Source organism: Thalia democratica, chromosome 4 (genome assembly GCF_965202585.1).
Source record: "Thalia democratica chromosome 4, ktThaDemo2.hap1.1, whole genome shotgun sequence".
NCBI classification, from domain to species: Eukaryota; Metazoa; Chordata; class Thaliacea; order Salpida; family Salpidae; genus Thalia; species Thalia democratica.
Window position 1 is genome coordinate 41,677,134 of NC_139168.1, and position 61,068 is coordinate 41,738,201.

The following is a 61,068-nucleotide window of genomic DNA, read 5'->3' on the forward strand; positions in this document are numbered from 1 at the left end:
TTAAAGTTATTTTTTAGGTCTAAAATGTTTTCTACAACTATTGTTATTTTTTTCAAAATTTAAGGCTTAGACTCTATCATCATTTGTATATTATTAGACAGTTTTTTGAGTAGATTACGAATATAACTGTCAAGTAAATTTACTTCTTACTTAATTAAATAATAGATTTAATTTTCTTCTCTTTCTTTTTATCAAAAAAATATTGTTTGAGGATTAAAACTTTTACTTCTCATATTTCATTTTTATTAGCTCGCAATAGACTTTAAAGCATGAAGCGTGGTGTACGACTCGATAACCGAAATGTTCCTTCGTTCACCAGGTCCTTAGACCAAACTTTTTGAGCGCTTTTTTTATCGTTCAATAAACAATAAATATAATTTCTAAAAACTTTTTTTTCCAAATATTTTGTTATATATTGCTTCTACGATCTAAAAATAAATTCGTGGTTTTTAAAAAGTATACAAATTATGTTATATTTAAAAATCGTATATAAAAACTTTAACACGAAAATGTTAAACTAACTGCAAAACACTATATGCTGAGCAACGGTTTTTAAAGTTTCTTAAATCTTAGTGTTCCACTTCAACAAATCAAATAACTTGTAAAAGCAATTTATAAGATATTTAAGACTGTAATGTTTGACCAAAATGTTAGTTTTTAATATTAGATTAAACCATAAATGATTTTTTGTAGTGCTTGTTTCGCCTTTAGTAAGCAAATTATAAAATAGGTAAGCGTGGCGTGACTACCCTGACTTATAAATTTTTTTGTTGTAAACAGTTTATGTAATCAGAAATAGCTGCACGTTTTGCATATACTAGATAATACGTGTTTTGAATGTCTGAATTTAAGACGTTTATTTTCCTTAAAGCGTAAAGTTTAATCATGTAGTAAATATAAGAAATACAAATTTTTAATTTAACACTAATTGCTACTTTTACTCTAAGTTGTGAAATGGAAAAGTTATTTAGACTTTTTGTATAAATCTTTTTTTTAGAAATTACTTTTTGTTTATAATTTATATTGAAACATAAAAGTATTGAAATATAAAGTTTTACAGACTACTATGACTTTTTTCTAAAATACTTTTATTTAATTATCAACTTTGTTGCTCTCTTATACGTAGTCAATTTGTTATTTTAACAATATTATCTTTAATTTAAAATTTGATTTTAAGGATAATATTACTATGTTATACTTCAAAATCTAAATATCATCTTAAATTATTTAAAATGTTTTAAGTTGGAGTATTGTTTTTTCTAATCTTGACATAATGTGAGTAGAGTCCTTTACAGTGAAAAAAATTAAGAAACAGCATCACTGTTATTTTAATTGATTTGTCTTCCTAAGTGTTTTTGACGCAAAAGTATACTTTTAAATCTACCTGGAAAAGACGTTAAACTGTATTAAAATGATGTACGACTCGATAACCAAAAGTTTTTTTCGTTCACCAGGTTCTGTGACTAATTGTTTTGAACGCTTTTTTGTCGTTCAATAAACAAACTTTTTATATAAGTTTTCTAAATATTGTGTCGCGTCATAATCTATAACACAGTTCGGCAACCAATTTATAAATTGCGAGCCACGTTCTACAGGCAAAAGTATTTTTACGGGCCTCAGTTATTAAAAAAACTATATAGCTAAAAAAAAACTTATTTGAACCAAACTTGAGAAAAAGTATACAACAGTAATGCTCACGTAATTACTGATTAATAAATTAAAAGCTAAAAATATAAGTTTTTGGACCGCATGTTTTTAATTTTAGTATCCGTAAAGTTTTAATAAAATATGTTTCCATCACAGCTTGCGAAATTAATAAAAAGGTATAGGAAACAAACTAGGAAACAAGTTTTCTATACTGGTTTCAGTACTAAGTATTTATTGCTTTGGTAAAGCAAGCGTACAAACATCATAGCAGAATTGTTATATTTTACTAAATTAAGTTCATTTTAACTTTTTTAACATTAAAATAAGTACACAATTAAAAATGCATGTGTACTGTTATTTTTATTAGCAACTAAACACAAGAATACTGAAATGAAAAATTATTCTATAAGCTTTGCGATAGATTTATCCTTACGAAAGTTTTAAGTTTAACAATTAATCTTTGAAGACAAATTGTTTTTTTTTATGAGCGTTATAGCTCAGTATTTATCGAAACAGTAGGAATCGTACAACACTGAAATTTTAAAGTAGCCATACGTTTTTGTCAGAATGTCTTAATAATAAACAGTTGATTTTAACAAAAACTACTTTATGTGATTATCATTTTATAGATACTGCTTAGTCGTGAAACTAACGTTGTTATTTGTAACACTTATAACTTTATATATTTAATTATGCCTAATCTACTAGGGCCTATGATAGCGAAAAATGATAATAAAAAACTCTAATATAAGTACAATATTTTGAAAAAAAAACATGCTTTGACTGAACAGGTCGTTTTATTTTGTAAAAAAAATTAAAACAAAGAACAAAAAAACAAAATCAAAAACAAATGCAACGGTGTCTTTGGCAAATGTCAGTAAAACTTGGGACATTTCATTGGCTGTGGCTGGCGTATGAAACTGGTGGTTTTTACTAGGACGGAACTTTATTAATTATTGATTAAAATTAACATTATTATTGACCAAAACCGAAGAATATAGTTTAACGTTTTAGTTATCCTAATTGCTGTTTTTACCTGCTCTTTTGTTGTCAATGTCAGTAGCTTAAAATAGTTCTTCTCTAGTGCTGGTAGAAAAAGAACTTATCATTGATAAAACTAAAGACTCAAATAGTGTTAATGGAAAATTATGTTGACTGGGCAAAAGGCACTTCAGTGAAAATATGACGTCTAAATTCCTCTTGACGTGCCGGTTGGCCAATCTATAATGACAAATTGATTGGTTTGTTGATTTGCTAAACTGTTTTCTCTTCGGTCAAGTTTATCTATAAACCCTAATTAACTGTAAAATTTCGAGAAGAAAAGTTCGTAGAGCTAAGACAAATTGGTACAGTGCAGTTATTTAAGTCGCAAAACATCTTTCAAAAATACTACACAACCAGATGCTTTTTTTGTTGTGCTAATCTAAAAGAGGTACGAAGTGAAAATAAAACAAAATAAAACAAAATAAAATAAAAACAAAACATAGGCGCAGTCTTGAAGAATTTCCGTTCAACGAGGGTGTGCGTGGAGAGAAATTGCAATAAAAACAGTAACAAGTCTTAAAACTAAATAAGTGCAACAAAAAGCGTCAAACATAATGGCAAATACATTACAACAAAATAGTATTACAGTTCAAAAGTCGTCGTCATCGCAAATAAAGAAAAACAAGTAAAAACAATATATTTTTATTATATATAAACATAAATAAATGCTACGTGAACCAATAAACAGTTCTAATAACACTGCTAAAGTATACATGTGCGTAGTGGTGTGATCATAAACGAAGTCTAAAATACAATTCCTTAATTTCCATCAACTTTAAAAAATCATGTTTTTCCCGTCCCTTAAAATGATGTTTTTATCCTAAGAGACAGAAAGTATTCGAGCGAATTTCTTTCCGTGTAGGTTTACTTGAAACATACAGGCATAAATTTAGCTCCGTACTGTGCATCCTTAACAGTACTGTGGTACATAGACACATCAGTAAGTGGTAGGCGAGCTACTCTTGAGGTGTATACCTCGACGACAGCACGTCCCCATCTGTCTCCATCATCCTAAATAGTAAATATAATAAAAATAATACCTAAAACATTTGTAATGTAATTTTTTTCAATATTTTTAATTACAAACGTTTTCTTAAAAAATTGTTGTTTGTTTAAGAAGGTCGATATTTATAAAAAGTAAAGATAAAACTCTTGATACCGAACTAAAAAAATGCTTGTTCAACTTACAGAACAGTTGTCCTCGATAACGTTGTAAGAGTTAGATGTGTAGACAGCATCACCAGTACCTCTCAACTTAACTGGATGTCCTTCAGTTACCAATTGGTTGAAGCATGATACTTCAACTCGCTTTAAAAGTAAAATTAGTTTCAAGATGTTGTGTTAACAAATAGTTTGTAAGTAACATTTCTTTCAATCTGCTCTTAATAAAGTACTTTTTCTTAAAAATTTTTAGTTTAAAGATATCTAAAACAAATTTAGTAAAAAAAATTTTGTGTAAAGCTAACTTGTTTTGCGTATGTGCTCAGAAGTCTTAGGAAGGTAAGCTGTGATAGGTAGTCAGCATGAGCCTTTCTACTTTCTGTTGGTGGGAGATATGATACAGGTTCTCCTTTCACTATTTCAGCATGGTAACGATGTCCACGATGTCTGGAACCATGAGTTCCATTAGCAATAACGCTCTGACTGGGGATGACACATGTTTCTTGGGTATCGAACTTGCAGAGAACTTCGATGGCATCTTCGCGTGATCCACCGTTAGGATCGACCCATCTGATATCTAAATTGTTTTGTTTATTTTAAATTAAGTCTTTTAAAAATTAAATAAAAAAATTCTTTAAAATATCTATCTGATTTAAGAAAGCTGCATGAAATTAATTAAGTTACAGTTGTTAAAAATTTAAAAGTTAAAACTTAGTTAAACTTTTTTTTAAGTATTATAAACCTTGTCCTTGCTTGGGGCTTTCGCCATTAGCGATAGCAGCCAAGTAAATGTCTCTGCAGGAACGTCCTGGATTTTTAGCGTCACGTCCGAGTGGTGATTGCATTTGTCCAATCGTCTTTTGAATGTTCTTCATCGTAAGCATGATCTGTATTACGTTGTTAAATATAAATAGAATTAATAAAGATATTAAAAAACTAGTTTACTGAATTAGTTAGCACAAATTTCAATTACCTCCATGTTTTGCATGACCATTCCTTCGTCGTTCATGGTTGCTTCATCATTTTGAGGTCCCTTGTATCCTGAAGGTTGGAAGCTAGGGTAATTGATGGATGCACCAGGAGGTCCTGGAGGTCCTGGGGGTCCTGGTGGACCGGAAGGTCCCTTTAAAGAAGATAATTTTAAGTAAAATCAAAACTTAATTAATTCTAGCTTCCTAAAGTAATTTATCTTCTACCTGAACACCATCAAGACCAGATGAACCTCTTGGACCAGATGGACCAGCAGGTCCCATAGGTCCTTGAACACCATCAGTACCGGAAAGACCACGGGGTCCTGTTTCTCCTCTGAGGCCTGCAGGTCCAGATTGTCCAGGCAGACCTGCGTCTCCTTGTTTACCTGGTGGACCAGGTAATCCAGGAACACCAGTAAAACCTTGATGACCTTTTTCTCCCTATTGTAATTTTATTATGAGTAGTAATTTAAAAAGTTTATAAATCTGCTTCAAAAATTTGTTTAAACTAACTCTATCTCCACGTTCTCCAGATGCTCCTTTGTCTCCGCGAACTCCAGCTGGTCCCTTTAAGTTAAATAAGTTAAGTTCGTTCTTAATTTCTTCTAAAAGTTAAACTTACAGGTGCTCCACGGCCACCTTCTGGTCCTGGGGGTCCTTGAACACCAGGTGCTCCCTTAAAAATAAATTAATTTAAAACTATCATAACTTTAGGTAATAAAATTTATGTTTTTAAGTATATACTACAAAACTAACAGCATCTCCACGAGGTCCGCTCTTTCCTTCGATACCTGGAAGACCTGGAGGTCCGGGAATTCCGGGTCCTCCAGGAGATCCAGTTGGTCCAGATGCTCCAGACTCTCCCTTTTAATAATTTTAATACACTTAGTTTCTTTTAAATATTGCTAAAAGCTATATTGAAGTCTACATACCTTAATTCCTGGAGCACCATCACGTCCTGGTGAGCCGACTTCTCCGGAAGGTCCTTCTGGACCACTCTCTCCGACAGGACCAGGTGGTCCAATAGGTCCAAGATCTCCTGGAGGACCACGGTCTCCTGTGGCACCTGTTCTTCCTTGTTTGCCAGGTTCTCCCTAAAAAATTTAGTATAATTTGATAGTTGTATGAATTTCATCTAAATTAATGCTAAACTCACAGCCAAACCAGCGGGACCACGATCACCTTGAACTCCAGGAGCTCCAGGAAGACCTGGATTACCTCTGTTTCCAGGCTTACCAACAAAACCTGCTGCTCCAGGTGCACCCTATAAACATAACTTTAATAAAAAGTTTTTTTAATAATAATGTATAACTTACAGGAGGTCCTTGTGCTCCAGATTTACCAGGTTCTCCGGGCAGTCCGGACATACCTTGCACACCTGTTAAAGTAATGTAGAAAGTAGAAACACTACTTAACTCTTGAGTTTCTTTAAAATTTAACGCACTAACCAGCTTCACCCTGAGGTCCTGGACGTCCAGCATCTCCGCTAGCTCCCTTACTTCCTGTTTTACCTGGTTCTCCAGGGTTACCTTGTTGTCCAGGAGTTCCTTGGTCTCCGGGTGCACCAGGTCTTCCTGCTGATCCAGGGAAACCAACTGGACCCTGTAAAATATTTGATTTTTCAATAAAGAAAAAGAAGAAGTAAAAACTATTTTATTAGTAAAAGTACTTACTGCAGGTCCCTTTTCACCTCTTGGTCCAGTTGCTCCTTTCACTCCAGCAGGTCCAGGTGCACCAGATTGTCCGGCAGGACCTTGAGATCCAGGTTGACCAACATTACCCTTTGCTCCACGAGCACCACTGTCTCCTTTCTTTCCAGGTTGACCTTCAGCTCCAGGAGCTCCAGGGTAACCAGGTGCTCCTTCAGGTCCAGACTCTCCACGCTCACCCTAAGCAATTTTTTTGTTTACTCTAAAATACGCACATTGTGCTTGAAAATATGAACTGTAATCTTACAGGAGATCCACGAGCACCAGTTGGTCCTTCAGGACCTTGTGGGCCATTGTCTCCCTTATCTCCACTCAGGCCGGCTGGTCCAGGAGGCCCAATAGGTCCAGTCAATCCGCGAAGACCTTCTTTACCAGGTTCTCCTTCTGCTCCTGGAAGACCTGGATCTCCTCTATCTCCCTTAGCACCAGCAAAACCAGGTGAACCCCTGGGTCCGACAACTCCTTGGACACCTTGAGGACCGGGTTCGCCAGAAGGTCCAACTTGACCAACAGCTCCCTTCTGTCCATCAGCGCCGGGAACTCCAGGTAGACCGCGTTCGCCTTGGAGACCTTGTGGTCCAGCAGAACCTATGTCTCCAGGGAAACCACGTTCACCACGAGCACCAGCCTGTCCAGCTGCGCCAACTTCACCAGGAAGTCCCTTAAAAAGTTCGACTTCATAGAAATTTTTCGTACATACTTTTGTGCACAAAAGATAAATTTTAAAATTGGAAAATTCTAAAGAAGCTTAAATTAAGAACATATTAAAGGAACTAAATCTATTTTTTTACTTACAGCTTCACCCGGTTTTCCGGGCTGTCCAGTTGCTCCTTGGAGACCAGGCTGACCGATAAAACCTGGAGATCCGGGCTGACCAGGCTCTCCACGTTCACCAGCGTCTCCTTGGGGTCCTCGGAGACCTGGAGATCCAGTTTCTCCGTCTTTTCCTGGAACACCACGGCTTCCTGGAGGTCCAGCAATACCTTTGGCTCCTTCTTTACCAGTGGCACCCTGTTTAAACAGTTATATTAATAATGAAAATGTGCTAAAGTTTAACAATTGAAGTAATCTAAAACTTTATTATAAAGATAACTTTTTAAATGTACTAATATTAGGTATAATTTTTAGAAACAAATAAAATGTGTTTTTAAAAGTAAAATTTTTAGTTTGCTTAAAATAAATTTAAATTACTGTTAAAACTTAAAAGTTACACGTCATAAATGATCGGAAAAAAGTTGTAATAAATCATTTGCTCAAATTTTTATTGATAACTTTTTAACTAATTAGAATGAATTACAGTTTTGAACGCGAATTTAAAACTGACTTGATATACTATTTATTTATCCTACAAAACAGTTTTCTTAAATCAGTACAAGTTAAAAAGTTTATCGCTTGTTTTAATTAATAATTGATTATTTAAAATAAAACAAAAAACTTTGATATATACAAAAAAAAAAGAATTTAAAAATAAACCTAATTGAACATTTCTTACCACATAAGTTTTTTTTTTCTATTTTTCTCTTATGTTTTTCACAGTTGTTAGAGTATACGAAAAACAGGAAAAATTCTCATATCCTTTCAATGAGTTTTCTTAAAAACTAAGCACTAATAGAGTTTTAATCTTTAATTCTACTTTAAGAACTAAAAGTTTTATTTAAAACTACAAACTTACGTTTGCTCCCTTAACTCCAGGGTATCCGATTTGTCCTGGAGGACCTCTTTGTCCCTGACTACCAGTAGGTCCAGGTCGACCATCTTCTCCTGGTGGACCCTAAAATTTGATTAGGTTGTTTTCTATACATATAAGTTTAGCTATACAAATTATAACATACAGCTGGACCGATGAATCCTTGACGACCTTCTGGACCAGGCTTGCCGGTAAGACCCTAAATAGAAAAAGTTTTTGAAACATTTTTATTCTTAGATATGTAATCATATTTGTTAAAACAAACCCTAGCTCCAGGTAGTCCGGGTTCTCCAGTTCGTCCTGGATCACCAACACTACCTTTAGGTCCCTCAAGACCAGCACGTCCGCGACGGCCAGTCTCTCCTTTAGGTCCTTGCTGTCCATCAGCACCAGGGAAACCACGGTTTCCTGCAGGTCCTCTTTCACCTGGCGCACCAGGTGGACCAAGAGGTCCTGTTTCTCCTCTTGCTCCCTAAAATTGTGTATTGAGTTATTTGACTTTTTTGATTTTTTTTTTATGTTCAACTTACTCGTTTTCCTTCTTCTCCTTGAACTCCTTGAACACCTTGTGCTCCTGGAGATCCCAAACTTCCTTTAGGTCCTTCGTCGCCTTTGTATCCTTGAAGACCAGGATTACCCTATTTAAAAAGTTTTGTTTGAAGTTCTTCTGTATTTTCTTATTTGAAAAAAAACTTAAACAAGTCAAATTACTTGGTTTCCTTTAGGTCCTGGACTTCCAACATTTCCTTGTGGTCCTGGTGCACCACGAGGTCCTGGATTTCCTGGAGCGCCGGCAACACCAGCAGCACCAGTTGATCCCTTTGCTCCTGAAGCTCCATCGACACCTGCGGCTCCCTTTTTTTGAAAATAAAGCAATTAGACTATAAAGTCAAAAAGAATGAAATATATACTATTTATGTAATAATTTATACTTACAGTCAAACCAGGAGGTCCTGGTGGTCCAGGTGTACCAGACTCACCACGTTCTCCTTGAGGTCCCTCAGGTCCTCGAGATCCAGTAGGTCCAGATTCTCCTTTTGATCCTGGAGCTCCAGGGAACCCTGGTGGTCCAGTGTTACCGGTTGGACCAGGTGGTCCAGATTGTCCTGGGGTTCCATCTGAACCTCGTGCACCCTTGAAAGTTAGAATTATAATAATTTGTTCAACGACTTGTTTAAGAAATTAAAAATATAACTAACTGGTGGTCCAGCAGATCCAGGTCGACCACGGTCACCAGGAGATCCTCTTGGTCCCTATAATGTATTAAGCTTTTTTATACACAGTTAACAAATAAGAAGCTTGACGCCAAAAAAAAAACAATAGAAGAGTTTCGTAAAACTTTTTTTATACTTAATTTTTATTTAAACCAGTTTAAATAGGCTATAAAATCAACATCTAAATATTGTTGAAAAATTTTAATGCTTCAAAAAGTTAATTTTTTAAGTTGTTTGATCAAATCATATATTACGATACTTTATTTAAGCCAACTTAGATAAACTATAAATTTACCCATTATCTTTAAGTTAAAACTTTATGTATAACTATTCTAACTACGAGGTCATAACTTTTAGTAAATTTTGTTTCTGATATATGTTTAGTAACTAAAATTAAAATCTCAAAGTCTTTATTTTAATTAACTCACTTGAAGACCTGGAGCACCGGGTTCACCAGAATCGCCAGGTTCTCCCTGTTTAAAAATTTTGTATTTTTATTTTATGCTAAGGGCTAAACAATATTTTACTATCTTACATCTGATCCTGGAACACCACCTTCTCCCTTTTCACCAGGAATACCAGACAAACCCTGTAAATTTGTATAAATTAGTATTAAAAAAAATTTAAACTCAAACTACTTTATAAACTGCAACATACTCTATGTCCCTTTGCTCCAAAAGCTCCTGGGTTTCCAGGAAAACCTCTGACACCCTGGGGTCCAGCTGCACCCATAGCACCAGGCTGTCCGGGTTTACCGTCCTTACCGTCTTTTCCTTCACGTCCAGGGGGTCCAGCAGGACCCATAATTCCCGAAGGTCCAACAGGACCAGGCTCACCTGGCTCGCCAGGAGGTCCTTGGAATCCTTGAGGTCCTGGTGCTCCACTCACTCCTGGAGATCCTCTTGGTCCCATTGGGCCCTGAGTTTAATTCTACATATTTAGCAAATTTTCTACAGACACAAGTTTTTAACTCTGATTTTTAGTAATATTTATTTTATTTCAACATAAAGTAGTTTTCAAGTTTATCAGTAGATTTAAATAACTTTTTAACCACTGTTTTTTTTCAGCATAATTTTAAAACAAAAGTTTAGTAACTATGCAAGTATTTTATTAGCATATCAAAACAAAAAATAGACTTACAGGTGTACCAATCATTGGGGCACCGGGTCCTTTTTGACCAGAAGAAAACACGTTTCCAACCTAAGTTTTTTTTTGTTAAATAACCTCATAACTAGTTCAATTTTTATTTCAAATTAGAACTTACACCGTCGCCACTTGGTCCGGGAGGTCCTGGAGGTCCTGGTGGACCAGGGATACCGGGGTTTCCTTCTCTTCCTGCTGCTCCAGTGGCACCTTTTTGTCCTCGTGGACCAGATTCTCCGTCATCACCTCTGGATCCGGCTGGTCCGGCCGGTCCAGCTGGTCCTGGGTTTCCTACCTTCAGGAATATTTTTTTAATTTCTTATTTGTTTTCTTTTTGAAAATTTTAGTAGGTTTGCCGACTCAGTTATATAATGCTGTACGGTTTTTTACGGCTGTATTTCAATAAGAACGATTGTAGATGAGTTTCTTTTTTATTAACGAAAGATTAATAATGTTTCTTAATGTTTATAGAATACTTGAATTTTACAAAAGTCGACTAAAAGCTACGTTATAAAAGATAAAAAGTTCCTAAAGTACGTTGAAAAAAATGAAAGTTACGGGCTTATCAATAAAAACTATAATTCGTAAACCATATTTAACTTGAGGTTGTGATTTTATTTTTAGTTTATAATTTTTGTTTAATAATAAGTAAACTAGTAACTAACCAGACCTGCAGGAGCATTACCTGGTTCTCCTTTTTGTCCTTTCTATAAGCAAATTTTACTATTTATTTTATAAATAAACTGGTCCTATACATAAAAGTTTTATTCAACCAGTTAAGTAATATTAGAAATGATAAAATTAACATCAAAATAGTTTTTTTTTCAAATACCTTAAATCTTGTCTTAAATGTTTAAGAAGTAATTTTAAACAATGAAAAGCTCTTAAACTACTTTTTGTAGCACATTATTTTTAAAATAATTTAAACAAATAAATCATTATTTTCTAGCTTTGTAAAATTATAAATATAACTTAAAGTTTAAGTTCATCTAAAAAAACTCTTACCAATTAAATATATCTTAAAGTGATTAAGCTTCTTAAAGTTTTTTAAACTATGTCTAGGCTGAAAAAGACTGTTTTAATTTTAAATTTTATGTATGAATTATTCTACTTTAGTTTCTTAAGTATACGTTTTTTTTACATGTTGGAACTAGTTTTAAATATTTTAGTCTATTACTTTGGTCCCTTTAATTAATACCGAAGGTATTTTTGATTATTAGCATCTCGTAAATTATAAGAATCATAATTTTTTTTAATAATTTCTATTTGCTTAAAAAAATAGTTTACTGAACTTTATATAACATATAAAGATTATTTTCTAAACTTTTATAAGTTGTATTTTGGTAAGTTGAAAGTTTATGCTAAAGGCTATAAATATATACAGGTATATTCTCTTTTTGTAAAGTTTTCGTAAAATTTAACAAAGGCTCTCCACTTTTTTAAGGTTATAATTACAAAATTAAAACAACAAACAAACATTTAACTTTTTCAGTGCATAAAATGCCTTCCTCAAGATTTTTATTTACTTCAAAAAAAAACTAAAAACTTATATAAATTATTAGCTTTAACATGATAAATATTTATTTATCAAAATTCTAAACACTGTTTTTAAAATGAAATGTTTACGATAATATAGACCGGTTTATGGTTTGTTATTTTTATTTATAGACCGATTATTTTATATTTAAAATCGATTAAGAAAAAGTAATTAAATTCTAGCTTCATTCTCTTAACGTATTTGTACTTACATTCAACTAAATTTAGTTCAATGCAAGAGTTATCTGATTGCGGGTTGGTAGTAAAACCTCCGATAACAAGTACTTCATCCATAAACACGCTCAAGTCAAATCAACCACGATTGCTGCGAATAACAGTTAGCTCTTTCTTAACTCAGCATGAATTGCTAGCGTATTAATTTTATGGTAAAAAGTTGTGCATTTTTAATGAAATTTTTATGTCAAATTGTGCAAACGTCTATTTTTGTAAAACTACTACTCGCAAACCTCCAGATTGCTTCGAAATAAACGTTAATAAATTTAACGTTAAGATTAGTTCAGAACTATTAGCAAAAACATAAAAAAATACAGCTTGAAAAATAATTGTAAATTAGTAAACGCTAAAAGGCTATAAATTCTGAACTTAGAAAATTTGGAATCTTTAAACAAAAAAACAATCTATAAACCGATATACTTTATTTAAAAAAAGTTATTTTAAAAACTGTATTTAGAATTTTGTTAAGTATGTATTTATTATTTTGTTATGTAACAGCTTATCAACTTTATTTTTTGATTATTTTAAGTTGTTCAATTGTAACTAAAACCCTTGCTCATGAACGCGTTTTATACACTGAAACAGCTGTACAAGGTAAAAAGTTTGTTTCGATACATAAAATTTATATACATATTTATTTATTTATTTATTTAGAAAACTAGCCTTTTTGATTTTTTTATTTAAGTTTATTTCTTTACTGGTGTTAGTTAAGTTTTAAGTTAAATTAATTTTTTTAGTTAATAAAATGTTTTTTATAAAAGCAATAAATGATATAGTACTAGTTTTTATAAGTTGGTTGTATTTTTTTAAATGATTATGTTTATTTAGTTGCTTAAAATTTTTAGATAATACTAATATTGTATTAGTAACAAAATATTTTTTTAAACAACAAGTAAACTTATCGCAACAATGTCGTCATGAACTCACCTCTGCAAAAAAATATTATTGTTAGGTTTGTTTATTTTATATCGTAGGCTACTTTAAATTTTAAATAATTTAAGGCTAATAATAAACTTAACTATTAAATTATAAATCAAATGTTGAAAGGTATAAACTAAATAACAAACCAAGACCGTAATTGATTAAAAATTAAAAATGTTAATGCATTAATCTCGTTCGTTATGCTTCTAAGTTTAACTTCTTTATAAAAACTTAGAAGCAAAACAAATAAGTTGTGATAATTTGAGAAATCATCAAAAATCTTATGTGAAACCTTATAAACTTAGTGCAAAAATATCAAGGCCCTATGTTTTATACTAACACAAAAAATTGTTAAGTACTTTGTCTAAATACTTTACAATGATGTCCTTCTTAAAGCATAAAATTAAGTTTTACTTAATTTTTTTTAGATTTTTTAGTTATTTAACCTTGAGCCAAAGCTGTAGAGAGGACGAGGAGCGTAATAAGTGCTAATTTCATCATTTTGCTCTAACTATCAACCGCTGTACGGCGGCGAAGAGTGATAGCAAACAGCTCTCGGCTATGACTTTCAGCCAATGTGCCGTCAGTCACTACTGCTACTGAAAGAAAGGTCGCGGCAAAGTTTGAGAACTTGGCGCGCCGCAATCAGGGTTCCAGCTGCTACCAACCTCTCTGCTGCGACTACTGTGATATTTTTCCCTGCCTGCAGCCATATTACCCCAAAACTTTCTAGCCTTCTTCTCCGGCTCTTTTTTTTCTGATCTGTTTTACACGTATTGCTACATTTTCCATGCTTGACTGAGCTCGCACCCTCCCTGCAGGTCGAAATTTACCCAAGACTGTTGAAACATGTAACGCACACGTATTATCGAGTAATTGATTTTTTGAATTACTTAAGCTAATTAAATCTAAAAATATATTTTCTTGAAGTATAAAATGTTTGGTTTACCGAATCACTTTGAGTTCTTAAGTTAACTAAATTTTGTATGATTCCACACAGTTTTAATAACTTTAGTATATGTTTACTGTTAAACATTTTTATGATTTAATGTTTGAGTGATTTGTTAATAAACTTTTTTACTCAAAAATACAATAAAGTTGTGTGTAAAATTAGACTAACTGTATGCTATAAATATGAAGAAAAAGATATAAATCATTTTTATATCGAATTAAAAAGTTCAAGAGCACAGCAGTAAAGTTTAACTACATGAAAAGTTTTCATTTCAATCATAAAAACGTATGACATAATTATGAAAATAAGAAAATTTAAGATTCTCAGTGTAAGAAAAAAAATCTTTCATTTGACTTCTTTAATAATACACGCGATGTTGCTATTATATGTTTAATTTTCTGCTACAAACAAATTCATTATTTGCTAAATAATATTTAAAAAAATATTTTAGTATTAAAACTAACTTTTTAAAGTATTGTGAAACCAATTTTACCACAAAATAAAAGAAGTATAACAAAAATTTTGAAAAAGTAATACCAACGAAAAATGACCACGAGTTGTTTAGTTTTATCATTATATGAAATAATATCTAACAAAAACATTTCTTATAATTTTTTTTATTTATTTATTTAGAATATCTTTTTAAATAATAAGGTTTTAGCGTTATTACATTATTGCTTAAACTTAGTTCGATTTAATCTATTGCTTGCCTTTAATATATAGTAACTTATATTGACAACTAAACAAAGCTCTTCTATACTGTAAAAGCAAAATATAGTAGTTAACTATATTTTTATTTAATTGAAACTACTAAAATGTTTATTACAAACTTATTTCTTTCATTAGAATAATAAAAATGAAATTTTTATTCAAGTTGTACATATTTTTTTTTAGCAACGTCTTATAGTTTTTATATAAAATGTTTGTGTTTAATAAATTCCTAGTGTTCATTTGTCTTTGACTTAAAGTAACTAAGTTAGAATTTTTTTTTTCTGTGTCAATATTTTTATAATATTGATACCGACAGTATGTAACATCACTCCAATAAACAAGTTAATACAGTAAAAACTATTTGAAAAACTATTTTTATTTTGTCATCACTTTTAGCTTATAGTAATCGTTAATGGACACACACTACGATAACCGAATAAAAAGTATACCACTACAAATCGCGTTAAATTGGTAATATAAAGTAAATTTCCAAACAAGATAAATATTTGTAATTATTATTTTAATCATAATTGTCGTAGCCCAAAATTATATCTATTGTGTTTTTAAACTAAGTAAATAAAGTCATATAAGAACAAAGTATATCACACTAATAGTAGTAGCTTCCTAAAAGTTGTTATTCCTATTATTGTTTTATTAAATTATATATTTTTATACTTTGAAAAGAGTTAAATTAAAATTTAATATTTTTTGTGTTGTAAAAGATTTTAAAAGTTTAATAGACATTAAGTATTAAAACTTTGATAACGAAAATAGAGCTTGTTTTACTAAAATTATTAAAAGAGTCTATAAAAAAAAATTTCTTTAGGGGCCTTCGAATAACACACCAGCTAAAACTGTATAAAAAAATTTCTAAATATTTTTTTTTAGATTTGCTTCAAATTATCTTTTAACTTTATTTAAATCATGATTTTAAAATATATATATATTCCTTGTTTGTCCGCAAAGTACCATTAATTTTTAGAGCTTACTGAGCTAACAAATGTTTTTCTATTTTCTTAATACAAAACACTTAGCTGATTTTGCTTAGCTAAAAGCGGACCTATTATTACCATTATTATTAGGTTAAAAACAAAACTTGCAGAAAATACTTTTTTTTTGCAATAAAGACACAAAAAAAAGGAAGCTGACAATTAAACTATAATACAAATTTTAAGTTATATTTTGAAACTATTTAATACTTAAAAAATATTTTTTAATAAAATTAATTTCTAGAGATTTGCTTTTTAGAAGGTTAATTTTCTATTTCAAATTTCGATCTATGCAATAACCTTTCGGATCGTCTTGCGCAACATATGCTGTAAACAGAATTTTATAATTAAGTTAAAAGCAATAAATTTGTTAGAACCTTAGCTTTCTAACCATCAAATTTTAAGGAACTTTTTTTTACAAGTTTTGTGTTTATTATAATACTTTATAGAAAAACTAATGCAATGAAAAACAAAATATTTTAGTAGTATTTTTCTTTATTGTGTGAACAAATATTTTATAGGACTAACATTAAGTGAGATTTTTTACGAGTAAAAATGTACACTAAAAGTAAAAAATCACTAGTAAGTATTTGTAGAAATTGGAGATATTTAGATACCTACTTCAAGTAGTATTTAACAAAGCTTAGTATAGAAAACGATTTTTTCACTAAGCAAACTCATTATTTTTGTTAAGTCTATATTTAAAACCATCTCAAGTTAACAAAAAGGATCATATCAATTTTTTTGTAAACTTCAGCTTGTCTCACGGCATAAGAAAGTCTAGGCTTAGGCTCTGTAGACTTTCGGCAATGTTTTCTTTGATTAAAAACCATCTGAGGTAAAATCATAAAAACTAACAAAAGTATTCTGTTTCTTTAGAAATATTTAAGTATAAAAATTTTAGTCAAGTACTACTAGCTAAATTGATAGCCTAAGCTATTGTTTAAGAAGAATTTGAACAAAAAACACCTTTTTTTCATGATACGCTATTTTGAGAAAAATTTAATATTGTGATTAATTTCACTAATATGTTTAATGTTCTTTTTTCTTTGTTAGGTTACAAACTCTGATGGTTAAAAAGTGTTATTTTTGTTTGTTTTATAACACAAAAATATACATCTCAAATAGTTTGTGTGTAGCTCGATGACCAAGAGGTCTTTCTCTATACAAGGTCTTAGACTAAAATACTTAAGCGTTGATTTTTTATCGAGTTCAATAAACTATAATATAATATTAGTGCAGTTGTAAATTGTTGTTGTTCTATCATTTACTGCAGTGTATAAATTCTTGCAAAACTGTAATTTAAATAATTACCTTCGTTTTATCAAGTTTTATTGTATTTTTAAGATTTAAATTTATTTAAATTAATATTTTTTAAGTGCCTTAATAGTTTAGGTTATCATAAAAATAGACAAAACTAAATAAAAAATTAACTAAATGACTTCTCATAAAAAATAAATGGGTGATTTTTAAAATACAGATTTTAGCAAAATTCAAATAATTTAAAAATTAACTTTAAAAATATTTATTATAAGATCCTTAAAATTATTGTAGGAAGTATAAGTTAATTAAAAAAACATGTTTTTGCATACAGTTTGTATGTATTTTAATTTAACTGTTGTTTTAACAAAATTAAAACAATGATAACTTTACGGATCAACTTTTATGTTTTACAACTTATATTTACTTAACGTTATACTATTAAATAAAGTTACTTAGCGTCGTTTTGAACAAAATAATTTAAAAACTTTTAAGGTAGTTCTTGTCGCCTTTCTAATACACGTGGTAACTAAGATAAGTTTATTTATAAACTGTTTTTTTACAATTTTTTAACAACAATAAAACTAATTATTAATTGTTAAACATTAAGATTCTAATCGATAGTTAAAGACAGTGGTTTCTTTTATTGGTTAAAAAATATTAAATAAGTAATATGAATATTTTTGAACAACTTTTACTTTAATCATAATACTAAACATAACATTTTAACTGAAATATCCAGATATTCTTACGAAAAAAAAATTAAGTAGAACCAAAACAATTACTATGTAAAGACTTATTTTATTAATATAAATTCTTTAGTTTATGGTAACAATAAAAAAACTGTTAAATATTTCACTTTTTTTTGATTTTTTTCTATAAGTCACATGTATAACCAAAAAAATCTAAGGTATATGTTTCACTATTTTTTTAATAAGATGTGTATATCCAGTAATAAAAGTAAATTATTTAATTAATTTAAATTCGCTACTAATAAAGTGAGGTAAACTCAAGTATTCGACGTATTTGGATTTCTTAGTCTATATAAAATTTTAATGTCTAGACAAGCTTTAATAAGAAACGTAAAGATCATCTTCAGTTTAATATTTCCTAATCCAGAAACTTTCTCTAGCTGAAAACAAAATAAATAACAAAGTATGATTTTTTTCCCTTGACCTTTATTACATGGATATACCTGAAAAAACTATCAATTCTGCTGACTTGTTTAGCTCATCTCTGTAGCTGGGAACCTTATTTATTTTGTTAGATATTTTATAATCAAATGATGAAACAAAAAGGCTATTAATAAGTTTTATGTTATATTAAATATGTCGCTTAACTTATTCAATTACGTACATTATTTGTAAACTTGTTTCACACCTGTTTATACTTAGTTTTTTTTCTGTCAATAGTGCTTGACAAGTTAAGTTTAGGCTAAATGTGAAGCAGCTGCATAAAACTGTTGTTTATTATATAATTAATATCTGTTTATATATATAAACAAATTATATAGTAATCTTCCTTTATTGTACCAACATATGTTTTTAGTTATATTCCAGTGAACTTGTTTCACTAGGATTTTTTGTTAACAAACACTTAAATCTATATTTTGATTAGTTATATATGTACTTACTTTTTATTAAGAAATTCATTTTACTAACCGATATTTGACAAAAAAGGTATCAAAATACCTAGTTTTTGCAAAGGTGTGAATTAACTAAGCAGCGTTAACACTTATAAATATACTATTTAATTACAGGGCTTTCTAAAAGCAGCTGAAATAAATATAAACTTTAACTTTTTAGAAGATTATTGGGTATTAAATTATTTGTGTTAAAACTCAATTCTTAACTATAAAATCGTATAAGATGTAAAACTATTTATTACTAACTAAAAATAACAACTCTTTTTAACTCAAAAATCTACTTAATGTCAATTTCATCAATAAACTAAACTTTAATACCCCAAAACACTTGCATTGTACTAAATAGCACGCTTCTTTAACATCTCAATTCTAAGAAGGTTAAATTTAAGAACTAATGGCTGATGAAAAAGTAAGTAAACTTTAAAGTATTTTATTATATGTTTTGGTTTTAAGAAAACAAAATTTTAAAGTATTAAAGTCCACAAACTTTTTAAGAGTGAAGTTCATTTGCATGTTTATTTGAACATGATTTAACAATCTGCCATTGTTGTTGTTATTTTATTAGTTTATAAGCTTCAATATTTGAAGTTATACTGTTCATTAAACGTTTTTTGAAATAATAAATTTATTACCTTAAGACAATAAATAAAGTCACTTCTTAAGAAAGACATAGATTTTCAGAGGATAAGGCGGATAAAGAAAACTAACCATAGCAGCTTTATTCACTTCAATACTAATTTTTAGATATCTAAAATTAAACTTTGGTTGGGTAAATATGAATAACTATCTGGTACTTACATCTATATAGTAAGACCAAACTTAAAGCTTATTTTTTCTTAATTAAAAAAACCATATAAGTTGTATTTAAAAACTATATTATACATAAAAAAAATTAAACAGTTAAAAAATTGACAACACATATTAAATTTTTTTAAACGAAACAAAAACAACAATAAGGTTAATTTTACATAAATTTGTGTAAGTATTTATAAAACAAACTAAAGAACAAAAGTGTTTTGTAATGACAAAGAGAGGTAGTTATTTAAAAAAAAATACTTTATAATTTTAAAATAAAATTGAAAAGGCAGCATGTAAAAATGAGCATTTAGATATAGTACATATAAGTGTAACTTAGTGGTAAAAACATTTAAAAATAAATGGATACAAAATTTGATAATTTTCAAACTTATTTAACTGGGTATACTTTTCCGAACTGTGTAGCTCGCAGCTTTACTGTTTTTTATAGTAATTGGCCTCACCATCGGGGTATTTTGCACCAACTCTGCATGACAAACCGACCTTTCAAATGATTTGGTCTGAAATAATAATTAAACTGTAGGAACAGTTTCCTGGTTTAACTTAATTTTACCAAATCATTTAACATTGTTTGTATGTACTTTGTTGTAGATGTTTAAACAATAGAAAAAAATTAAAAATGAGTAAAAACTATAAATGTTTATAAAAGTAAAACTACTACTTAATGTTGTACATTATAACTTTAAATTACGTATTTGATGCCTAAATCAATTAAAATTTATATTTAAATTCGTAAGTAAAGTTTTTTTTTTAAGTAAAAAACGATCATAGTTTATTATTACAACTTAAATAAAACGTCTATATAAAATATTTTTTGATGTACAGACTACATAAGTATAAAAAGCTTTTTCAAAACCCTTAGCACATCATCTAACTAAAGAGCGACATAATTACAAGCAATAAAGTATTGTTTACGAAATTTCGAACAAGTTAACGCTTCAATTCATTGCAAAACATCAACATAAATTGCAGCTAATTCAGTAATAAAATGCTTCGATAATCCAGCAAACAGAAAAACACATGCGATGAATGGATAATACCATTGTTCTGCCGTTTGCGCTCTGCTGAGCCTCGAACTTTTATTTTGCACGCACCAACGAAATAAAACAAAGAGGCTGCGCCGATACGTTTTTGATAACCTTGCACAACAGCTAAACACAAGGCGAAATTACACGGAAATATAAGTTTTCGGCACATCGATTATTAGGCAAAGGTGCGCAGGCATAAGAGCTGATGAAAGTTCGAGATTTTAAGCGGCTTTTAGAATTTCAATTGACTTCAAAAGAAATTTGACTTTGGTTAAAAGCATGACTGTTTACGGCCGTTGCCAAAAAATCTACTGCGGTCGACTTGTTTCTCGGAACTGCACAGAGCGTTTCAGAAAAAAATATTGTAAGCTGTTTATAAGAATGTTTGTTTTCGGATTTTATTCTATTAGCAAGCTAAAACTGTGTAAAAAATTTCAATTTCTACTAGTTCGATTAGGAAATTTAATAAAACATTTAACAGTTTATGAAATGTATTAATTATAGAAGTTAAAAAACAAACCTCAATTTGTGATGAGTCCTAAGTATTTATACACATATTTTTTATAATACGTTGTTTACAATTTTGTACTTGGGTTCAAAAATATTCACAACTTATTGAAAACAAAACTGATAACTTTAAGCTAAGAAACTGTTGATCCACCATAAGTCTTAGAACTAGTGTAAGAGATTAGACAGAACAAATCATGTAAAAATTCATAAATTAATCGACCTTATTATTATATTGCGTACTTAAAAAAGGTGGGGCAAAATCAACAGTTAGGAAACCAACTGTATGGATGTAGCATACCAGCTGTTATAAGCACTAGGTAATTAGTTAGACTTAAACTATTTTGTATTATCTCTCAAAAGGATTTTGCTTCGACATTTGCTAAACTACTGAATTAGTCTTACTTCACCCGATTTAATTGCTTATATAAAAAATTTTATAGTTTAAAATCCAATAATAAAAATTTTGTAGTTAGTTTAACTTTTAAAATCATTAAAAAATATTCTGACAAAAAAAAATCTTCAAATTTATTAAAGTAAATAATACTGGCATCATTAATAGTTTTTATAAGTAAATTGTAAAAACAACCATATAATTAAAACATTTAGTTTTGTAAAAACTTATCAAGTTAAACTTAAATGTAGTGTTTATATAAGAAAAAACTTGTTTTTAGAATCTTTAATTTAGATCTTGAAATAAGTTCATAAAAATATTAATTGTCTTACTTAAATGTTATAAGTCATTTATACTTCAACTTTTGTTAGTTTTAACAAAATTATTTGTTTAAGTTTTTGGGTCAGTTGTTAAAAAAAGAAACTCAAGAAACTTTTATGTATTTTAAATTTAAGTTTAGTATAAGTATTCTTATGTATTTTAAATTTAAGTTTAGTATAAGTATTCCAGTATCTAAATCAACATAGTGTATATATTTGTATAAAACCTAATTGTTCTAGATAATTAGAAGTTATAAAAAGTAAAAACTCAAAATAATAACTACATAAGTTTTACTAAAAATAGACACAAACAATAAAATAGATATAAAAACCAACTTTATCTATAGCTACATGTCTTTCAACTAATATTCTGTTTTTGCTGTGCTTCTTTTTAGACTTATTAATTTTTTGAGGCATCAATTTTGGTGGCTGCATAAACTTAGGGGTGGTACTTTTGCATAACGATCCTGTTATAACATCTTCGCAAGGATGTGTATTCTGAGGTTTGCAGAAAGAATACTTATTTTATAATATTAAAAAAACTAAAGTATAGACCAAAAAAATGCTTAAACTTCACATTTTGTTTTTTATACATATAAACAAAATTAAAACTTTGTAATGCTTTTAGTGAGTATTTTTATAACTTAAAAATTAAAAATTTTTATTTCCGTTGTATTTATTGCACTTATTACGATTTTTAGCACAACAAATTAATATGCATGTTTATAGAAGTTGAAACATCTATAATTATGCTTAAACAGCAATTATCTGAAGTAAAGTTGTACGCCTTAAAATTTCGTATAATTCAAAATCTCACATTACGCACACCTAAAAAATTATGCAGTTTGTAAATAAATATTCAAATAAAATATATATAGTATTTAAACTATAAGTAAAAAGAAAACAACCCAAGTTTAATCAACTCTGATTTAATGGTTTTTTTTTTCTGCTAACATTTTAAATAGCTTCAAATAATACTATATCAACAAACTTTGAAAACTGTTAAAGTCAAAAATGTTAGGATTTACAATTTTTAACTTTTCCTAAACATGATCTTAGTTTGTAATATACCAAGTTTGACCTTTAACTACAAAAACTAACATAATAATGATCAAATGTAAAAAATCATGCTCTTCATAACAACTGGTAAATGTTCTAAATTTATTTTTAGAATGAACAGAATAAATACCTTATTAGGACAGTGATTACAAGCATTTGAAATAGACTTTGAAGGAGTACCCTTAACAAGGCGCGGCTTTTGCTTCACACTAGTCTTTTGCTTGTTGGAAGGTGCAAAAAGTTTCTTTTGATTGGTTTTATTTGTTTTTAGCGGCTCTCTTACCACACTATTTGAATTGTTTATTACTTCGTGATGGTAAGCATATGGTAACTCTGTAAGTATTTACTAAAACCAGTACTACTTCGTTAAATAAAATTTGCTTTAAAACTAATACTAAAACTTTTAATTTTGTATAGTTCACTTTAGATATCATAACTCCTTGATACTTTAGGTTTGATTATTGGAAAAAATTAGAAGTTTCTACTCTGAGCGAAACTCAGTTTGTCAAACAAATTTTTGACAAAAAAATATGTATGTTTATTTAATGTGTAACTTAGTAAAATAAATACACTTTTTATGTACTGTTCACTTCAAAATTAAACTTAAATAATAACACTAATAAAACTTAAATTATTCGAAGTATTTTAAATGTTTGAAAAGAAGTGGAACGATAATATGGTTTACAAGAATTATAATTGCAAAACATTATTAATCTTCATCAACATATTTTACATTCGAACCAATAAACATTTTGCCCCGCCCCTAATACTGCTTAGATTAAAACAACTTTAAAATTTTAAAAAGTTTCTAATATTTGTAGGTTTATTTTTACATATGTAAATCTTAACATGAGTATGCTACTAAGTAAAGTTTTTTTTTTAATGATTAATGAAGTTATTATAATAAAAAGAAGACAACTAACGTATTATTTAAACAAGCTTATACTTAATACAAAAAGATTCATTGTTCAAATAGTAAGAACATAAAAATAAATCATGTGTAGTCAAATTTAAGGCTACTAACAGTCCATTAAAAGTTGAATGTAAAGTTGATAATTATAACTCAAATAATAAGCTTTGTATCTACTTAAACTAATAAGATAAAATTTGGTTTTAATTTATAAGTTATTCATATAAAAAAGCTAAATATTGACGAAAGATATCAAATATCTATGATCGAAAGGTCTTTTCGTACACCCAGGTCCTTAATAAAATTACTTACTTATTGTCGAACACGGAATGAAACAAAGTTGTAAAATAGAAAATTTAGTGCAAAAAATTACGGTCTGCATGGTAGGTTTACATTAAAAAGTGATACCAACACTCATAATTTTTACATCACTCCATTTGTACTTAACATATGTCCAAAACAAAGGTTTAAACACAGAAAATAACAATTAGATGCATTGACAAGTTAATACATTTTATTTTACCTACGATATTTGTAAACAACGCCCTAATAAATTACTGGGGGAATAGAGGGGGTTTTAACTAGTGAGCCGTTACATCCACGCAACAAAAAGCTAGAAATACTGATAGATTTATAAGATGTTATATATATATATGTATATATGATTAAAGTTACATGACTAATAGAACATTAAGCATTTCCGTGTATAAATGTATTTTATTATATACTTTTTGTACATTGAAAGTTTTAATATTATTATGTTTTAAATACAACTTTACTCTAATAAATATAATATCATTTATTTTTTAAATGTGAATTCTAAGTATTTGTCATAAAATCTACTGTAGAAAGATACAAGAACCCCTTGTTTACTGTGTGTAAAAACTCTTTTATTTTATAAAATCATTATAAACTAGAAATTAAAGAAATTCAATATATTAATAAAAATTAAATAAATCAGTGAATAAGAACTAATTATTGAAGTTAAGTAAATAAACTTTTATACAAACTGAATACAATTAAACTTATCAGTATTTATATGGAACATTTTTAATATTTAAACAGTATAAACCGTATGAACAAACCAAAATTTACTTGCATTTACGGATTAGATTAGGGGTCGGCAGCCTTTTAATAAGACCGCGCCAGATCAACTGAAAAATTTCTTTGCGGCTTACAATAAATGAAAAAAGTCTTTCGCAGGCCATAGTATTTTTTTAAACTTTTAATTAAAAGTAAAAAAAGTATATAAGAACAAATACGTATTTAAATAAATATAAATCGGCAGCATTGTTTAACCGTAAGAAAAATTAAACATGTTTGTTAATTTTCAATATAAAAACAACCAAAAAAATTTTTCTACAATAGTTATTTTTTAGCTTAAAAGCTTGTGGCATGTTAGAATTTTTTGCTTGGTGAGCCGCAGTTTTTAAAACCCTGGGTTAGATAGTACAACTAGTTTGGACCTTGATTTGTAGAAAGCAGTAACTTCTTAAATTCTTTAAAACAGTTGCCAAAACGATTTTAACTGATACTATGAGTTCAGTTTTATTAAATATTTGATTTATGTTTTTTGTACATAAAAACTTAAGTACTTGTGTATACGAGTGAGTTAATTTCATAAACTAATAATAAACCTTTGAGATATAATAATATCAAGGCACACTTTGATTTGAATATTTTCAATAGTTTTAAAACAGTTTTAAAGATTCTAACTATAATTTTTAATTGTTTTTTATAAAAATTAAAATAAAAAACTATGCTTTAAAAAATATTGTCTAAGAGGTTTAAACTTTATAAACTTTAAGTAATTTGTTGTCTACCTTAACTTTAAAATTTAAAATTTAGAACTATTATAAGTAAAACTAGCGTGATATAGACACCAAGCGGATAAAAAATATCAACAAAATAGTACTAGTATTGAAAACTATTTTTAACTTTGAAAAACCACGACAATAAATGTTGTTTTAAACAATTATAATTTCTAGCAATTAAATCAAAATATATTTCAATCATTTAAAAAGACGATTATGATTAACAAATAACGAATATTTAAAAGAGACTTTTTTTACCAAAATAAAATATACAACTTATTGACCAATACATTACTTAAAATAAATATTTTTAACCAGTTTTTAATTATGTGCTTAAATACTGTTAAATTTACTTTTTTTACCTTATGCGTTTAATTATTAATTACAGAAATTACTTTAAGTTTCCTAAAGATGTCAACTGTAAAAAAGGTTTGTGATGAAATAATAAAACATCAAAATTTAATTTCTTGTAAAAATATATTTTTATAGACAAACTTTTATATTTCAAAAGCAGTTTAATAACTTTAGATAGAAAATCAAATGGAATCATACATCCAGATGTCAAAATACAATAAACAAAAGAAATAAATAAATACAATTAAAAAACAAATCTTTTATAATTATAATTAAAATATGATCTCTAAGTTTGTGATACTTAACTAGTAAATTAGTTGTAGGCAAAACTATGTTGATTATTTAACTAATACTTATATTATTCAATTATTTTAAAGCTAATACTTTTAACGTTAAATAATTTCATTAAGCACAAACAATTTATAGGAGCTGAGAATCTGTTAACTATGCTGATTAGCATTTTAAATTACAATTGGTATTTAACTAGCGAATCATTTTCTTTCTAGAGTAGTAAGTAAAACGGGCATATCAACTAAAGAACTAACTAAAAACAAACTAATGTCGTTTACTCAAGTATAGTTTTTAAAACACAAATAAAACTTTTTTTTACTTTTAAATTTAATAACTATAGCATAAATTGAAATATCAAAAAATCTGGCGACTAGATTCATAGAACTTCTTTAAACGAAGTTAACTTGAAACTTTAAAAATACTCGACCAAAATACAAAGAAACTCACATCAACTGAGTATCATATAGCTATATAACTATCATATAAGTTCTTTTCAATACGACAAACTTTAGATCTTTATGATCGACTATAACTTTAAATTTTTTAATATAAGTACTTTAGTAGAAAATTTTCAAACGTTTACTTTTATTTCTAGCTTAATCTTATTAAATAATAAAAGACACAAACTAGAATAAAAGTCTAAACAATACAAAACTGTACTTGCATAATGTTTCAAAATTTTAAGTCTACTCTTACAAATAAAACAAACGACGAAAACACGACTTAAAAATTAAACGTTTTATTTTAAAATCCAAACAAAATTATATACTAATAATATAAACAATATAAATAAACAAACCACTTTCAGTTTGAGGTACAAACGGAGCGTAGCACCTTGGTGTGGTGTTGCCAGAAAACATGTTATTTTTCGTGCTCGCAACATTGCAGCACTTGGCATCTTCACTGCAGTCCCTCGTAATCTGCACCACCTCCTCAGATCCCCTCAACACCTGCTCTCCCTCGTTGAACACAGTCCTGGCCTCGTAGTTGAGCGCACAAACTCCCCTCATGAACGCTTTCTGCATCTGCTGCGTCATCCTGTCCAGTTTTATTCTCAGCTTCTCAATCTCGGTCTTGTAAGCAGCGTACCTCGCATCGCTCTGTGAGGTATAAGGAATTCTATGTTCAGAAATGAGGATATAAAGTTTTACAATAGAAACAATTTTACCTTATTAAAATCTAATAGCATACTTCGTAATTATATTATTATTGAAAACCTTGAACTTGCATTGGTTGTTTTTAGCTATAAAGCACGTAGCGGGACTTGTGTTTTGCTTTGCGGGCAGCAGTTTGCTAGTGCCTGCTTTAAATCGCAACTATTTTCTTGACAACTTACTATAAAGATATTATTGTTTTATTAAGTTTAATAGATAAAAGTTTATTTGAGGTCTTAAAATGGTTTTTTACAATTTTATGCAAAACTTACCTAAAAGGTTTATTAGCACAACTTTATCTATTTCCACATATAAGTTCTGAAGTTTTTTTAACGGTGATCATTGTAAACTTCATGACATTATAGTTGAATAAAACTTTAAAATATAAGTTCTCTTTTATTAGGTAGAGCACAATAGTTCATATGGTTGCTCTACAAACATAGATACATTTTTCATACAAAAATAACTAGCACTACGGTTAAATTTATTTTTTAAGTGTGCAATGTATTAGAATTTGTTATTAAAAACAGCTTTCACAAACTAGATAGCATATTTATAATACACTTTCACGTGAAACATAACTACGCAGTTTTCAGAAAAAAGACTATTTTGTTCTTTAAGACTATTCTTTGACTAATTTAAGGCTATAGAGGGTTAAATCAAATTATTAAAAAACTGGTATTATTTTTATGTTAAGAACTAAACTGCCAGTTGTTTTATTAACTTATTTAATTAAAAGTAATTTTAAAGATATAAGCGAATAACGTTAAAATTCAATAGATTTATTAAATAATTCACAAACTAAAGAGGTGAAAATAAAATATTTCCCTAAAGATCTATCTCCTAACTCAGTTTTTCAGCAATATTTTCTTTTTAATTTCTCGGTCTAATCTTTAAACTTAAACAACTTCCAGCAAACGGATTTTTCAATATCTACAAAAAAATTTATTTTATTTTGGAAAAAAAAATCATTTTATTGGAAACTAATTAATAGAGTTTAAATTGTAAAGATAATGGAATACATGCTGCAACATGCAATATATGCAAACAAATATGTATAGGCCAAACAATAAACAGTTTTACTAAACGATGAATACACACAGAAACATTGAGAAAATGTATAGTCAAAACAAATCATGAACATACAGACCAATTTGCTTTAGTAACTCATTATGAAAAACTCATAAAGAAAACATACCAAAAAAATAGAAGAAGCATATATTGTAAAGTTTTTAGAGAGATCAGTAAGAAATAATTTAGATTTCGTGGAACAATGGTCGATTCAGAAAACTAAATTAAAAATTTATATAAACAATGTGTTCGAACAAAAATTCAGGCAATATACAAAGTTTTTCATTTAAGTTCTATTTTGGGGATTTTTTAAGTTCTATTTTAGGGAACTTTTGAAGTTCTATTTTGGGGGATTTTTTAAGTTCTATTTGTAATTGTTTATATTTACCTTAGTTACAGTAAAGTGATAGTTTGTCTACTTAGATTAAAAGAAAGCTTTTTTTTTAACATATTTTAATAAGCTATAAGGTACAGTGAATTGTTCAACAAGTTTACATATTTAAGTACTATTTATATATTTAATCAATGATGTTAATAAATTTGAATTTTAGTATATCCAAACTAAAAATGTGTTTATTAATTATCTTTAAAAGCAATTAATTCTAAACAGAATTGAGAATGTTTATATAATAAACGAAAGATCTCTGTACCTGTTGTTTATTGTTTTTGTAAAAGAATTGTGACAATTTTTTAATGCTTTTTTTAAACCAAGTTTATTACATGTAGTTAACATAATGACTGATATTTTAATTAAGTCTAAGTTGAAGGAAGTGTATTTTTGTTAGAAATCAATTCTTTTTAGTTTTCTAAAATCTAAAAGCTCCTCAGCCTCTTCAACATTGCTGCTCATATTCTTAACGTTCTTAATTATCATAATTTTCAAAATCTTAACATTGAGGTTATTAAAACTTGATATCTTGAATAACAACATCATTGATTAATGAGTGTTATTTTAAAGGTTATTTTCGAAAATACTTTTTGACACGATTTTTTATTGTTAGTTGTAAAATAGCATTCCATATGCTTCTTTAATAAATTTAAATGAAGATATGTATACTTTTTGTAACTTTCGATAACAATTCTATTTATTACTAGTTAGTAAAAAGATAATAATTTTTTTTTATCTTTCGTATTAGAAATTTTATTTATACGAGCTAAATTTATTCATAAATTAATTTACAAATAGCCCCGCTGAACAACAAATCTAAAGTAAGTATAAAGCTGTTTGTCGTACAACAACTCACTTTTGATTCTGATTTAACATGCGTAGTCAGGTGACAGGCTACTGCAATTTTAAATATATTTTTTACTACATATGAAATAAATCTGTGCACTTTAAAAAAAAACTCTATGCACAGGTCTGCACTACGGGAAACCTTGGTCTCTAAATTATATAAAATAATATACAATAACAATTTGAACAACTGCAAAAATTCCTGGTTAACAAAGTGTTTACAACTAAAAAAAATCATAAATTCATCTTAAAGTCTAGCATTTTTACAACTTTAGCGAAATATATAAACTTAATTTTTAATTTGACTACTACGTAATAATACTGTAAATCCCATAAAAACTTTTGTGATGCAAAAAAAATTTATTGGTTTTAGAGATTTGGTTCAAAATGTTTGAAAAATACTAAATTCGAAACGATCGTAAAACAGTGTCAGTTTTTAATTTTAGCTATAAATATTCTAACTTTTGCTTAAAAATTGAACGTTCTATAAATTCCAAACTTTAAATAATAGTATGAAAATTGTAGTCTTGATTTAAACTTCATATAAAAAACATGATCTTTTATAAATCAAAATAATTCTTAATGCACATTTGCACTATGCTAAACTTAGTAAATATCAAGCTAAATATAAAAGATTTTTTAGTTGCCTAAAATTTCAAAACTGCTTCCCTCTAAATCGCTACTTTACTAGTTATTACCCAAGAATTACTAAAACCGCTGAAGGAGGGTTTTATCGCCTCCTGTTTGGCAATTTCTGGTTAAAAGGGTAATGTAATAAAAACAACTGTAAGGCAAACTAAACATAATTATTAATGAATAAATGAACACTCAAATTTTTCTTTCCAATATATTTCGTCAAATTCTCTTCAGGGAAATTAAAATTGAAACAATACAATAAAACACAACAAGTATATATACAAAAATTTTACAAATTAATTAACTAATCGATTAAGTAAACGTAAATGTAATCAATAAAATTGTAATCAACAAAAACTTTTAAAATCAACGCAAAATGGTCTTAACTAAATAAGGCTAAAGTGTAGTCAAATTCTTTCTTTTTACATAAATTTGGTTTATTTAAATGTATTAAAATGGTTTCAAGTCTAATTAATTCCAATGTATTTGTCATTACACTGAAATTAGCAAACTTTTTTCCACTACTTGGATTATTCACAAGGTGTTCTGCTATCGCGGATTTTTTTATTACAATTTTGACTGCAACACTCTTTTCGTCTTTTTCGTCTTTAATATACGAAGTGATACACTTGGAAACATGTTCCTTTATTCTAGTTGTAAGGTGTCAAGAAGTTTGACCAATGTAGCTACTGTCACAGCAGCATTTAAACTTGTAAACTACAAGACTTTTTTCTTCTGGTTTCATTAGGTCTTTTCCCGAACGTTGAAGTATTTGTTCGGACATGAAGAGAACCCTAGGATTCACCGCATGATATGTTTTACTTGTTATATCCACTATATTCTTCTCAATTAATTTCGATTCAGCACCAATATATGGAAGTTTCAATAATATTGGGCATTTATCTAGTCCATAAGGTTTAGCTATATTTGAATTGGTAGATTGTGACTTTATTACTCGGTTTACTAGCATTTCGGGATATCCATTGAGTTTAAGAATTGACTTTATATTGTTAACTTCATCAGCTTAGTATTCTGGTGAGCAGATTTTTTGTGCTCTACTGTATAGAGTCTTAATCAAACCAATTTTTCTACGTTTACTACAAAATTATTGGAAGTTTAAGTAGTTGTTGGTGAAGGTAGGCTTTCCGTATACTATTGTTGTGAAATTTCCATCTTTTTTAACAATCAGAACATCGAGAAAAGCTAATTGGTTACATGTTTCAGATTCTTTGGTAAACTTAATGGATTGATGTGCTTTGTTTAGTTCTAGGAATAAGAGATTGTTTTCTTCTTCACTAGCTGTTTTTATGAAACAGTCATCAACGTACCTCATATATTTGGTGTTTGGGTGCTTGGTTATGAATTTATGCCATTTTAATACATTTTAATAAACCAAATTTATGTAAAAAGAAAGAATTTGACTACACTTTAGCCTTATTTAGTTAAGACCATTTTGTGTTGATTTTTAAAGTTTTTGTTGATTACATTAACGTTTACTTAATCGATTAGTTAATTAATTTGTAAATTTTTTGTATATATACTTGTTGTGTTTTATTGTATTGTTTCAATTGTAATTTCCCTGAAAAGAATTTGACAAAACATATTGGAAAGAAAAAATTTGAGTGTTCGTTTATTCATTAAAAATTATAAAATAAAGTCTGATGTTTAAATTACTAAACATAATTAACTTATTTCGATAAAATATATCCGCCTTGCCATTGTTTTTTTTTATAGCAACTAACTTCATCAAGTTTAGCTTCATATTCAGTAACAACATCTTTCACGGTTGTGTCTGCTTGAACCCGACAGGCCTTCATCATTCTGTTTTTCCATTTTTTCTTAATCGTTTCATGCCAACCGTCAAACGCTTTTTTAAGCAGTACCTTATTGTGAAATTTCTCAGCTACCTTGTTGCATAGATCCTGCAAAAAATATATTGAAAGTTTCATCAAATAAAAAAAGAAATTAGGAATAAAAGTAATGTTCAAATTTAATAACTTGTTATTAATTAAAAAAATTAACCAAACGTTATAATGTCTAATAAGAAAGGACTATTCTTTAAACTTTAAAAATAATAGATCAATATTTTTACTAATAAGTAGGTTAAGTCAAAAAATGTAAATCAACACAATTTAAACGAATTAAATTTCAACATTTATAGTCAAAGTAACTTGTATACAAAGTATTACTTTTTTATAAATACTTATCTATACACCTGTATCAAACCATTAAAACAATTAAAAATAAAAACAAACCAATCTTTTTTTATCAAAATGATCTATTTTCCACTGTGCCATTGATTTTTCCAAGTTATTTCTATCACGAAGCTTGTTGACAGCATCCAGCAGTTTAGATATTATTTTATCTTTTTTCTGTAGTGACTTTTCCATAGTTTCAACCAAATCTCGGTTTATATCAAGAGATTCCTAAAAGAAAAAAGTCATTTCAACACTTTTAGTTAAATCTGTAGTTTAATAATTTTTAAGTATATTTTTTAAGAACATAGATGGTAAGGCACTTGATTTACATGTTGATCATGTTTTAGAGATCTTTAACTTAGCAGTTGCTTTTCGACATTTCTTATGATAACAATTAGTTTTTGAGATATTAAGGACAAAGTAGAAGAGTTCAATATGGACCATATGAACGGGAAAAAAGATAATTTCATAAAAATCTGACTTCTCCTACAGTTTTTAAGCAATTTTTTTTAAACTTTATAAGTAAAATGCTAACTTAATAATAGACAATACTTTTGAAGAAATACCGAGTATTTTTTCAAAAAAAAAGAAACAAAAATATTTTTTTTTTCTTTGGAGGTAAATCTTTTAATAATCATTGTATTAGTTTTTATTTTAATGCAAGGAACATTTCCTGAAAATTTGAGGTCAACAGTTTAAAAAATTAAAGGGAAGATAAATTTAAGAAGAGCAATATCTTTGTGTATTTTCAAATTACTGAATAAATAGGTAGTGAAAAAACTGTAGTAAATTCCCTTGTATTGAAAACCTTTTACAAAAATTACTCAAATTTTCTCAAAATTTATTTGAAAATTATCTTGTTCTATAGAAACCGACTAATAGCTTATACTTCAAACTTTCATATTAGAACCAATGTTGATTTTAATAAAAATGTACCGTTAACAATTAGAAAATTTGTTTCTTATTTTTGAACTTACGACAGGGTTTGGTGGACTCAATGCTTACCTATCAATAAAATATTAATCCAATTGTTTTAATGAACTTGAAAGGTTAGCATCCTGCTTAGAAATACCTATATTTCAACAAAAATATTGCGATTTTATTTATTTGAAAGTTTGCTGTTTCATGGTAAATGAAAATAATACTACATTCAATCATAGAAAATCCCACTTAATTATTCAGTAAATTAAACCTGATGTTAAATATGCTGTTATAACTTTACTAAGTTCGAACACAAAATTTATAAAAAAAAATAACGAGGTACGTAGAAAAAATAATTGGAAATAAAAAGATTTTTGTAATGAAATTTCAGTAACTAACTTAACAATTTTTGAAAATTATAATTGGTATAGAATATATGGGAACGGGTCTAAATTTCACGTAAGCAAAATTGCACGAGTGCACAAAATTGCACGAAGCCAAATTTGCACAAGGAACAAAATTGCACGAAGACGATTTTGCACCAAGGGTCAATTTTGCACGAGTTACATTTTTGCACGAGTAAAAAAATACAAAAAAAAAACTATTAAAAAAAAAAGAAAAGTTACTGATCGAGGGTAAGGGTTAGGGGTAACAGTTATAGTAAAAACAAAAAATAACTAATAAAAATTATTATTAAAAAAAAAAAGAAAAAAAGAAAAATAAAAAAAAAGCTATCAACCGAGGGTCAGGTTTAGGAGTAACAGTGATAGAAAAAAATTAAAAATTTAAAAAAAAAATCTTTTTTTTTTAATTAAACAAAAAACTAAAAAAAAATAATAACTTATCGACCGAGGGTGAGGGTTAAGGGAAACAGTGATAGTAAAATATTAAAAAAAAATGAATTAAAAAAAAAAATTATTATAGAAATTAAAAAATTAACCCGTGCAAAAATGTCTCCGTGCGAAATTGTCTGCTCGTGCAAAAGTGTCTTCGTGCAAAAGTGACCCTTCGTGCAAATTAGACAGCTACCCAGAATATAAATATATAGTTAGAAAGTGTTTTTCATCTACTCAATAAAACCAAATGATTAACTTGACTCAATAGTACTTTCAAAATACTGAATATAACTTTCAAAAAATCTTAGCAGGCTAAATTTTGTTATAGTGTTTTTAATTACTAATGTAAGTTTTTTTAACAATAACAAACCTGAACTTTGGAAAGTTCTTGGTTGTGCTTATCATTATTTTCTTTAACTATCTCAATGAATTCCGTTACTAGCGTGGACTTAATTCCATCTAATTTTTGCTAAAAATAGTATTATTACTAGTAGTAGTACATAGCTTTTAACAGTTTTATACAAAATGACTAATAAGCTTTTTCTTATAAATATCGTAATGTAAAGACGGTAAAACAAAACCAATATACAATGTTTAGTCTTAAAACTTTATTTTACTTAAAGTTATAAAACTATCATTTATAAATGCTTTTAATATCATTTTTATCATCAACATAAGTCTCTAAAAATAGTCTAAGTATGTAGCATCAAACCTGGCATAATTTTTATCCATGTAAAATGCTTAAATGAGTTTTATCATGAAAAATTTTTAAATATTACAAGATAGAGTCTTTTAGATCTGAGGCTTTTCCTACTTAAAAAAGTCAACGTAGTCATCTTACATGAGTTTAATAATAAATTAGCAAATAAATCACTTTTTTTTTTGAATGTAGTTGATTGAACATAAAGTATAGTGATTAATATTTGCATTTATCATATTTACTGTTTTATTTTTAATAGTCTAGAAAATTTCAACTAATAAAAATCTTGTATCTATCTTTGTAGGAAATGATTACTCTGCTAAATCTGTTTTTAGTCAAGTATATTACAAAAATTTTACATTTAGTTAGAATTTTAAATTTTCAAATATAAAAGTGTTAAAAAGTTATTTTTTAAGCCAAAATTTTGAGATTTTTACATTGGTTTTAAAAATAAAATGATATTCAGAAAAAATTTCCAGAAGCTTTTATTACTCAATTAATTTAAATACTAACTATACTTTTCTGTTATACTTATGAAAAGACTTTAAACTAAACAACAGTTGTTGTAATCTAACAAAGACCTTACCTAATAAAACACATATAATAAACAATGAACTTTACCGCAAGATCAACAACAACAGCATCCGAGACAATCCTACGACCGGTTTCGTCCTTATTAGGACTCATCAGGCAGGAATAGTCGCGAGAAACCGCTATTGTGATCTTAAACAAGCGGGCTTAAGTACGAAGTACTGAAGCGATCGTTTGTGGGTAAAGTTGAAAAAATGACACAGCTAAATCATTCACAGCCCAACGTCTCAGACATTGTCAGCTTGTTGTGAGATTGTAGTCTGCGCTCGTTTGATCAGTTTTAGCCAGTATTTATTTCGGCCATCATCAACGAAGTTGAGATGTTTTATGCAATCGATAATAAACAATGAACTTTACCGCAAGATCAACAACAACAGCATCCGAGACAATCCTACGACCGGTTTCGTCCTTATTAGGACTCATCAGGCAGGAATAGTCGCGAGAAACCGCTATTGTGATCTTAAACAAGCGGGCTTAAGTACGAAGTACTGAAGCGATCGTTTGTGGGTAAAGTTGAAAAAATGACACAGCTAAATCATTCACAGCCCAACGTCTCAGACATTGTCAGCTTGTTGTGAGATTGTAGTCTGCGCTCGTTTGATCAGTTTTAGCCAGTATTTATTTCGGCCATCATCAACGAAGTTGAGATGTTTTATGCAATCGATAATAAACAATGAACTTTACCGCAAGATCAACAACAACAGCATCCGAGACAATCCTACGACCGGTTTACTTCGTTGATGATGGCCGAAATAAATACTGGCTAAAACTGATCAAACGAGCGCAGACTACAATCTCACAACAAGCTGACAATGTCTGAGACGTTGGGCTGTGAATGATTTAGCTGTGTCATTTTTTCAACTTTACCCACAAACGATCGCTTCAGTACTTCGTACTTAAGCCCGCTTGTTTAAGATCACAATAGCGGTTTCTCGCGACTATTCCTGCCTGATGAGTCCTAATAAGGACGAAACCGGTCGTAGGATTGTCTCGGATGCTGTTGTTGTTGATCTTGCGGTAAAGTTCATTGTTTATTATCGATTGCATAAAACATCTCAACTTCGTTGATGATGGCCGAAATAAATACTGGCTAAAACTGATCAAACGAGCGCAGACTACAATCTCACAACAAGCTGACAATGTCTGAGACGTTGGGCTGTGAATGATTTAGCTGTGTCATTTTTTCAACTTTACCCACAAACGATCGCTTCAGTACTTCGTACTTAAGCCCGCTTGTTTAAGATCACAATAGCGGTTTCTCGCGACTATTCCTGCCTGATGAGTCCTAATAAGGACGAAACCGGTCGTAGGATTGTCTCGGATGCTGTTGTTGTTGATCTTGCGGTAAAGTTCATTGTTTATTATCGATTGCATAAAACATCTCAACTTCGTTGATGATGGCCGAAATAAATACTGGCTAAAACTGATCAAACGAGCGCAGACTACAATCTCACAACAAGCTGACAATGTCTGAGACGTTGGGCTGTGAATGATTTAGCTGTGTCATTTTTTCAACTTTACCCACAAACGATCGCTTCAGTACTTCGTACTTAAGCCCGCTTGTTTAAGATCACAATAGCGGTTTCTCGCGACTATTCCTGCCTGATGAGTCCTAATAAGGACGAAACCGGTCGTAGGATTGTCTCGGATGCTGTTGTTGTTGATCTTGCGGTAAAGTTCATTGTTTATTATCGATTGCATAAAACATCTCAACTTCGTTGATGATGGACGAAATAAATACTGGCTAAAACTGATCAAACGAGCGCAGACTACAATCTCACAACAAGCTGACAATGTCTGAGACGTTGGGCTGTGAATGATTTAGCTGTGTCATTTTTTCAACTTTACCCACAAACGATCGCTTCAGTACTTCGTACTTAAGCCCGCTTGTTTAAGATCACAATAGCGGTTTCTCGCGACTATTCCTGCCTGATGAGTCCTAATAAGGACGAAACCGGTCGTAGGATTGTCTCGGATGCTGTTGTTGTTGATCTTGCGGTAAAGTTCATTGTTTATTATCGATTGCATAAAACATCTCAACTTCGTTGATGATGGCCGAAATAAATACTGGCTAATAAAACACATTAAGTCACATATTTTAGTACATATTAGTATATTATAAGTGGGAACGGGTCACTTTTACACGAGCGTCACTTTTGCACGAAGTCACTTTTGCACGAAGGGTCACTTTTGCACGAGAGGACACTTTTGCACGGCGACTCTTTTGCACGAGCGTCACTTTAGCACGAGGGGACACTTTTGCACGGCGTCACTTTTGCACGGAGGGTCACTTTTGCACGAGGGGACACTTCTGCACGGCGACTCTTTTGCACGAGTGTCATTTTTGCACGAGGAAACACTTTTGCACGGCGACACTTTTGCACGGAGGGTCACTTTTGCACGAGGGGACACTTTTGCACAGCGACTCTTTTGCACGAGGTGACACTTTTGCACGAGGAGACACTTTTGCACAAAGAGTTTTTTTAATTTAAAAAAAAAATTTTACTCAAATAATATTCGCTTTTAAACGCAAGTTGTTTTAAATAAATAAAATGTGGTAGCTTTTTAATGAAATATTAATGTACAGTTTTTATTTGAAGTTTTACGTAGAACTATATAACAATTAATAACGTACCACAATTCATTAATTTATATTTAAGAGCTTTATTTAAATAAATTATATGAATACACATTTTTAATTAAAAAAAAAACGATTTGAATACATTAAATGAAAATAATCTTGAATTTTGTTAATTTTTAAACAGAAAGATAAACTTTAGTAAGGCTTTAAAACACGAATTTTGAGTATTATTTTTACTTATTTTCTCTCGATGTTATAATTAGCAAATATTGTTGTTAAAAAAATAAATATATATCAAATGAAAATATAAATTTTATATCAAATTATGTTTTTATCTTTGTTATAATAAATAAACTATATGTGTTATTTTATTTTTTCCTTATGTGTTTTCCAGTTTAAGTGGTCTAGGTTTTGATGCTCATGAACAATAAACTTGTAACCGTTTATTAAAATATATAAAAAGGCATAGTTGTTGATCAATATTTTAAAATTCAAAATATACTAGAACAACTTACTTACACTTAAAGTATTTTTTATCCTAGTTTCTAAATAAATAAACTTTATTGTCCCTGGTATAAATCTTTTATAAATAATTTTATTTTATCTTTTCGTTAGTTTGTTTCGAACATTAACTTTTACTGTTTAAGATTTTAGATCTTTTATTTTTTGCCTTTAATATAGGTATATTAAAAAATTTTAGTTTTCAGTTTCTTTTTATGTTGCAGACTTAATAGTAGCTAAAAAGCTTTTAATCAGGCTGCATGCAAAATTTATTTTCCTTGCAAAAAAGTCATCGTGCCAAAATGTCGCTGTGCAAAATTTCATCGTAAAAATGTAACATTGTGCAACAATGCTGCCGTAAAAAACTGTCATCGTGAAAAAATGTCGCCGTAAAAAGTATCTCCTCGTTCAAAAGTGACACCGTGCAAAAGTGTCCCCTCGTGCAAAAGTGACCCTCCGTGCAAAAGTGTCGCCGTGCAAAAGTGTCCCCTCGTGCAAAAGTGACGCTCATGCAAAAGTGTCGCCGTGCAAAAGTGTCCCCTCGTGCAAAAGTGACCCTCCGTGCAAAAGTGACGCCGTGCAAAAGTGTCCCCTCGTGCTAAAGTGACGCTCGTGCAAAAGAGTCGCCGTGCAAAAGTGTCCTCTCGTGCAAAAGTGACCCTTCGTGCAAAAGTGACCCTCGTGCATAAGTGTCCCCTCGTGCAAAAGTGACGCTCGTGCAAAAGTGACGCTCGTGCAAAAGTGACGCTCGTGCAAAAGTGACGCTCGTGCAAAAGTGACACCCACCCATTATAAGTAGCTAAATAGTACAACAAACTAAATTAAAACTAGTGATGTACCGGACTCACTATGCGGGTCCGGATCCGGCCGGATATTGCCATTTTTGTCTGATATCTGGATCTGGAAGGATCTTGATATGAAAAAAAAATTAGGATCCGGTTCCGGCCAGATCCTAATGGAGATCCGGCCGATTCGGATCTAGATAGTAAAAAAGAGCATAGAGAAAAGCATTTTTTCAAAAACAAACCCTGTGTAAATTAAAAAGAGCCATTTATGTCAGTTAAAATTAAACACTTAAACAGTTAAAAATGTTTAATGATTTTAAAAACTTCAGACCTTGGGGCAAAGATGATCCAAAAACAATTATGGTTAATGAGAAAATCATCAATACGATTGCTATTGACAACCAGCTGTTTTCAATAGTAAATGATAAAGGGTTCATTGAACTCTTGGCACATTTAGAGCCAAGATATTTGATCCCGAGCAGAAAATATTTTAATGAGGTAATGCTTCAACGGGCTTAACCAAATTTGACGTCTGATATTTCTAAACTTCTGGAAAAGTCTTCAAATTTTCTTTTACGACAGACATATGGACTAATTCAAAGACCAATACGTCATAACTTTCACTGGTGGCGCATTGGTTGAATGAAAGTTTTGTTTATATTCACCGTGTCTTGCATTGCCGGGAAATGGAAGGTCGCCATACTGGACTCAATATTTCTGCTAACATTAAAGATATGCTCCAAAACTGAAAAATAAACCACAATCAGGTGCACTTGATTGTGCGAGATAATGCTTACAATATGAGGCTTGGTATGGTGTTGTCAAACATATAGCATCAATTCCTTGCTTTATTCACATACTACAATTAATTATAAAGGATTCATTGTTTGCGGACGACGATGTAGAAGTGTTGCTATCAAAAGCACGAAAAATTGTTGGCCATTTCAGCTTGTGAAAAGCTAAAATTAATTCAAGTTGGTCTAGATTCCACAATAACAAAGCAAACAGCCTTGCTACTTGTTCAAGATGTCCCAACGAGGTGGAATTCGACCTACCTGATGCTAAAAAGGTTAAATATGTTAAAAATTAGTGTCCAGAACTATGTAGCTAGCCATTTGCGAGCTCTTATCATTACAGAAAAAGAGTGGCAATTGGTATGTCAGGTACCAAAGCTTCTTGAACCTTTTCAATTAGTTACTAAAGATTGTAGCAAAAATGATGCTCTACTCTCTAGGGCTATCCCGCATGCACGAGCACTGAAGAACTTCATTGGTCACCAAGCACGTTGCGTGCTCGATTTAAATGATGTTACAAACCTAGCAAAAAAAATGGAAGAGGCGTGCGAAAACAGGTTATACAGTACCTCCTCGGATTTAAACCTGAATGATAACAGTTTACTATTAAAACAACGGCTTTTGATCCGCGCTATCGCCTTTCAGTTTTTCCTTCTAAATTGAAAGAAAAAGTTAAGACACTGCTGCAAATGGAGGTCAAAGAGCATATCAGCTGAGAAGCAAATGAACGTTGTGATTCTCCTACACATAAACCGTTAGAGAGTTCTAAGTCACAATCTTCAACGTTTGATCCAAATGACTTTCTTAGCTTTTACTCTACTGAAGAAGAAGCACAGAACGAGAAACAAAATATAAAAAGTGACGAGGTTGTTGCTGAGATTAACAGCTTCTTAACCGAGGTAAACTTTAAAAGACATGCCAAAGAAGCCAATGTTTTAAAATGGTGAAACTTAAACCGAGCAAAATACCCCTATCTCGCAAGCTTTACAAGGAAATGTATGTCTGCACCTTCATCTTCTGTGTATTCAGAACGATTGTTTTCTGAAGGTGGCAATTTGTATGAAAATAAGCGTAAACGCTTACTTCCAAATACCGGGGAAAAGCTTTTACTTCTTCACCACAACTTAGCAAAATAAATATTTTAGTGTTTTTTATTGTTCTTTCAATTTCAAGTTTTTCTTTTGTTCTTTCAATTTTAATAAAATTTAAATGTAAATATTGTTCAGAAAATTAGCAAACATACCAGCTACTATTTTTAACTGTTAATCTTAACTAGACCTTAATAACATATCATGAACTTTCTTACAATTTAATTATTTCAGCAGCACATTAATATTTATTAGTCTAATTATTTTTAAACTATAATTTTTCAAAATTCAAAATGATATAGTTAGATATAACACATAAAAGATAAACTTCACACAATTATACTTAGTTGGTTATATAAAATTGCATTATCGTACATAGTAGTTTTTATACTATTTACATTACAAATAACTTAGAGTATTTAAAATTCGTTCCGGATCCGGCCAGATCCTAATTTGATAAAAAAATCCGGATCTGGTTCCGGCCGGATTCTAATTTGAAAAAACTATCTGAATCCGGGTCCGGCCAGACCCAAAATTGTGGGTCTGGTACATCACTACATATTTACTAAAAATATTTTTTGGCAGCCGTAGTTTTAATTTAAAACACTTTCTTTTTTTTGAGTTTTAGTTTAAAACGTTTTCTAGGTCTTAAATCTAGAGTTTATTTCAGGTTTAGTTCAGATTATTTATTTAGCTTTGAATTATTTAGTTTTTTAGAAATATATTTACCTACATTTCAATTAAACCTTTTTTTTTTATTTTATTGAAAAATTTAATATCTTTATCTTTCAAGTAAACTTTTTAACATTTTGTTTCAAAAATTAATAACTTTTGTACTTAATGAAAATTATTTGTAAGGTAAATCCAATAAGATTAAAAACATTCTGTTTTTTATTCTTATCAACTACTTTTTATTACTATAACTATTAAATTTTAACCAAGTAAACAAGCTGCAGTTATAGTTTATTTTTAATTTTGTGACCATAAAATAAATATTCTAATTTCATATCAAGCATACTTAAAATTATACAAGTCAAAAATCTTGATTAACTAATTTTATGTATTATGTGTATAGTATATCAGCTTTTATGTTTATTGAAATATATTAAAAGTTTACTCTAATTGTAAAATTGTTACTATTTAAAAGTAATTTTTCTAACAAAAAACGGTTTTTAATGGTAAAATTCAAAAGTATATTAAAAAATAAAGCTAAATGAGAGTGTTTTCTTAAGTTATCATAGAGACAAAAATTACAGTATTCTTATGTAGTATGAAAATGAAACAAACCAATATCATATTATCCCGACCAATACTTGAATGATCTAAAGACTCTTTAAAGTTTTTTTGCATATCATCAAACTTACTTTCGATTTTTCTTTCTATTGCTGTTAAAACTTTATGCTTAGTATTATCATTTATTAAATTGCCATCTGAATCTTCAACATCTAGTTTTTCTTTTTGAAAAGTGTTATTTTCTGTAAAAAGTTAACTTTACTTTACTAACTTTTTATCAATGATTATGAAAAAACAAATTGTTTGTGGTAGTTTAGTTTACCTCTAAAAACTATGTGTTTGAAATCAGTTTTTTTACAAATAAAAAGAGATTACAATGGAAAATTATTTAAGGTCAAGTTTTAATATTTATATCTAACAACTAATTCTACAGCATCCTTCTTTTATTACACTGACATACATATGTTTATGTGTGTTAAACGAGTCAACACACTTCAACTGAGCTCTGTAAAAAAATAAAAAATGTGAGGAAACTATAGAAGCTAACGTAGGTAATACATGTGTCCATTAAAAATAAAAATAATTTCTTTAGATTTTTATACGTTAATAATAGATAAAATACTTAATGTTAAATCCGACTGTTATAAAAATATATAATACTTGTAATTATTAAGTCTAAATTAGACAAATTAAAGTAAAAATACAAAATGAAATAACAAATCATAATATAAACTACTCACATGAAAAAGGAGGAAGTACTAATTCTAAATATTTACTGGTTACTAATCATTGAAAACAATGTATCTAATAATTACGTCACCATATATATATATGAACATTAGGACTCGCTAGTTAATTTATACTACAAAGTTAGATAATTTATTCCTTATGTTTGGAAAAAGTAGTAGTATGCTTTAATTTTAAAAAGTAATATGTAATCTATTGTGAAAAAAATGTAAAACAACGAACATTAATTATTGAATTAATAAATTAAACAACAGTAAAGGCAATAAAAGCCACTGAAATTGGTACAACGTATATTTTATTTATTGAATGTTTATAGTGGTTAAATCTAAATTATAACAAGGTTTAAGTTAGATACAATTTGAAAGCAGATTGAATTCAAATTAAAAAAATTCAAAACAAAGCACAAAAATCAAACTTGCTATTAAGCTTTCAAATCCTTACCAATAATTAAGTTACAGCCCATACATAAAAAACCACCGTGACTTAAACTACATGTATATTATAGCAAAAATAAAATAATTAACTAATTATTGTTTTAGAAAAGAGCAGTCGGGTATCTAAACTAAAGATCTTACACAGCTGTTTTAAATATTTAATAATTAAACTAAGTTATAAATTACGGGTTTGTGTTTAATATGAAAGTTAAAACGTAAAACGTAAAACAACAAGGTGGCTATATGCAAAGTAAAACCTGCAGTAAAAAGACCTCTAGCCGTTTTATTGGGCGTAGTAGGTAAAAAAGCACGGTTTTGTAAAACTGTAATTTTAATACAGATTTCCAATCAAACTTGGAACTTAACACATAAAAAGTATGAAGAATTATAGTCGAAGAATAAAATGAATATATAAAATGTCTGAGAATAGAAAGTGATATGATGCGTGAAATAAATATATAAAGTAAATGAATAAAACTTTATTTTTACTAAGGATATATAATTATATTAATATATATTAAGTGAGTGTGTATGTTTATTTAAAGGTAAATGAAAAATGAAAGGTGTGAAAGTACCAAGGTGTTATTTGAAGAAGAACTGTCGGTTGTGTACACAGTTGTTTGAAATATCACGTCTTTTATATTATGATTTGTTAGCTTGTTTTGTATTTTTACTTTAATTTATTTAATTTTGACTTAATAATTACAAATATTATAAAGTTTTACAACAGTCGGATTTAACATTAAGTATTTTATATATTATTAACCTATAAAAATCTATAGCAATTATTTTTATTTTTAACGGACATATGTTTATACCTACTTTAGCTTCTATTCTTTCCTTACAGTATTTACTTTTTTACAAAGCTCAGTTGAAGTGTTTTGACTTGTTTAACACACAGAAAGATATGTAAGTGTAATAAAAAAAGGATACTGTATAATTTTTTATTATTATATATTCCAGTGAACTTGTTTCGCAACGATCTTTTGTGAACAAACGATTAAATTTGTATTTTTAATTTTTATCTAACAATTATTCACAACTGCTAATGATGTATAAATGATTTAATTTGCTGTTAAAATTATTCAGTTTGTGTCTTACTGCTTGAGCTGGTGTTTGGCGTGTAACGCTGTTCTAGTAATTTGTTGTGCATATAAACAAAATAAAGCAATTAAACAAATTATTTTTCTTATTACTTGTAATATTAAAAACAATTACATATTATTACATGTGTAAGTTGTATAATGTTTTGTTTTTAAACATCTTGTATTTTGTAAAAAATACACTGTTTTAACCGGTTTGTGAACATTTATTCAGTTTTTAATGTTTAATTATAGAGAATCAATTAAAATTATAAGTACTCAAATAGTAAGTATCTACTACTATATATCTACTAGTTAGAATGTTGGACACAGCCTTTAGTTGATCTAGTAACAGAGTACTAGTTAAGTGATGGTATAACAATAAGGCTAAAAATTATGAAAAGTAATCAATTTAATACCCCATGCACTCTTATTATTACAATAAACTAATATCCTGTTTATTACCTTTTAGTTGTTTTTAGAATTCAATTTTAATAACATTTTGTAATTAGTTACTACATGTATCACAAAAATATGTATTATTTTGAGTAAAATTTTGTGTTTTTATCTGACTTCTATGATTTTTTTTTTACTTTTGCCAATTTTTTCTGGGTATTTTAGTAAAGTTGTGTCTTTCATACTGTAAAAAAATAATAAAACTACTTTCAAAATATTCAGTGACAGCTAAATCATCAACATCAACATCACTAGCTACATCATCTATAGGTTTCACTAGGCGCAGCTGTTCAGGCAGAATTATTTCTTTGGTCATTTTCTGCCATTCTGGTGTCATAAGTGTATATTTTAAAAGATCATTGTACTCTTCCTGTATAAAAACAAAACACTACATTATCAAATTGTATGAAAATAAAATTAACTTATTTTTTATAAATGTAAAGAGAGAATTATCATGCAGAAATCAATATATGAACTAAATTAAACTTTATGCAAGGTTGCCACTGGTTTTCAAAAGATTTCTTCAAGGTTTTCTGAATTTATGACAGATTTTAAAGATTTTAAAGAGAACACAATTTTGAGTCTACTTTTAGTTTAAAGTTAGGTTTAAGGTTAAAAACTGTGTTAAGTAGTATGACAACATTAAAAAGATATTGTAAAGCTAGTTGAAATGTATTTTTTAATAAAAAAAAATTTGAGGATGACAGACAATTTTATATATATGATAATAAAGTGCTTCCTCGCTAATCCGGCCAAGTTGGGCAAGATTTTTTTGAAAATACGGCCGGATTTGCCTTTGGCTGGATAAGAACAAAATATCGCTTTTTTTACAAATTATCTACCTTAATTATATTATGAATGTATATAACAAAACGTACTATAAAATTTCTGTTAATTTAATTTATTTTACTTTATTCAAAGAAAAAAGAATTAACACAGACAAAACTAAGCAAAACAAAATTTTATAAGTTGAAAATTAATGGAAAAAAACTACACTGTTAACACTTTAACAAAATTAAGATTTTTTTTGAAAAAAGAAAGAATGGAAGATTGTTTTACAGTGCTTTCTCGTTTCTTAGCAGAAAACTAACGAAATTGGATGAGTTTTGACACATCTTCAGGTGTGGCTTCTGGTTGGCAACGATAGTAAGCTAAGTAATAGTCCATTTTCTGCATGGCTTCAGCATGAGAAAATGGACACTTAGAAGGCTGGGAAACACCAAATTCATCTTCAACAACTTCAACAGCCTCTTTTTCGTTATCCCCAGTAACCAGTTCAACAATTCCTTGCTCGTCCATATGCTCATATCCAGGACCATCGCAACTCATCCATCTTTGAATATCATCTTCTGTAAATGTGATATTTAATCTCGCAAATTGCTGTACAAACTCGTTGTCTTGAGTTTTTTCTGAAGGGTCTATGTTTTGCATGGAAGAGCTTTGCTGTAATGGCATTAATTTCTTCCATGGGTTTCTAATGGAAGAAGGCTTTACCATACCCCAAACAGATGAAACGGTGTCGACAACTTTTGTCATGTCGATTCTTTTTAAAAAATCTTCAATTGTGAAAGTTGATTGCGATATAAGATCTCTAAGAATCGACTTTCTATAACCCTTTTTATGGACTCGAGTACATCTTGATCCATTGGTTGTACGAGTGAAGTAACGTTTGGAGGCAGAAACTTTGCAGTGATTTTTCCATCAGCTGATACAAGTTCGTCCTCACTAGGATGAGCAGAACAATTGTCAAGGAACAAAAATGCCTTCTTTTCTTGCCCAAGTTCACTTAGTCTTTGTTTTGTTTCGGGAACAAAACAGTTAAAAAACCAATCGCAAAAAATGTCATGATCGACCCAAGCATTTTTTTGACTACGATAGACAACTGGCAGCGCTTCCTTGTTGAGGTTACGGAAACAACGCGGATTTTTAGCCTTTCCAATTAACAATAAAGGTAGCTTTATGGTGTCATTTGCATTAGCACATGCGTTTATTGTTACCCTGTCCTTTGCTTTCTTCGTTCCGTCTGGCCGGTCGTTAACTGAAGCTAATGTATGACCAGACAACATTCTGAAGTATAACCCAGTTTCATCGCAGTTAAAAATTTGGTGTTCAGAATAGCCCTCAGTCATGACAGAAAACTCATTTATGAATTTATTAGCAGCTGAACTATCTGCACTTAATTTTTTGCCATATATTTTAAGATTATGCGAGCCAAATCTCCTGCAAAACCTCCATTGAAATCCCGTACTTGCTGAAAAGGGCCTTGAGTGTTCACCGTAAATTAAACGATGGAACTCGGAGGCTTTTTCTAATAGTATTGGGCCAGTTATTGGACAACCCTTTTCACGTTCCTGACGAAACCAAATGTAATGGGCGCTGTCTAGCTTGTCAAAGATACCTCCCTCTACTTTTTTTGCCGTTTTAGCAGCTCCAATTAGTCCCAGCTCCTCCTTTTCGGCTTTAAACTTTTTGAACTTTTTTTCGCCTCTCAAAATGTCATTTAAAGTTGACTTACCAATGTTAAACTGGCTCATTATAACAGCTTTAGGCACATTAATTTTTGCCATTTCGCAAACTTTTAACTTGTTTTCAGTTGTTAGTTGAACGCGTTTTCTTTTCTTTGCTGTCTTATCCATTTTTTAACCAGATATGTTGATTGTAGTATATTAAAGTGTAACTTGCTTAGCAAAGACAGAAAAATTGCAAATGAATAATAAACAAGTTTGTTACAACTGAGCGGGAAAAGTATGAAAAAAACTTAAGATTATACAAATGATACTTTATTATGACGTAACAATATATTGCTTGCATACTTATAAAACGTAAATTGAATACTTTTTCGAAGTAAAATGAAATTAAACGCTAAAAACGCTAAAGTAAATAAGTCTACTTCTTTACTAAAACCGGCCGGATTAGCGAGGACCGGATTAGCAAAGAAGCACTGTAATAACAAAATAAACAGTATTTTTTCTTTATTACACTAACACACAGGGTTACCACAGATCAAGCTGAGAAAAATTTCCTGACTATCCTGACTTTTTAATAAAATTTTCCTGACTTTTCTAAATCTAAACTCTTAGGGGGATTAAGCCATGTTTTTTACAATTTGATCTTATTTTATAGAATTTTTTATAAGCTTTAAAATGCTTTTTATGGTTTTAAAAAAATTGAATTATTTTTTTAGATATGACCAGTCAAAGTCGGGCCGCATAATAGGGTCCCTATGGGAAAGGAAAAAGACTATTTTGTTTAAAATATATCTCCTATATATTTTTCAAGCAATCTTCTTTAAACTTTCAGTCTAATCTTTATACAATAACAAAAAAAAACCTTACTTGTGAATTAAAAAAATTTTAAGTAAAAATACTTTTTTTTTAATTTTTGTCATAAAACTTTTATCTTTTTAAATCATCAAAATTAATGAGTAAAGTGTTTTTCTAATAATGTAAGGAACATTTCCTTAAAATTTGAAGAAGATTGCTTGAAAAATGAAAGAAGAGATAGATTTTTAGTGATTTTTAAAATTTCCATGAAAATTGACCCAGAAAAATTTGCGGTCCATATGTGCCACTCTCGTGGTAATTGTCTCTTATTTACTCTCTTCTTTTTCCTTTAAGCGCAGTATAAATTAAGAAAAACGCGCGTAATTGAAACTTTTAGTTTCTACTGCGTTGCAGCAGACTGAAGTCAGTGCAGCTTTTCGCTGCACTTAAGTTTTAATGGTTTCAATCTTGTTGTCGAGTTTATTTCGATTTTAGAACACTTTTTGAGTTTAATTTAAACGTTTAGTTTTTAGTTTCTTTGATTCTAGTATTGTCGTCTTTTAAAAGAATTGATATTTCGATTTATTAGTTTATGTTGTGCAGTATTTTATCATCTTTTTGTGTCGCAATTTCACTGTAAATATATATCATTATCACAGATTCGAAGTATAGTAAATAGTAAGTAAGTCATATTAGTTTATTTAAGTCAACTATAACTTAAGCGTTATCTTGGGGCATCTACTATACAAGTTAAAGCGCACGTTGCGTTATTAAATCAGGCCCATAACATTGTATAAGTAAAAGCCTTGGATAGCAACATGATGACCCGGACGGCCAGTTAATTATAGCTGGAATTGAACACAGATACCTTCATTGAAATTTCTACGTTTTTTAAATGGTGACATGGGGACAGAGTGGAATAAACCTGATTTAATAATAGTATAAATTCGATAAACTTTATGGCATTTATTTAACCTAGTCATCAGGTCTGTAAAATTTATAAAAATGAGTTTAAAATTTCTAGTTGCAAAAACAACTAAGTAGTTCGAGTTTGTGATAGATTTGAGTTGTTTTTTGCAAATGGTAATTAGTTTTATTGTGTTAAATTTTATGTTTAAGTTGTTTGGGAAAGGCTAATCGACATGTGTTAGAACTAAAATGTATTTGTGGTGTATGATATTATCTCAATTCATCGTTGAAGCGTTTTTTAAAGTGAATTTTATATCTTATACGAGCAAGTTGAAACAAAAGTCTTGTTTTTAAGTTGTTCCGCCGTCGCGTCAAATAAATTAATTATCTTTTTATCTTTTTACACATTTTATTAAAGAGAAATGTTCACTAAAAATTAGAATAAAATTAAAGGCTTCTAATAATAAAACTTTTCTTACAACATAAAGAGTTTTAAACGTCTATAAAAGTTAGTAACTGTAAAGTTTAATTGTTTTGTTTTCAAACAATCGCTTTAATTTGAACTATAACAGATAATAAACTTTTTAAACTGCATGTAAAAACATTGTTATTTTTCGTTCGTCCTTGTAAAAATACTTGTATGATGTTATTAAAACTTGTTTTAGAGTGTATAATCGGTTTTTAAAGTGAAATGACTTAAATTTATTAAACTTAATTTAATTTTATATTTAGCAACAATGTTGTGTTCAAACTTTAAACTATAATATTTACAGTTGTTTTACAATGACCTTGTTAATTGATTGTAACAAACTTTATTGGCATGTTTTTTGTTGTTTTAAATCTAACCGTACCCATATAAACAAATTTTTAATGAGGTCATTCGAGCTATTGAATGTCTTACCCGGTATATAAAATCTAAAAAACAACTTTGTTTAAAATTTGTTAGAATAATAAAGTTTCTAAAATAAGTACGTAGTTGACTGGCTATATACTTTAACAAAACAAGTTTAAACTTTTGAGACGCACGTAAGTGCTTGTTTTGTCAACTAACTCGTGTAAGATGTGAAATGTTTTTTTTGGTAAATCTTGTAGAGAATTACTTCGTATTAATTGGAGCCATAAATGTTTCTTAATTACTTTAAACATACCAGACTTTAAAGTTAAAAAATAAATAGACTAATCGACTAATGAAATGTTGTTGCTAACTAATAGCATATAAGTTTGTAAATTTAAATTTTTTTAATGTTTTAACTTGTTTTTAAAATTGAAATCAAGTAGTGTTAGGTACATTCTATTTGGACTTTCGAACGAACGGCTCGAGAATCGAATCGGCGAGGAGCGGTACGAGGAGACCGAGTTTTATGTACGAGGAGAGGAACGAGGAGATGTACGGAGAGACGGATCAGAGGATTCCGTAGCGCCAACAGACCGCTAGGTGAGGCCAGGAGACGGATTCCGTAGCGCCAACAGACCGTAGGTGAGGCCAGGAGACAGATTCCATAGCGCCAACAGACCGTAGGTGAGGCCAGGAGACGGATCAGAGTATTCCGTAGCGCCAACAGACCGTTAGGTGAGGCCAGGAGACGGATCAGAGGATTTTTCTATATAGGGAGTTTTAAGCATTCTTACAGGTGTTAATGAATAAAAATTAATGTTTTGTTTTTTCGGAAAGTCATGCATAAATTTTTAAAGTACGTAAGTATGGAGAGGAAATGTGCCACTCTCGTGGTAATTGTCTCTTATTTACTCTCTTCTTTTTCCTTTAAGCGCAGTATAAATTAAGAAAAACGCGCGTAATTGAAACTTTTAGTTTCTACTGCGTTGCAGCAGACTGAAGTCAGTGCAGCTTTTCGCTGCACTTAAGTTTTAATGGTTTCAATCTTGTTGTCGAGTTTATTTCGATTTTAGAACACTTTTTGAGTTTGATTTAAACGTTTAGTTTTTAGTTTCTTTGATTCAAGTATTGTCGTCTTTTAAAAGAATTGATAATTTGATTTATTAGTTTATGTTGTGCAGTATTTTATCATCTTTTCGTGTCGCAATTTCATTGTAAATATAATCATTATCACAGATTCGAACTAAGTTTAAATTAGTATAAGTAACTGATTTATTAAACCTTTAGTAAATAGTAAGTAATTCATATTAGTTTATTTAAGTCCACTATAATTTAAGCGTTATCTTGGGGCATCTACTATACAAGTTAAAGCGCACGTTGCGTTATTAAACCAGGCCCATAACATTGTATAAGTACAAGCCTTAGATAGCAACACATACATTTCTATTGTCTATACATTTGTATTGGAAACTTTTTACAAAAGTAAAATATCTCAAAAGTTAAATGATATTTTTGAATTCTATAAAAACTGGATTATAGTTAGTAATTGAAGCTTTTATATAAATGCCAAAGTTAATTTTTGTAAAAAAAAAGTGTGAAACCCCCCCTTCTATGACCTTAATTTAAACTTATTCTAAAATACACAATCAAACACTTAAAACTATATAAAGCTTTCAACCTTATTTTTATTAAGGTTAAACAACAGTTATTTTTTATAAATTCAATCATCTAACTTCGTACATCACTTGAACCATCTAAGTATAGTTAATGTATATGCAATAAATAGCTCTATCAGCAAAATACTTGTATTTTCTAACTTGATGCAGTTCTAGTTTGTATGCATACATATAATCATTTATTCTACTTCTAGATATAATAGTTTCTCCTTTTATACTGTTTTCAAGCAGAGTATTGTTAATACTAAACCCTCGTTTGACCTCAGCCTGGTCATTGTGCAAAACAAAAAATGGTTGCAACAACTTTCCGAGAGAAGATTTGGCAGGAACTTTAAAATAGAATTAGTCCAAACGATCTTCATTTTGCTTGAAGCTCTTGAACTTTAATGCATTCATTGGACAATTTACCAAATTTCTAAATTGTTCAATGCTAGCATCACCTTCAGAGTTGGAGCACAATTTTTACTTTGTTAAGGAGTGCACAATGTTGGCAAAACGCTTAACAACAATTGTGACTTCTAATTTTCAAGGCTATGCGGATTTAGGCAAGACATATTTTTTACGAATGTACTTCCAATAACCATTCTGCTCTAAAGATTTTCAACCGCTTTTATATCAAATACTCTACATTCTTTGTTGAAATTTAAGACCCTTTTTCCTCAAATTTGCAAGCAAATTGGTTGCAGCACAACCAAGATCAAGGGCAGGTTTTAGGGAAGTTTGATCAGCCAATTCAACCTTGAATAACTGGTTAAGGCTGGGGTTTGTAACTATCACGTCTTTCACAATGATGCACAGCAATTTAATTACAAAGCACAAACTGTCCTCATTCATAAAGGCAACAACAGGCTGGGTACTCTGGTACAATGTCAAAAAAGGCTTAATGAGAGATATCACATAACTAAAGAAATGCAAGAAAACTTTTGTGTATTTATCACAGTTTCACTATGGAAGTGTCCTTGCCACAGATCATCAATACTAAAAAGCATTAAAAAAACTGCTCGTTCAAGTAGGGTAGTTGTTCAATATATTAATAGAAAAATTTTGCAGTTTTATAAAGAATATTTTATTAATTTTTACCAGATGAAGGTATTGGAAATTAAGTAATTTTGTAAATTTCTAGTAAAGTTTTGCAATTTTAGTCAGACTTTAAAGGATTTTTTATTAATTTTCTACCACTTGAAGGCTTTGGAAAATAATAAATTTTGTAAGTTTGAACTTTATTTCAAATTTTTTCAAACTTCCTGACTTTTTTTAAGAAAGAACCCCCATTTATTCCTGACTAATGTCATTTTTTTAAAGTTTTTCCTGATTTTCCTGACTTTCCTGACCTTGTGGCAACCCTGAACACATGTTTCAAAGGAGCTATAAAAATCAAGAAGCTTGAAAACCAAGAATAGTTTCTTGATTTGTTAGCTCCGTTAAACCCGTTAACACACAAAAAACATGTGTTAGTGTAATAAAGAAAAAATACTATTTAATTTATTATTATTATATATTCCAGTGAGATTGTTTTGCTTGAATCTTTGTTAACAAACGCTCAAACTTATATTTACGATTATTTATATATATGATAGATTTTTTGTATCAAATCAAAGTTTTACTACTTATCATGTAGAAATTGTTGAAATTACAGGTTTTTCTAAGTTTTTTTCTTCTAAATTTCTCTAATTCCAGGTTTTTCTAGACTAAATCATCAAATTCCAGGTTTTTCCAGGATTCCAGGTTTTGTGGCAACCCTAGTTTATGATAATCAATGCATATGAAAATAATAATAAACACAGAAACTAAGTTAAAAGAAATAAAATATTTCAAAATTGATGTAAATTTTAGTTAATTTTTATGTTAGAAATTATTACAAGCCTAACCTAACATTAAAATAAAAGCATTGAAGTAAATACATACTGATTAATCTTGAAATCAAAACTAAATTAAAACAACTTAAGGACATAGAAAGAAGGGTTTTTTTTTACATAAACTAACACTGGTTCTTATATGAAAGCTAAAAATATATACTTTTAAAGAACGAAAAAAAATCAATTTTGTTTTGAAATGTAGTCTTTTTTTTTAAGTTTCTAATACAAATCTATATACTGTTATTATTTAATTATCATTTTTGCTGAAAACTTAAATTTTAACACTTTTTTTAACCAAAAATTCTTAGGAAGCTTTCCTTGCAGTATTAAAAGAACTCTCAGAACAAAGTTGAAAAAGTTTAGATTTTATGATCAAAATTAAAAAAGTAAATTTTTAATGTTTTTTTTTATGTATTTTAGTTTAAAATTCAAGACTTTTATTTTGACATATTTGAGAAAATTCTTAAATAAATGCTTAAAATGAAATGTAGTGAAATAGATTTTTAGTTTGTACCTCCCATTAAGAAACTATGAAACTATCATTTCAAACTTTTATCTCTTATATCACAAAACTGAATGTAAATTTGAACAAATTGAAAAGGTAAACTGATACTTAAGTTATCTATAAAATATAATACTTAAAATCGCGTCTTACTCCCTTTAGCACTTAAGGGCATGGGGGAGCTTCCCATTTTTTATTTAAAAATTTATATTGACTCTTATATAAAAGGCTTTTGTATTAACTAAAAGCCAGTTTTTATTGATTTTATTAATTTTATTTAATTTTTGAGATATTGTAATTTTTGTAAAAATTATCCAATACAAACGTATAGACTACAAGTTTTTTAAAGTCAATTTTTGAAAAAAATCACTAAAATTTTTTCCTTCATTTTTTGAACTAGAGACCTTAAACTTTCAAGCATTATTCCTTTTCATGCTTAAAAGACTTTAAATGTTGTGTTTTTTTAAACATCAAATTAAAAATTTTAGATTAAAAAACAAAAAAAAGGTGATTTTTTTGAATATTTTTTTTACCTTTCAAATAAAAAAAGATTCATGCACTGGATAGATTTAAATATGTGGACATTTTGCAGAAATTGAATAAGATTAGTTAAAAAATTAAGGAAAAGATAGATTTTTGTGAAATAGTCTCTTTTTTTTGACGTTTTTGGTTTGCACCTTCCATAAAGAACCTATTGAGCTCCCAAATTTTGATCAATTATATCTCAAAAGCTACTTTGAGTTTTTTAAAGTAGTTAAAAATGTCTGATAGCTCAGATAAAACTCTACAAAATAAGGTCAACTTGTAAAAATCAAGTTTTACCCCTCTATGGCCTTAACGTTGGCTCTTATATAAAAGTTTAGAGTATATACTAAAAGATACTTTTATAGAGCAAAAATATCAATCAACTTTTGAGATATAAACAGTTTTGTAAAAAAAAACCTGATATAAACTAATAATGGAGTTTTAAATTTTCAAGGCTAATTTTCTTAATTTAAAAAAAATCTATCCCCTTTGTCATTTTTTAAACTATCAACCTCATACTTTTAGCCAGTATTTATTACGGCCATCATCAACAAAGTTAAAATGTTTAACCCCATCAATATTAAATAATGAAACTCAAAATTTAAGTCAAAGTTTTTAGCATTATAAGAAAAATTCCTACAATAAGAAGAAAAAAATATGACCATGAGTAGAAAAAAATCAATATTTCTTTATTATTTTTCAGGGAACAAAAATTTTCACTTAAACTTTTAAAAACTTCTACAATAGAATTGTTTATAATTAAGTTGAGAAAATTTGAGTGATATTGCTAAAAAACTGTAGGAGAAGATAGATTTTTAATGATTTAGTCTTGTTTTGCCTTTTTTAATTTGCCTTTCCATAAGGTTCCTTATTGAACTCTTTGACTTTTTCCCCTCATATCCCAAAAAATACTTTTTGTTATAAGAAATTGTAAAAAGCAACTTTTTGCTTAGTTGAAGATCTTTCAAATAAGATTAACATGAAAAAAAGTGTCTTAACCCCCTATGCTGTTAAGTACATAAATAAATTAAAAATTATTTTTTTAAGGTATAAAGCTAATTAAAATTTCAATCTGTTACTGAATATTTTTCCAAAAAAATTGTTAATTGAAAAACAAAATAACATTAAAAGCAAATACTAAAACTTTATTATGAAAAATTAAATAAATACAAAAAAAAATACTAAAAACAAACTTGAAGATCGGTTGATACAGAGCTTCCTTTAGAAAGTTCTTCATTGATAATTTCACTTTCATCACTATCTGATTCCTTTTCTTTGGGTATTTTAAGACTGTTCATAATAAACTAAAAGCAAATTCTGTGAATAAATTAATAAAAACTTTTTAACTTTTGACTTGCATTACTTAGTTAAAGCTAACAATTATTTTCTAATTTAACATTTTAAAGTTTGTCAATAGATAAAGAAACCAATACTTGTCTAAATATTGTGAGTGCTTTTTTTGTCATTCATTCAGAATAATAATAAACATGTTTTAAAAACATATTTTTGATACTCAAAATATTTTGACTCAAATGATTTATTTGTTATACTTTAGTTTTTAAACAACAGATTAGATGTTATAAAAATAATTAGTCTAAAGAAGGTGTTGGATATTTATGACAGTATTAAAGTGTAATTTATTGAAAAACAAAAAAAAGCACTCAAAATATTTAGTTCTAAGACCTGGTGCATGAAAAAACCCTTTTGGTTATTTATTTGCACACCACAGATACCTTTTAACGTCTTGTCCAGGACATCAATAATTGTTGTTTCAAATTAAAACTTCCATAGCTTATTAAGAAGCTTTAATAAGTTATAAGTACAAAATACCAATGCAATTTTATGTGACCAAAAGGAAAGCAATGCAAACATGGTATAACTACGAGTTCTGAATTTGATGCTAACTAGCCAAACATTAATTACTGAATGAATTTACTTAAATTAATGATGTGAATTAAGGTTTCTATAAGCCTTTAAAAAAATCATAATTACATGAGTTAAAAAGTAGTTTGTCAAATATAAGGCTTTTTCACCAGAACTGTCTTCTAAAACGAAGTGTATAAGCATCAGTGTGTTGCCAACCCTTTTTTGACATGTGTATCAATGTAGCACGCAGTAAAAATGAAAATAGACCAACTTAAACTTAATTTTTTTCTACTTGTACTTCAATATTTTTTTATTACTTTTTTATTATAGTGATCTACAAACATTAGAGATTAGAAAAAAACCTGATTTAATCATTGAAATCGTTTTAAATTTTTAGGGAATTGATTTAAAAACTGAACTGAAATATGTCTAAAACGCATCAAGTAACCAAGCTGTGAAAAGAATAGTTAAATTTTTCGGGTTTTTTGTACTTGTATTTAATTTTTTTGTTTCCCATTTCCATTGAACTATTTCCCTACCTAGATAAGACCTTGAAGTGTAAGAATTGGAAGTTTTGAGGTTTTTAGCAAACTAAAAAATTAAAATAAATCATAAATATTCATGCTAGTTAGAGATTAAAATATTTTGTTCTTCATTTTCTCATGAAAAAAACCTCTATTTTTGACAAACCTCTATCAAACTTCACCTTATTTTGAATTGATTAAAAGTAAGTCTTTTTTAACAGAAAATTATAATTATTTTCATAATGGAATGAAAAATTGTTAGTTTTACATTCACTACATTAACTTTTTTAAGTGTGTTGACACCACTTGGTGTTTTGATCATGTACTTTAAACTCAACTTTTTAAATTATTCAAAACTATTACTAAATTTCAAAAAGAGTTTAATTTCAAACAGAGCCCATCTAAAAAGGGGTATTGTGGTTTTTTATTAAAGAAGCAAATGTAAGAAACCAAAATTTTCTAATTCACTTATTTTACTTTTTTCTTAGTTTTTTATTAATTATTAGTATTGTTCATGATCTATAAAAATCATTTCGTCTTTTGTTTTTAAACTTAAGTTTTTGTTTAGTTTAGAGTAAATTCAAATTTTGAATTTTTATAGGGGGTAAACTTTCTTTATTACAAGTTTGTGAATTAATGCTTATCAATTGTCTTTTTATTTTATAAGTTAGTATTTAACTGCATTTTATTAAAAGTGGAATAAACTCTTTAAATTTTACGTTTTTTTCTATTTAATAAGCTTAAAGTTCAAAAAAAAAATTTTCGAAAATAAACATTATTTTGTATATTGGGGGTAAATTTTGTAATTATCTTCCAAAAAGGGGTAAAATTAGTAATAACCTTCCAAAAAGGAACTAAACATGAAAAAAAAGGTTAAAAACCGATGGTTTAAGTTCTTTTAGAGGAAAATTATTAATTATTAGTATTATAGACTGAATGAATAATAAATTTCTTAGATTAGGAAACACTAAGTAAAATAAATCACGCGAACGTACTTTTTAAAAACTTTTTCAAAATAATAATTATTTATTTAATATACCGTCTTTTAAATTTTTATAGCAAAAAATAACCTCAATTCATAATACTTAAATAGTTTTGATAAAATACAACTTATAGTTGCTAAACATTTTATAGTTTAACTTATTCTAAATTAATTTTATTCTTTTTACTACTCTGTTTGTTATAAAGATTTATTTTTAAATAATTTTTTCTTAAATTAAGTCTTTAATACACTAAAAACAAATATGTTAGTTTAATTTAAAATAAAATATTTAAAAACTCAGAAATTAAAGAAAAATTAAGATTCTATCTTAAATTTTTGTTAAAATTTTAATTGAGTTTTATTCATTTTGTTTTAAAAATAACTAGAACAAAAATATAGTAATAGCTACTTTATTACTTGAATTTTGTTGTTAAACTACTTAAATCGAGTTATTTTAAAATAAAATAATTTTACAAGTATATAAAGTACTAAAACTTTCTTAGTGTGAATATTTACAAATCAAAATCATGTCGATATATGTATTGATCTTATTAATTTAAACTAATTTATTTAAAAAAAAAGTATTAAGTTTTTAAAATTTTTACATTGGCAATGCGTTTTCTTATTTTTGTTTTTTATTTAACGTATAAAGTCTTAGTTGAATTACATATTTTGGTCAGCTGCAGTTGTAAAGTTTTAGAACATTTTTCTTTTATTACATTATGCGAATGGAGGTAAAGCGATTATACAGCAGGCCAGTAATCAGTATCTTAAAACATTTATACTTACAGTCTATTATATACCCTTATCCGTACTCCGTTCCGTAGGCTAACGCACCTTACCCAATATATAAAAAAAATTAAAATTACTGAAAAAAAGTTTTAGTACTTAAAACTTAAAAATAAGTAAAATATTTATTATTCAGAATTCAGAAGCGCCTTTGATTTGCAGCTGACGCTAAATATTTTTATACTGAGAATTCGTGGTATAAATTTAATATAACCTAAGACTTTTTTTATATAGATTTTATACAGTTTTACTTTTTCGTTTTTTTTTTTGTAATGTTTACAATAGCTAAGTCACTTTAAAAATGCTTTAACGCTTTACTTTACTTATTGCTTTTTTACTGTAGTCATTTTTTGGTTTAAAACATACCTTTTTCGATTTATATAGCTTAAATATATGTTTAGGTGTAACTTGTTCCAGTTTCTAATATAATAACAAGTTAGAAGTGATGAAGAGAAAAAGTAGTGTATTGTTAAAATTTTAAATGATTAATAAACTTTAAACTTCTTCCAAGTAATTTGATTTTCATAATACATGTAATGTTTTCGAAATTAAAATAATTTTATTATATATTTTAGGTTTATTTTGTTGGTTAGATAAATACATTTGCTTTATTAATAGAAAGCTTTACATATAATATTTTTACTACTTAGAAAAAAACTATGAAATAAAAGAAATTACTGTATTTTTTTTATATTAAATGTAAATTCGTTATTTTGTTAAAAGTTTTCTCATAGGAAACAATACTTTTTTGTTGTATACATTATGAAGTTGATACACACAAACAGTATCGATTAGTTTAAATGAAATTAATTAACTAAACATTTCTAATAATTTTTTAAAATTAATACTATGTTTTTAGAACTTAAATTTCTGCCAAAGTTTTATGTCTACTAGGACTTTTTTTACACAATCTTAATGTTTTTTTTTCAAATTTATTTATTTTTACTAATAAGCTAATCTAAACAACAAAAATATCGGCGAAAGTCTGCAAGGCAGAAACCTGGACATTCGTATGCCATGAGACAAAGCCCATATCTTTCGCACGTTGCTTGTGGTTGGTCTGATGGACCAGGTTGGCTACGGCGCGAAGAGTGTGAGTCAACACCCCTTTTGTTAATCCCTCTGTTTATATTACGTTGGCTACAGCGAGTTTCGGGGTTGATGACCTTGTTTAAAGTATGATGTATGTTCTCTTTAGAGAACATACTATCCTTTTTGGTGGGCTTGGATCTGTTACTCATTGTGCTATACCAAGAGTTAGGTGTGGCCCACTAGTTTATTTTAAATTACTTAAAGTTGGTTTGTAATTTACAGAGATTTATAAGATTACAAGAAGCTGCTTGCTAATTTAATTAATTATCAACAACAAAGCTTATTTATTCAATTTTATGTAAAACCAAATTACAGATAATTTCAATATAATTAAGTATTAACACCAAAGTTTATTTATTCAAATTTATGTAAAACCAAAGTACAAATAACTTCAATTTAGTTTTATTAGCAGCAAAGTTTATTTATTCAAATTTATGCAAAACCAAAGAAAAATTAACTTCAATTTAATTTTATTAACAGCAAAGTTTATTTATTCAAATTTATGCAAAACCAAAGTAAAATTAACTTCAATTTAATTTTATTAACAGCAAAGTTTATTTATTCAAATTTATGCAAAACCAAAGTAAAATTAACTTCAATTTATTTTATTAGAAATATATATCAATTTAAGAGACAGAACTAGAAATAAGAGATTAATAACAATACTCACAATTTAGCACATAGAAAAGTCAAGCTTGAGCTGCCACACATCTCATTTTTATTTATAAGGCGGCAATTTAGAAAGTAAACAAATTAAAAAAACCCTAATTACAGAAAACTCTTTTGCTGAATTTAATTTATAGCCAGAGGCGTTACACCCAAATTACTAAAAGGGTTGATCATACCAATTCGATCATCAGACCACAAGCTTCGTTAGACTGAGTCCGGTT

At 28.6% G+C, this 61,068-nt stretch overlaps 2 protein-coding genes across 4 annotated transcripts; both read right to left on the reverse strand.

Moving 5' to 3' along the window:
• Window positions 1–2,425: 2,425 nt before the first annotated feature.
• Window positions 2,426–13,957, reverse strand: LOC145835302 (uncharacterized). Its single transcript, XM_082942872.1, has 30 exons — window positions 13,714–13,957; window positions 11,242–11,285; window positions 10,698–10,871; window positions 10,574–10,633; window positions 10,091–10,351; window positions 9,969–10,022; window positions 9,862–9,906; window positions 9,419–9,472; window positions 9,156–9,353; window positions 8,931–9,074; window positions 8,750–8,857; window positions 8,485–8,691; window positions 8,365–8,418; window positions 8,205–8,303; window positions 7,328–7,543; window positions 6,780–7,193; window positions 6,497–6,712; window positions 6,272–6,425; window positions 6,140–6,201; window positions 5,980–6,087; window positions 5,756–5,917; window positions 5,580–5,687; window positions 5,446–5,499; window positions 5,337–5,390; window positions 5,049–5,264; window positions 4,826–4,975; window positions 4,595–4,739; window positions 4,158–4,429; window positions 3,880–3,999; window positions 2,426–3,702 (listed from the first exon to the last, which is right to left on the reverse strand). The coding sequence occupies exons 1-30, from the start codon at window positions 13,766–13,768 to the stop codon at window positions 3,556–3,558; spliced, it is 4,155 nt and encodes a 1,384-aa protein (XP_082798998.1). The 5' UTR covers window positions 13,769–13,957; the 3' UTR covers window positions 2,426–3,555.
• Window positions 13,958–19,548: 5,591 nt separating this feature from the next.
• Window positions 19,549–56,244, reverse strand: LOC145834738 (centrosomal protein POC5-like). 3 transcript variants are annotated; one of them, XM_082942243.1, is made up of 10 exons: window positions 56,119–56,244; window positions 45,567–45,729; window positions 42,695–42,882; window positions 34,738–34,836; window positions 32,668–32,838; window positions 32,155–32,334; window positions 27,117–27,417; window positions 23,079–23,281; window positions 22,226–22,387; window positions 19,549–20,140 (listed from the first exon to the last, which is right to left on the reverse strand). In XM_082942243.1, exons 1-10 carry the CDS (start codon window positions 56,221–56,223, stop codon window positions 20,015–20,017), a joined length of 1,698 nt encoding a protein of 565 aa, XP_082798369.1. In that variant the 5' UTR covers window positions 56,224–56,244; the 3' UTR covers window positions 19,549–20,014. The 3 variants fall into 3 exon arrangements, with proteins under 3 accessions (XP_082798369.1, XP_082798370.1, XP_082798371.1); XM_082942244.1 differs by lacking the exons at window positions 22,226–22,387; window positions 23,079–23,281; XM_082942245.1 differs by lacking the exons at window positions 19,549–20,140; window positions 22,226–22,387 and having other exon boundaries at window positions 23,095–23,235.
• Between the last annotated feature and the right edge of the window lie 4,824 nt (window positions 56,245–61,068).

Bases quoted from the DNA above. Each gene is read 5' to 3' on its own strand.
- LOC145834738 (XM_082942243.1), bottom strand. From the start codon at position 56,223: ATGAACAGTCTTAAAATACCCAAAGAAAAGGAATCAGATAGTGATGAA. The intron at 32,839-34,737 runs GTTTGTTATTGT...TTTTTCTTTTAG, and splicing joins AAGAACTTTCCAAAGTTCAG to GAATCTCTTGATATAAACCG. The intron at 23,282-27,116 runs GTTTGTTTATTT...AAATACTTACAG, and splicing joins TGTACCTCAAACTGAAAGTG to AGTTACCATATGCTTACCAT.
- LOC145835302 (XM_082942872.1), bottom strand. From the start codon at position 13,768: ATGATGAAATTAGCACTTATTACGCTCCTCGTCCTCTCTACAGCTTTG. The intron at 10,872-11,241 runs GTTAGTTACTAG...ATATTCCTGAAG, and splicing joins GTAATGCTCCTGCAGGTCTG to GTAGGAAACCCAGGACCAGC. The intron at 4,430-4,594 runs GTTTATAATACT...AAAACAATTTAG, and splicing joins AAGCCCCAAGCAAGGACAAG to ATATCAGATGGGTCGATCCT.